Raw genomic sequence first — 60,948 nt, forward strand, 5'->3', positions numbered from 1 at the left:
TTTCTGGCCAGTGGGGAGACATTCTCATCTCTCCGTTACCAGTTCCGAATGGGGAAATCCACCATATTTACCTTGGTTCCAGAAATGTGTGAGGCTTTATGGAGGAACCTTCAGCCCCATCATTTTCCTCAGCCTACCACTGCTATGTGGAATTCTGCTGCCGAGGGTTTTTGGAGGTAACTTCCCCAATTGTGTTGGGGCCCTTGATGGCAAACATGTGAGGATCAGGAAGTCATCAGGAAGCGGATCCCAATTTTATAATTATAAGAAATACTTTTCTATTATACTCATGGCGATTTGTGATGCCAATTACAAATTTTTGGCGGTTGGCATTGGGGCCTATGGTCAAAATAATGATGCCCGAGTATTTAAAAAATCCAATTTTGTAAAGGCCCTTTATGGTGGCACCTTCAAAATCCCAGAGCCAAAACCACTACCAGATACAGCTGGACCTGCACTGCCCCATATAATCATAGCTGATGAGGCCTTTCAGATGTGCTCAAATTTGCTGAGAAGTCTTAATCCATAATGGCGGGTATACAATTACCGATTAACCTGTGCACGCCGATATGTGGAATACTCATTTTGAATACTGACAAACAAGTGGCAGGTTCTTACCACATGCATTCAACTAAAGCCCGAATCTGTTGACAAAGTAATACAAGCCTGTGTTGTCCTGCACAATTTTGTGTTAACCTCTTAAAGAGGTACTCCAGTGGAAAACTTTTTTTTTTTAAATCAACTGGTGCCAGAAAGTTAAACAGATTTGTAAATTACTTCTATTAAAAATTCGTAATCCTTCCAGTAGTTATTAGCGGCTGAATACTACAGAGGAAATTCTTTTCTTTTGGGTTTTATTTTCGGTCATGACCACAGTGCTCTCTGTTGACACCTCTGTCCATTTTAGGAACTGTCCAGGGCAGCATATATTTGCTATGGGGATTTTCTCCTGCTCTGGACAGTTCCTGACATGGACAGAGGTGTCAGCAGAGAGCACTGTGGTCGTGACAGAAAAGAAATCCAAAAAGAAAAGAATTTCCTCTGTAGTATACAGCCGCTAATAAGTACTGGAAGGATTAAGATTTTTTAATAAAAGTAATTTACAAATCTGTTTAACTTTCTGGAATCAGTTGATATATTTTTTTTTTTCCACCGGAGTACCCCTTTAAGGATGCAAAGCGTACTTGTACATCCTGCGCTCACTCCCGCGATAAAATGTGATGACCCCGCATCATATCGGGTTGGTCCTGGTGGCTTACAATAGCCGGGACCTGTGGCTAATACCAGACATCAACAATTGCAGTGATGCCCAGTAATAACCCTTCAGGGTTAAAAAAAAAAAAAAAAACAAGCATTCTTGGCAGCTCTGTCGGGCTGATCGGGACCACCGCGGTGAAACCACGGTGTCCGATCAGCTGTTAGGACACGAGGAGGGTCCCTACCTACCTCCTCTTTGTCCAATCATCGGTTCACTCCTCTGTGACTGAGATCCAGGCAGGAGTGCTGATAACACTGATCAATGCAATGCTATGGCATAGCATTGATTAGTGCCTGCAATTAGACTATTGCATGTTATAGTCCCCTATGGCGGCTATAACAGTGCTAAAAAAAAGTGTGAAAAAATTAGTTAATAAATGTTATTTAACCCCTTCCCTAATAAACGTTTGAATAACCCCCCTTTTTCCATTTAAAAAAAAAACTATGCAAATAAATATAAATATAAACATATGTGGTATTGCCGCGAGCGAAAATGTCCGAACTATAAAAATATATTGTTTGTTAAACCGCACGGTCAATGGCGTATACGTTAAAAAAAATTCCAAAGTCCAAAATAGTGTATTTTTGGTCAGTTTTTATACCATACAAAAATAAATAAAAAGCGATCAAAAAGTCAGATCAAAACCGGCATGACAGGCCAACAATGGGGAATGACCCCATTTCAAGACTCGAAGTCTTAGATGGGGAGTTACGAAAGTCTTTCCAGGAGGCAGGTGCTGAAGAGTTGCCGGTGCTGCAGAAATGAGACGATTAGGAGGTATAATATGTTGAGGATGGGATTCTTGGTCTTGTACATCGGAGGATCTAGACAGAGCATCCGCCCGAAGATTCTTCTCTGCTGGACGGAAGTGAATAAAAAAAGTCAAATCTGGAGAAGAACAGAGACCAGCGAGCCTGACGAGGGTTGAGACGATGAGGATTCTGTAGATAGAGCAAGTTCTTGTCATCTGTATAAATAGTAATTGGGTGTACAGAGCCCTCCAAGAGATGACGCCATTCTTCCAAGGCCAACTTTATAGCCAAGAGCTCACGATCTCCTATGGTATAAGTTCTCTCCGCAGAAGAGAAGATCTTAGAGGAAGAAAACGCTTATAAGTTATATTTCTACCTTTGGAGGATTTTTGTGTCAAAGCTGCACCTGCACCTACTGAAGATGCATCCACTTCCAGAATAAAAGGCTTGCCTAGATTGGGTCTTGATAACACAGGAGCAGAAGCAAAGGCAGATTTTAATTGTTTGAAAGCTTCTTCAGCCTCAGGAATCCAGACTTTAGGATTAGCAGTCTTCTTGGTAAGCAAAATAATGGGAGCTACTAGAGTGGAGTAGTGAGGAATGAATTGCCAATAGTAATTGGCAAAGCCAAGGAAGCGCTTAATCGCTTTCAGACCAGTAGGTTGTGGCCAGTCCAGTACTGCGGATAACTTATTGGGATCCATTTGTAGACCTTGATTGGTAAAAATGTAGCCCAGAAAATGGAGGCTAGTCTATTCAAATGTACACTTCCCCGGTTTAGCATAAAGATGATTTTCACGGAGACACTGTAACACTTGGCGGAAGTGAGAGCGATGAGACTGGACATTGGGATAGTAAATGAGTATGTAATCCAAAAAGACAACGACACAGGAGTACAGGAAGTCACAGAAAATATCATTGACGAACTCCTGGAAAACTGCTGGAGCATTACAGAGTCTGAATGGCATCACAAGATATTCAAAATGTCTGTCACGAGTATTAAACGCAGTCTTCCATTCGTCCCCTTCTCGTATATGAATTAAATTATAGACTCCACGAAGGTCTAGTTTAGAAAAAATCTTGGCACCTCGCAGACGATCAAATAACTTTGAGATTAAAGGAAATGGGTAGCGGTTCTTTACTGTCATTTTATTCAAGCCTTGGTAGTCAATGCAAGGTAAATTCTGCCACTGGGAGGAGTGGTGCCAGGCAGTAAGTCAATAGGACAATCGTAAGGACCAAGTGGTGGTAACACTTCAGCTTGTTTTTCACTGAAGACATCAGCAAAATTCTGGAGGAACGAAGGCAAACCGGACAGAGGACAAGAAGATGATGGTTCCAACTTAGACAAACATATATGAATACAGTGGCTGTTGCAATACAGACCCCAGCAAAGAACTTCTCCAGTCTTCCAATCCAGCTGCGGGGCATGGAGCTACAACCATGGTAGACCAAGCAAGAGAGGAGAAGTATAATGGGGTAGTACATAGAAGGATCTGTGTGATATAGCACGGTACAGTACAGTTTTTCTCTGTTGACCGTCAAGCTTGAACAGGCGGGACACAGGCAGATGATTCCTATGAACTAGGGAGGCATCAATAAAGCTTCCCGCTGAGCCAGAGTCCAGAGAGGCAAGAGGAGAACAGAGATTTCTTTGGAGGGTAGAAAAAGCTGGACTGTCATATTTAAGCATGGAGAGGTGGTATTCACACCTAGGGAGACCTCCCCCACAAACCCTAGGTGAGAGCATTTCCCTGTGACTGTGGATACAGAGGACAATCCTTGAGGAAGTGATCTGCACTGGTGCAATATAGGCATAGATTCTCATTTAGTTGGCGAGTTCTTTCCTGCAGGGTAAGGCGAGACTGATCCACTTGCATAGCCTCCACTGTGGGAGGCGACGTAGAAGTTTGCAAGGGTTGCCGAAAGACAGGTGCCAGACGAGGAAGGCACTGAGGTCATGCAGACTCCCTTTCTTGGCATAGTTCCTCATGTCGCTCAGAGAAACGGATATCAATCCCGGATGCCAAGTGTATAAATTCATTCAGGTTAGATGGCAATTCCCGAGCAGCGAGGACATCCTTTATTTGACTTGATAATCCTCTCTTGAAGGTAGCTGTCAGGATCCGGATACTGTGAGGATACTGGTGGTTGATCCTCTGTGTCAGTGGGGTGATGATGTGGGCCGTACCAGGGGAACGGAGTCTAAGGGGTTACTGGTTTTCACCAGAGCCCGCCGCAAAGCGGGATGGACTTGCAGCGGCAGGTAACCCCCAGGTCGTTCCACCCGATAGCAACTCAACCCAAACTGACGGCTGAGATAGGCGCAGTACAAGGGATTAGGCAAGAGCAAGGTCGGACGTAGCAGAAGGTCAGGGCAGGCAGCAAGGATCGTAGTCAGGGGCAACGGCAGAGGGTCTGGAACACTGGCTTGGGACATACAAGGAACGCTTTCACTCGCACAAGGGCAACAAGATCCGGCGATGCTGGGAAGGGGAAGTGAGGTAATATAGGCATGGACACAGGTGTATTCACTAATTGGGCCAGGCGCCAATCAGAGGCGCACTGGCCCTTTAAATAGCAGAGAGCCGGCGCGCGCGCGCCGGGACTGAACTGACGGAGGACAGGACGGGTAAGGAGACTGGGATGTGAACCGCGAGCGGGCGTGTCCCGCTTCGCGGGTCGCATCCCCGCCGGTGACATTAATGCAGCGCTCCCGGTCAGCGGGTCTGACTGGGGTGCTGCGACAAGGTGAACGCTGCGAGCGCTCCGGGGAGGAGCGGGGACCCGGAGCGCTCGGCGTAACAGTAGCGTAAAGAGCTTCCTTATTCCATGAAAACTCTGATGCCAGAGTATGAAATCGTATGGCATACTCGTTTACAGAGGAATTGCCTTGAGATAGGCTCAGCAATGCCGACTCAGCAGAGGAAGCTCGGGTCTGTTCTTCGAAGACACCTCGAAATGCCGACAGGAATGCCTGGAGATTAGTAGTGAGAGCATCACTGCGATCCCAAAGCAGAGTTGCCCAGGCCATGGCCCTCCCAGTTAAGAGACTGATGACGAAGGCCACCTTTTCTCGTTCCGTAGGGAACTGTTCCGCCATGAATTCTATGTACATGGAGCACAAAACCACAACAGGACTTGGAATCCCCCTCATATTTCTCTGGTAGAGACAAGCGGAGTTTAGATCCGGAGACGGCTGCAGGAGCGGGAGGCACAACCGGAGCAGGAGGAGGCTGTGGCTGTGGCGGTTGTTGTTGTGCAGTGAGTAACTGCTGCATCATGGCGGACAACTGGCTCAACTGCTGTGACTGGAGCACCACAATGGAAGCGAGATCTGGATTATCTGGCAGAGGAATCCCAGCGGGATCCATGGCCGGATCTTGCTGCAACGGAGCTGCACGTGGATCCTCTAACCTGGGTGGCTGATGAAATGGACCGTATTGGGGAGCGGAGTCTAAAGTGCCGCTGGTCTTCACCAGAGCCTGCCGCAAGGCAGGATGGGCTTGCTGCAGCAGGTGACACCCAGGTCGCTACCCCCAACACGGCTAAACCACACAGGTAGCTGGGCAAGGCGAGGTACCGAAGGATAAGGCAGTAACGTAGTTGGACGTAGCAAAGGTCAAGGCAGGCGGCAAAGGTGCAAAGTCCATAACGTAGTGGGAAGGTCTGGATACACGGATAAGGCAAACAGGCAATATGGAAGGCTAAATCTAAGCTTAGGGGCACTGAAGATCTGGCAGGGAAGTGGGGGAGGTGCAGGAACTTTATAATGTGGTGACAGGTTTGACAGTAATTATGGGCGTACTGGTCCTTTAAATTTCATAGCTCCGGTGCGCGAGTGCCCTAGGAGAAGCACCACAAGGTGCTTTGCCATGGCAGGATGCAATGTAGGTAAGAATTGTGTTTTTTTATTTTATTTCATTTTACTTTTTTTGGAAAATGTTTGTACCATATTCAAATGAAATAATCAATGTTCTTTTTCTTTCCCTCTCCAGTTGAATTCTTCGTGACCAAATCTACCGTCTCTGAAACGGGTAGTCCTACATGAGTTTGTTTGGGCCATTACATGTTATGTTATTCTTTTATGTTTATTTATTTAAAAAAAAAAAAAGCAAATTCAGTTTAACCTTAAAAAATTTCTCTTTGTATTTTTATATTTTAGAAAAATACTCTTACTTTACAAATGTGTATAAAACATTATGTACATAAATCTACAAAACTTCAAAACCAGTATACTGCACCTGACAGTATAGAACCAAAAATAGAAATTTACATGAGTCCATATATCTGTCCTTCCTCTCCCTTAAAAGTTTTCTCATATCGTCGAGGTTAGGGGTTTACATATGGTCTGGTTCTCTGCTTTGCAATGAAGGGGATGTTGGGGGGCTATATACAGTGGTGCAAAAAAGTATTTAGTCAGCCACCAATTGTGCAAGTTCTCCCACTTAAAAAGATGAGAGGCCTGTAATTTTTATCATAGGTACACTCCAACTATGAGAGACATAATGAGAAAAAAAAATCCATATAATCACATTGTCTGATTTTTAAAGAATTTATTTGCAAATTATGGTGGAAAATAAGTATTTGGTCACCAAGAAACAAGCAAGATTTCTGGCTCTCATAGACCTGTGACTTCTTTTTTAAGAGTCTCCTCTGTCCTCCACTCATTACCTGTATTAATGGCACCTGTTTGAACTTGTTATCAGTATCAAAGACACCTGTCCACAACCTCAAACAGTCACACTCCAAACTCCACTATGGCCAAGACCAAAGAGCTGTCGAAGGACATCAGAAACAAAATTGTAGACCTGCATCAGGCAGGGAAGACTGGATCTGCTATAGGCAAGCAGCTTGGTGTGAGGAAATCAACTGTGGGAGCAATTATTAGAAAATGGAAGACATACAAGACCACTGATAAAATCTCCCTAGATCTGGGGCTCCATGCAAGATCTCACCACGTGGTGTCAAAATGATTACAAGAACGGTGAGAAAAAATCCCCAAACCACACGTGGAGACCTAGTGAATGACCTGCAGAGAGCTGGGATCAAAGTAACAAAGGCTACCATCAGTAACACACTACGCTACAAGGGACTCAAATCAGTATCAGCTTAAGCCAGTACATGTCCGTGCCTGTCTGAAGTTTGCTAGAGAGCATTTGGATGATCCAGAAGAGGATTGGGAGAATGTCATATGGTCAGAAGAAACCAAAGCAGAACTTTTTGGTAAAAACTCAACCCGTCGTGAGTGGAGAGAAAGAATGCTGAGTTGCATCCAAAGAACACCATACCTACTGTGAAGCATGGGGGTGGAAACATCATGCTTTGGGGCTGTTTTTCTGCAAAGGGACCAGGACGACTGATCTGTGTAAAGAAGAGAATGAATGGGGCCATGTATCGTGAGATTTTGAGTGAAAATCTCCTTCCATCAGCAAGGGCATTGAAGATGAAACGTGTCTGGGTCTTTCAGCATGACAATGATCCCAAACACATCGCCCGTGCAACGAAGGAGTGGCTTCATAAGGAGCATTTCAAGGTCCTGGAGTGGCTTAGCCAGTCTCCAGATCTCAACCCCATAGAAAACCTTTGGAGGGAGTTGAAAGTCCGTGTTGCCCAGCGACAGCCCCAAAACATCACTGCTCTAGAGGAGATCTGCATGGAGGAATGGGCCAAAATACCAGCAATAGTGTGTGTGAAAACCTTGTGAAGACTTACAGAAAATGTTTGACCTCTGTCATTGCCAACAAAGGGTATATAACGAAGTATGGAGATGTAATTTTGTTATTGACTTTTGTTATTTCATACAAGGAGGGGTGAACATTGACAAATATTGCCTGAGGGAGCCATGAGGCAGTCCACCCCTGCATTCCATAGTGAGGAGGAGATAACATGCTTTAATAAACTATTAAATGTTATATGGGGCACTAGAGGTACTCTAAAAGATAAAAGGCAAGGTGAACCAACATGTCTGTAGTTATATGGAGCACTACAGATACTATAAAGGGTTAATCCAGCATGTTAAAACAAAATGGCAGCCATATACTCACAGTAAACAGGCAGACAAGGTGTACCAAGATGTCTTGCAGACTCCCCTGTGGTGTTCCACTCTGCATGTACTGGCTTGTTCTGCCGACTTCTGGAAGTTGGGTGTGAGGTGGGTGGGACTTTAGGATGCAAATGCGCATGTACAAAGTAAAATCCGTGTACGGTTAACTGGATTGAACGGTAGACAACTACGGTTCTCATTCACTTTCATCTTAAAAACCATTTGCGGTTGCAATACGGTTTTTAACCCGGAGACAAAACCGTGGTCGACTATGGTTTGAAGTACAGGTAAAAAACATATTGGAAGCAAACCAGACACAACTGGTAGCATCAGTGTGCATATGGTTTTCAATGATTTGCCTATGGATATGGTTTTCAATACGGTTGCATACAGTTTCAATAAAGAAACCATATACGGGTATCGTACTGTAAAAATGCCATGTGATCCCAGCCTCACACAGTGCTAAACCACTCTTTTTATATTTGGCTTATCTCTACCCCTTCTGTCAGCATTGGGATGAAGCCATCTTTTCCTGTGTCTATGTTGATGGTAGCAGGCAATCTTTTTTTTTTTTTACCTGTGTCCTCTACTGATTTAAAGGGGTACTCCGACCCTAGATATCCCCTATCCAAAGGAGTGGGACTGCCGTGATTTCAACTGCGGCACCCCAGGCATCCAGTGTACGGAACGAACACTGTACATTATAGAACAAGTTCTTATGTGCTGGTCCCCCCATGTGTTTTACTTAAAGGAGTGCTCTGCCCCTAGACATCTTATCCCCTATCCAAACAATAGGGGATAAGATGTCTGATCGCAGCGCCGGAGGCTTGTGGCATCACGGCCGTGCCCCGCCCGTGACATCACGGCCATGCCCCCTAAATGTAAGTCTATGAGACTGTGATGTCACGAGCGGGCATGATTGTGATGCCACAAGCCTCCGGCGCTGTGATCAGACATCTTATCCCCTATCGTTTGGATAGGGGATAAGATGTCTAGGGGCGGATTTCACCTTTAAGTAAAACACATGGGGGGACCAGCATATAAGAACTTGTTCTATAATGTACAGTGTTCTAAGCTGATACATCTGTGTCACTCCCATATTCTGCAGATTTCATATTCTAGCACCTATGGGCAGCTGCTTTGTTTTTTGCTTCTATTTACTTTTGTATGTTCATATATATTTTGTATATAGTCTACCAAAAGGAATTGGGGAATAGAAATGAAAAGTGTTTCTGGCTTCAGAAAACGTAAGGTCCCCTTTCGATCACAATACAAAACAAATATATTTTCCATAGGAGCACTGACTGCAAAAATAATGCATCCCATATGTAAGAAAATGAAAATGACGCAACTTACTCAAGTTACAATTTAATTAGTTCGGGAACGAGAATGTAGTCTTACATGTAAAGTCAGAAAACGCTATGCTATTATATTTAGTTTTGTCCAGACTATTGGGAACATTGGTGATCAGATCGCTTGACATCAAGGGTGAAAATAGTCAGCGGCTATGGGGAATAAGGATAAGGAGGGCTTGGCCAGCCCTGTTCTACACAGTGGTGACAATTAAAGGGGTATTCCAGGGAAAAACTTTTTTTTATATATCAACTGGCTCCAGAAAGTTAAACAGATTTGTAAATTACTTATATTAAAAAATCTTAATCTTTCCAATAATTATCAGCTGCTGAAGTTGTTGAGTTGTTCTATTCTGTCTAAGTGCTCTCTGATGACACGTGTCTCGGGAACTGTCCAGCGTAGAAGCAAATTCCCATAGCAAACCTATTTTGCTCTGTGCAGTTCCTATGGGAATTTGCTTCTACTCTGCACAGCTCCCGAGACACGTGTCATCAGAGAGCACTTAGACAGAAAAGAACAATTCAACTTCAGCAGCTCATAAGTACTGAAAGGATTAAGATTTTTTAATAGAAGTGATTTACAAATCTGTTTAACTTTCTGGAGCCAGTTGATATATAAAAAACATTTTTTTCCTGGATAACCCCTTTAGGAAGAGCCTTCCCCTGAATATAGGAATTGCACCAAAATATATAAGAAGATGGTTATGCTGTACCGGAATGTGATGGCAACACCAAACCCTACATGCCCTAGAGGGAGGCAATATATACAGCAAAGTGAAGCAGCATCAGGAGGAGAGGAACAATTCCATTTTTATACCATGTGTAACATTTATGAATCATCAGGGTTCTAGTTACAGAGATCTTAAATATGACTCTTGCAGATACCAATTACCATATTGTTTTCATATGTTGACAACTAACTGGGTAAAGATCACGTAGAGGTATTTTGGGATGGGCAAATGATTCATTTTATAGCCATGTATCACATTGTACTAGTTCATGTACTAAATGAATAGCACATGTTAGCACTGTTGCTTTGCTGTGCTGCTGTTGTAGGTTTAAATCCCACCAAGGACAACATGTGCAAGGAGTTTGTGTGTTCTCCCCACATTTGCTCTTTCCCCCCCCCCCCCCCCCCCCCCTATGGATACCTTCCACACTCCAAAAACATAGTTATACAAATTTAGATTGTGAGCCCCAATGGGGACAGTGACTGATTTGAGTGATGATAAGCACTGCGGAATATGTTGGTGTTATATAAATAAAGTAATTATTCAAATCTGGGACTAATGAATCAGATGGTGCTAATGAAGTTAATAGAACTAAGTGGTCAATCATCATAAGGAAATTTCAATATAAGATGTTAACACAAAATCCGGTATGCTGCAAACACCATTTGTGTCGCAAAGTTCTTCATTTTTAAACATATACAAAGTAAGTCACCCAAGCCTTCTAGAGCTCCACTTATCCTCCACAACAATGTCCTAGGTAATACACACTTTGCTGGGCGGCAATTCATCTGCTGAGCGCCAAGTAGAAACTGATCCCTATAGGGAATATCTCACGATACAGGCCGTCGTTTCTTCAACATCACCTGCGATTGGCATGATTAAGGGGGCCGCCCCTGAAAGGCTTTGCCGGAATCTGTCTGCTGCTTGTGAGTGAATATGTTGAAACTTCTGCATGCAAAGTTTTCGGCTAGGATCGGCACAAAATAGCTATCGTACCACACGCTCCCTCCTGGCGCCCTGCCAGAACATGTGCTCCTTTGCACCTTAAAGGGGTACTCCGTCCCTAGACATCTTATCCCCTATCCAAAGGATAGAGGATAAGATGTCAGATGGACCCCCGCAACATAGCAAGCAGCACCCACCTGTAACTGCTTCTGGAAGCGCTGGAGGTTCACGCCCCACCCCTCAATGCAAGTCTATGGGAGGGGGCGTGACGGCCACCACGCCCCCTCCCATAGACTTGCATTGAGGGGGCGTGATGTCACACGGGGGCGGAGTTGTGACATCACAATCTTCTGTTCCCGTGGTCGGGAGGAATTAGCCAGAGAACCTCCAGCTCTTCCGGAAGCAGTTACAGGTGGGTGCTGCTTGCGATATTGCGGGGGTCCCCAGCGGCAGTCTGACATCTTATCCCCTAGACATGTGCAATTAGTTTCGGAACGAATACTAAACTTAACAAATTTTCCTGTTTTCGCGTGTTCGTTACAATCCGAATGCACGAAAAAAATATATATATTTTCGAAAAAGAATACGAATATACAGTTAACGAATGCATTCGTTAAATAACGCATAAGGAATAATGCATGTTAACGAATAACGAATGCATTCGTTATCAGTAAACCGAATGGAAGGAATGAATTAGATTCTTTTCATTGGGTTTACCTGAGGAAAACTTGCCTTCCTATACAGAGAAAACTGCAAAAAAAGGTGAAAACAACAAGAATCCTAAGGTAACACCTGCTATTTATTAAAAAAAGAGGATCAGGCAAGTGAAACTAATGTGCATTTCGTTTAGTAACGAATGATAAATTTTATGAATTTTACAGATATAACGAAAGATCCGAATTAATGAATGCATTCGATGTTATTAACGAATGCATCTGAAAACTAAAAAATTTTTAGCCTATGCATCCGAAAACCGAATATAACAAATTAACAGCATTCCGAATATTCACAGAACCGAAAATTTTTGAAAACGAAAAGAAACTAAATGTCTATTATCCCCTATCCTTTGGATAGGGGATAAGATGTCTAGGGGTGGAGTACCCCTTTAAATAAAGAAGACAGCAACTGATTCAAGATACGTGAGTCCCCCCCCCCCCCCCCCCCCGTGTTTCCTTTTCTTTATTGGTTGAGATTGCCTTTTCTCCATATGGCCGGAGCACCTGTTGAGATCGGAGTTGCTAGAGGTGCCGCCTTGCCGCTGCATTACCCGTGAGATCGATAATCAACATTATTATGCCAGTGCCAGCGTCTGTTTCTCCTTAACCCTTAATGTTTTAACGCAATACCTGTCTTGTAAAGCAACTATTATCCAAGAGGACTAAAAAGAAAAACGTTTAAGAAGTTGAAGGAACAACCATCTGTATCATGAGTTATTTCCTAGAGGGATTTTTTCTATTAATTTCTACCTGGCGTTCAGCTGATTAATTTCCCCCCAGCAAAGTGTGTATTACCTAGAATACGAAATCCGGTGCCATAAAGGTTGTCTTACAATAACAGTAAGTATTAAATTGGTCCCAGTTTAGTTCATTCACTATATAGACATACACAATAGTGCGTAGCAAATTCTTCCAACACATTTTCCCACATGTAATCTAAGTTATTTTTGTGTATTTACTTGAGTAAGTTCACATAACTTCACCAATCCCAACTGACTGTAATTCCAAGAATACTGATTCCTAACGTGCCGAGAGATTATTTTTTCCCACTAAGGAATAATACCATTTTAGGATTAACCGAGATTTATCAACCAATCACAACTACCTGTGTCCATTGCATCGAGGTTATTATAACTTTGTGTGCTTGACCTACAATACTATCATCTATGTAGCTTGATCTGTCCAATGGAGCGTTCATTCCCTGAAGGCCAAAAAAGACTCAATTATCTTTTTATTTATAGACTCCTTGACCTGTTTGTTCCATTTATAAATGATGATGTGACTCGTAGATATGTACTAATAATAGGACTAATGAGAAGATTATACTGAGCAGCCTCTAGTGTTTAACACTCAGCTGACTACTGAACTGTTTGGTAAACATACAAATTCCCATAGAGTCTACTGTACAATAGAGGCTGCACTGAACCTGCACTTCTAGATGCTAGAAAAAATCATGTTCGCCACATTTTGAAATGTATTTTTCATACCAAGAGAGCTTGGTCAACCAATACAAGACATTTATTAAAAATTTACAATGTGTGATCCTCATTATCAAGACTTACCGTATTTTTCGTCCTATAGGACGCACCGGCGTATAAGACGCACCCAATTTATAGGTGCAAAATCTAAAAAAATAAAGATTTTGAACCCAATAGTGGTCTTCAACCTGCGGACCTCCAGATGTTGCAAAACTACAACTCCCAGCATGCCCGGACAGCCGTTGGCTGTCCGGGCATGCTGGGAGTTGTAGTTTTACAACATCTGGGGGTCCGCAGATTGAAGACCACTGCATAGGAGGTAATACTGACGTGTCCCCGCCGCTCCGGACCCGTCACCGCTGCCCTGGATGTCGCTCCATCGCTGTCGCCGTGTCCCCGTCGCTCCAGAACGTCTCTGCTGCCGGCCGGGTATCTTCGTTCTCCGTCGCCGCCATCACGTCGTTACGCACGCCGACACACGTACACGACGACGTGATGACGAGGAAGGAGAGACCCGGCCATACAGGGGATCCCTGAATGGAGAAGACACCGAGGAGGCAGGTAAGGTCCCCCCGGTGTCCTGTAAGCACTAACCCGGCTATTCAGTCGGGCTGATCGGGACCGCCGCGGTGAAATCCCTGCGGTTCCGAACAGCCCGACTGAACAGCCGGGTTAGTGTCACTTTCCCTTCAGACGCGGCGGTCAGCTTTGATCGCTGTGTCTGAAGGGTTAATACAGGGCATCACCGCGATCGGTGATGTCCTGTATTAGCCGCGGGTCCGGCCGTTGATGGACGCAGGGACCGCCGCGATAGGGGTGTATTCGCCGTATAAGACCCACCGACTTTTTCCCCCCAGTTTTGGGGAAGAAAAAGTGCGTCTTATACGGCGAAAAATACGGTAGTTATGTCTTCCTGAGGGGATAACAATTGGATTAGGAAGAGGATTTAGGAAGAGGATTTAGGAAGAGGATTTTTCTCAAGGCAAGCACAGGGACAATTAGGTGTTTTTTAGTTTTTTTGATAATTTCTGCCTTTCAACTACTGCAAGGTATTCAAAAAATGTAGAATGTGTGATCCTCATTGTCAGGACTTTGTTATGTCCTCCAAAGAGGGTGCAGCCGCAACATGGCCTGCTGTAGAAGGGAGGATCAGGTTTTCACGTGAGCACCGATTTCAACTGTATCTGCATCTTTAGGAAACACACACAGTGCAATGGAACAGAAAGCAAGCAGCATCATGTTCCATCACTTTTCCTAAGCACATAGAGCCTGTGGGGAATGGAAAGAGGCAAATGGATTTTGTTATTTTATTATTAAGGTTCCTAACTAGATGGGGGCATTGTGTGGATCTAATTACTATATGGGGCACAGAGGTGGTCTACCATGTGGGGTAGAGTGGAGGTTTAACTATTATATGGGAGACAATAGTTCCCCATATTGTCTCCCATATAATAGTTAAACCTCCACTCTTCAGTGGATTTGCTGCTGCTGATTTTACTGCACATTGACTTCAATGGGCAGCAAAATCTGTTACGGCAAATCTACAGCACATCTGCAGCAGAGAATACGCACATGTGAACTGACCCTTACTGTGTAGCTTAATACAGATGGGTAGTTTAAATAAAGGTGAAGAGGGTGTTGGAAGGAGAAGCCTAAAATGTGTGTCTGATACTGCAGGGATAGGTCATGGCTGGGAGAGGTCTTTACTGTGGTCTGGATTGGCTGAAGAAGAAATTGTGAAATAGAACACAGCTTTTGTATAAAGAAAAGCCCTATCGTGACATAAGTACAATAAAATAAAGATCGAGAATAAAGACAATCACCCTTGTGGCATCATCACAATAGAACACATACTATAGATAAAGACACAGTTGGAGCGCACTCCAACCGAAAGCGCTCACCACCCCACTCTCACGGCCGGGCCGCCATTTGTGACCCGTCCCTTACCTGCTCCTGCTCTGCTCTCTGGTTCCCGGCACGCGTGCCTCCGCCTCCTAGGGCGCGCACACGCCGGCTTCCTGAAATTTCAAGGGCCAGTGCACCGCTGATTGGTGCTTGGTCCTTCTGCTAGGTTATTTCAGGTAGCTCGGGCCCCTCTTCCCTGCCGGATCTTCAGTGCCCCATAGCCTGAGATTAAGGGTTTCCTTTGTCTGTTGCTTGCCCGTTTACTTCCGCTACGTTATTTGACTACACCTCCTTGCCGCCTGCCTTGACCTTTCTGCTAAGTCCGACTATGCCTCTGCCTCATCCTTCTGTACCTCGCCTCGCCCAGCTACTTGTGTAGTCGAGTCATATCGGAGGTAGCGACCTGGGTGCCGCCTGCTGCAGCAAGCCCCTCCAGCCTTGCGGCGGGCTCCGGTGAAGACCAGCAGCATCTTAGATTCCGCTCCCCGATATGGCCCTAGTCATCGGCCACACAGGTCAGTGGATCCCCATCCAGCACCATTACAACAGTCCATTGTGGCATCATCCCAATAGAACACATAGCATAAATAAAGACACCATCCATTGTGGCATCATCACAATAGAACACAGACTATAGATAAAGACACAGTCCATTCTCATATCATAGCAATAGAACACAGTCTAGGAAGACAAAAACTGCAGAATCACTACACAGATGATGAATAAATACCAACACTATTGTAAGATTATCATATTAATGCACAGACTTGGAATAAACATACAAGTCATTGTTGCATCATCAATATAGTACACAGCCAAAAAATACATTAAAACACTAATGTGATGTAAATAAAATAGAACACAACCTACAATCCCTTACGCAAAAGCTATTATTACATCATAATAATAGAGCGCACACTAGAAATAAATATGATTGTGAATCACCAATATGGAACACAGCCAAGGAATTATGATAAACAGTATTGCACATTGTAAATGATTTTGGTCTTCATCTGCCTAGCTTTCATCCCTGGGCTTATTAGTTCACATAGGTCCAAAACAGAGCAATTTACGCTTTTAGAAAAAATCTTTTCATAAAAAGAATTTCTCTAAAGAACTATGGGGACTAAACAGTGTTATACTGTAGAAACTATACTTACTTTGATCATCTACTGGAGAACCAATTACATTGCAATTAAGTCTGAAATATTTACACCTCCGCACTGGGAGGTATATACTAGACTGGGAGGTGCAGTATATACTGGATGGGAACTTTTACTCATGTTACATTCAGACAGATCTTGCTACGCAATTGCTGGGAGATCCAAGTTGTCTTCTTTGCATTGTAGGCTCCCTTCTCTTTTTCAAAAATAGCTTATAATAATAATAATAATAAATACAAAAATGTGCATTAATGTGCTCTATGTAAGTCTATGGGAAAGTGGTTGTCTGTGCCCACAATGTGTAAAAAATACAGCCGCATTTTTTACATTTGCGTAAATAAGTGACATGTTACTTTTTTATGTGGCTGCATAAAGCGCAGCTGTATTTTTTACAAATGATGTGCACATCACCACTTTTCCATACACTAAGGTTATAATCACACGGCAGAATTTCCGCACATCCACACCAATTCTGTGTCCGCATTCATTTGGGGGGTTTCTGGCTTGTGTGGATTTCATGCAGATTCCGTATGGAATCCATGCGGAATCCGCATGTAGAAATTCTAAAGCGTGAATGGGAGTGCGGAATCCCTTTAAGTCTATTGGGCTTTAATTTGATACGGAATCCGTACGGAATTCCGCATGCGGAAATTCTTCCTTTTGAATTTAGCCTTACATTGATGTTCAAAAATATGGCCACAATTTTGTGGACACATTATTACTAATGAAATATGCCTGAAAAACATAAGTCTAGCCCTAGGGTGAAAAGAGTTAAGCAAATTTCCCCCAAAAAAACTGGTCTCAGTTCCTATTTGCTAGAATCTAAATTAAAGGTGTCATGTATGACACTCTCCTAGGTTTCAGGTTCTTCTGTTTATCCTGTAGGCCAGTGTTCCCCAACCCCCGGGCTGCGGACCGGTACCGGTCCGTGGATCAAACTGTACCGGGCCGCCCGAAGAACTTTAAATAATTTCACTGTGGCGGCCGAGCCCGCCCATTGTGTGACAATAGCGAATAAAAATTTGCTTACACTGATCCTCCTCCTGGCCAATCGATACCATGTCAGATACCTGCAGTGCTGCTCTCATGTTCTCCCGATCGCATCATTGCATCCTATTGAGGAGCATGTGACACACACATTACTCCTCCTCCCCTGCGCCCAGCGTAACGCTGCGGAGGAAACAGAGTGACAGGAGAACGGGGCAGAGAAGCGGCAGCACCCGAGGACAACCGCAGGTGGTGAGCTGTTTAGAGGAGGGGGGCGGGGGCCTGCTGTCTATAAACTGTGGACCTCCAGATGCTGCAAAACTACAACTCCCAGCATGCTGGAAGTTGTAGTTTTGCAACAGCTGGAGGTCCACAGTTTGGAGACCACTGATCTAGCAGCAGAGTGAGTGCTGTCTATAAGGGGGGCCCTGCTGTCTATATAAGTGGGGGGGGGGGCTGCTGTCTATATAAGAGCAGTGGCGTCTCCAGCATTCATATTTAGGGGGGGCACATGGGAGGCCAGTGACAAAAGTGGGGGGGGCAATTTTAAAACGTTTATGTGTGTATATATAAACATATATTTTATATATATATATATATATATATATATATATATATATCAAAAATAAATACACACACACATGCAGAACATGATTTTTTTTTCAGTTTTTGCTGTAGATTTTTGGGTAAAATGACTAATTTTATTACAAAGTAGTATTGGTGGCGCAAAAAATAAGTCATCATATGGATTTTTAGGTGCAAAATTGAAAGGGTTATGATTTTTAAAAGGTGAGGAAAAAACAAAAGTGCAAAAACAGAAAAACGCTCGGTCCTTAAGGCGTTAAAACTTTTGGACACTACCATCAACTTTGATAGCGGCATCTAAAGTGTTAATGTCAAACATCAATCTGATTGGTGATGTCTGGCATTAGCTGAGGGTCGTAGCTAATGATTTATACAACACAGTGGGAGCAGGCACAGTGCGTACACATACGCCTTGTGTCCTTAGGTCTCATTTACACGGATGGATCCCCAGCATATTTTACGCTGTGGATCCCCCGACAATGGACCCTACAGTGCTGCCTCCATCTGTGCCTGATCATAACGGCAATCCTCCGCTACGAGCAGACACGCTTTGATGTGTATACTCGCACACATCACGGCTGCTCTCGGCCTAGCTCAGAGAGCAGGAGGAGCGGCCATGATGTCCGCGAGTATACACATCAAAGCGTGTCTGCTCGTAGTGGCGGATTGCTGTTATGAGCAGGCACAGATGGAGGCAGCACTGTAGGGTCCATTGGCGGTGGATCCATCCCTGAATGAGCCCTTAGGGTACATTCACACGTACATGATCTGCTGTATATTTTCTGCAGCTGATTTTGCTACCTATTGAAGCTAATGGGTTGCAAAATCAGCTGCACAAAATATGCAGCAAAAATATGCAGCTGATCCTGTACATGTGAATGTACCCTTAGGGCAGGGGTGTCAAACTCAAATTCATCGGGGGGCCGCATCAGCAGTTTGGTCACCCTCAAAGGGCCTGTTGTATCTGTAGGACCCCTCCCCCCCCCCACATACCGTATATGCCGGCGTATAAGACGACTGGGTGTATAAGACGACCCCCAACTTTTACAGTTAAAATGTAGAGTTTGGTATATACTCCCATATAAGACTACCCCTCCTACCGCAATGTACAGTACCTTGTAGTTCCCCCCACATTAGATAGGCAGCATGTTCCCCCACATTAGTAGGCAGCATGTTCCCCCACATTAGGTTGGCAGTATGTTCCCCCCACATTAGGTAGGCAGTATAGTTTCCCCCACATTAGTTGGCAGCATGTTCCCCCACATTAGGTTGGCAGTATAGTTCCCCCCACATTAGGTTGGCAGTATAGTTCCCTAATACAATACAGTATAGTTCCCCCCACGTTAGGTTGGCAATATAGTTCCCCCACATTAGGTTGGCAATATAGTTCCCCCCACATTAGTTAGGCAGTATAGTTCCCCCCACATTAGGTAGGCAGCATGTTCCCCCACATTAGTTGGCAGCATGTCCCCCCACATTAGGTTGGCAGTATAGTTCCCCCTCACATTAGGTTGGCAGTATAGTTCCCCCCACATTAGGTTGGCAGTATAGTTCACCCCACATTAGGTAGGCAGCATGTTCCCCCACATTAGTTGACAGCATGTTCCCCCACATTAGGTTGGCAGTATAGTTCCCCTCACATTAGGTTGGCAGTATAGTTCCCCCCACATTAGGTTGGCAGTATAGTTCTCCCCACATTAGATAGGCAGCATGTTCCCCCACATTAGTTGGCAGTATAGTTCCCCCCACATTAGGTTGGCAGCACCCCCCCTCCCTCCCTCCCCACAGACATACAGCCTCCAGCCATATACAGTGTATGGCTGGAGGCTGTATGTCTGTGTGCTGCCCCCACTGTGATCCGGTCACCGCTCCTCTGGCCCGGGGTCACAATCTACTGCTATGGCCTATGGACCATAGCAGTAGGTGCCAGGACCGGTCAAGCGGTGACCGGAACGCTGAAGAAGATAACGCGCCGCCGGTGTACAACCATAGAGGCAGAGGACAAGGAGGACCGAAGGAGGATCGCTAGAGGGCAGATGTTCTCTGGCTTGTAGGCTGCCGCGCATGCGCTGAAGAGGCGTCTTTCTTGTGTCAAAAAAAAAAAAGCGAGAATAAAAGGTGAAGGCTGGCGGCCGGCGGCAGCTACGCGGGCCAAATGACGAGGTCTGGCGGGCCGGATTCAGCCCGCGGGCCTTGTGTTTGACACCCGTGCCTTAGGGGGTTAATGATAAACTAGCAGTGTGTTCACATGTTGTCCTTCCAGAGGGGTCACTTTCCCTCCTCCAGTGTCCACAGGTCACCAACAGGTCACATTACCAGAAAAATTTATGGAAAAATCAGGCCAAAAATTGCGCGGTTTTACGAAAAATCGCGGTAGAGCCGCGCAATTTTGCCGCAATTTTTCCCAAAAATTGTTCTGATAATGTGACCTGTGGACATTGAAGGAGGGAAAGTGACCCCTCTGGACTACTACTATACACATGACCCAGCCCCCGTCCTCTCCTGTGCTGGGGGTGGAGCCATCATCAGGTACCTTCATGTCTGCTCTGCCTGTCTCTGCTAATGATACGTAGATCAGGAGCAGCGCAGGGATATCCTCAGCAGCTGCAGTGGGCTCTTTACCCAGCCGGTCAGTCCGCCACTGGCCCCGATACTAGTATCGGGACATCCCTATTTATTTTAAATTGGGGGGGCACAAGGGGGGGCACGACCTGATCTAGGGGGGGCCATGGCCCCCTCTGGACCCCCCCCCTAGCGACGCCACTGTATAAGAGGGGGGCCTGCTGTCTATAAAGGGGGGCCTGCTGTCTATAAGAGGGGAGCCTGCTGTCTATAAGGGGGATTTGCTGTCTATAAGAGGGGGGCCTGCTGTCTATAAGAGGGGAGCCTGCTGTCTATAAGAGGGGAGCCTGCTGTCTATAAGGGGGGCCTGCTGTCTATAAGAGGGGGGCCTGCTGTCTATAAAAGGGGAGCCTGCTGTCTATAAGGGGGGCCTGCTGTCTATAAGAGGGGGGCCTGCTGTCTATAAGAGGGGAGCCTGCTGTCTATAAGGGGGGCTTGCTGTCTATAAGAGGGGGGCCTGCTGTCTATAAGAGGGGGGCCTGCTGTCTATAAGAGGGGGGCCTGCTGTCTATGAGAGGGGGGCCTGCTGTCTATATAAGTGGGGGGGGGGCCTGCTGTCTATATAAGGGGGGGCTGCTGTCTATATAAGTGGGGGGGCCTGCTTTCTATATAAGGGGGGGCTGCTGTCTATATAAAACAAGCAGGCCACGGAAAAATTATCAAGCGTTTACTGGTCTGCGGCGATAAAAAGGTTGGGGAGCACTGCTGTAGGCTACTGTGTTCCCAGTAGCAGTACAGTATGGCACATTATGGACAATGCAGGGGTTATGGGGCTATGTACTCAGATGTGAGAAGTTCGGAATTAATCAAAATCTTGTCTAATTGATTCATTCATCTGAATAATATTCAGAGGAAATATTATGCTCTAAGAGTTTTTAATGATGTTTTTTGTAAAGTCGTCAATTTTCATGTATGGAAGAGGTCACCTTAATCATCATTAAAAAGTAAAAAAAAAAAAACATAACGGCATAAATACCAAATGGCTGAAGATATTTCGATAAAACTTGGTATACATGTTACTTAAGTGTCAACATCAAACACAATGGTGCAGGGAGTATGTGAAAAAAGAGGGAACAGAGATGTGTCCTGATTGTGCCGTTACCTTTTTACAATTGCATGTATGTTGCAAAAAATAAGAGAGAAAATGCTCACCATGCGATGTTCAGGCACAACTCTGAGATGCGCTTTGGGTGCCTTGCAACGAGGTTCCGGGAGCCGCTGTTCGTCGGTACCGCTGGCAGAGGTCAGATATGCAGGCTGGAGGGGAGGTTTTGGGTGTCCCTGGCAAGGGATGAAACCCAAAATCCGACTTCTTCTTCAGCGCTTCACCAGGATGACAAAGACAAGTTTCGCAGATGTGCTGTAATAATGTTTTATTTTCCAATGTACAAGGTATACATGGACAATATCAGTTATACAGAATAAAGAATGAAAGGGGTATTCAAGGAAAAAACTTTTTTCTATATATGAACTGGCTCCAGAAAAGTTAAACAGATTTGTAAATTACTTCTATTAAAAAATCTTAATCCTTTCAGTACTTATGAGCTGCTGAAGTTGAATTGTTCTTTTCTGTCTAAGTGATCTCTGATGACATGTGTCTCGGGAGCTGTCCAGCGTAGAAGCAAATTCCCATAGCAAACCTATTTTGCTCTGTGCAGTTCCTATGGGAATTTGCTTCTACTCTGGACAGCTCCCGAGACACGTGTCATCAGAGAGCACTTAGACAGAAAAGAACAATTCAACTTCAGCAGCTCATAAGTACTGAAAGGATTAAGATTTTTTAATAGAAGTTATCTACAAATCTGTTTAACTTTCTGGAACCAGTGGATATATAGAAAAAAGTTTTTTCCTGGATAACCCCTTTAATCATAAGACCAGCAGACAAAGGTGGAGGACTCGTCCTACAAAACTACGACGACTACCATACTGAAGCTCTAAAAATCCTTCAAGACGAAGACACCTACAAACAAACTCAATCACAACCCCTACCTCAAACTACAAGAAATCATATAAAGACTTCTGGACCACTCATTTGCCGAGAACATCATAAGCAAAAAATGAAAAGAAATTCCATACCCTTTTATTACCACCTACCAAAAGTTCAAAAAAAAAACTAGAAAACTTCCCCCCGGCAGACCTATCATTTCTGGAACCAATTGACAGACCTCATAAATTTCTCATTACCTGGACCTCAATTTACAAGATTACAATCAATCCCTCCCCAGCCATATAAAAAGTTCAGATGATCTAATCCAATTACTCTGTCCCATACAATGGCAAGAAAACATTACATTTGTGACCATGGATTTCACAGCGTTATACTCAAGCATAAAGCGCGATATAGGCCTGAACTGCATCAAACTCTTCCTGGAAGAAGATCTCACCATCCCACAAAAACTGCGACAATTTCTACTGCACTACTTGGAGATAATTCTCAACCACAAATTATTTCGACGTACGTAAATCTGGTAATGGGGATTTTCAAAAAAACATTCATCACTTCCCAACTGTTCTTCCAACAACATTTCTTACTATACCGCCGTTACATAGATGATTTGTTCCTGCTACAACAGACCATCACATTTAATCAAAGAACTTATCACCACCATAAACAACAACAACTGGGGTATCACACTCACTTTCAACAAATCCGACAAGAAAATCGACTTTCTGGACCTGGAGATTTACCATGAAAATAACATAATTACCGCTACCCATTTCAAAATAGTTCATTCAAACAGTTACTTGTCATTTAAAAGCAGACATTACAAAAAATGGAAAACCAACAAAGATATTTCCATAATACTTGGTCACATGTGACTTATATGTAAAATAAAAAGGGAAACGCATCTTCCCACGTTCCCAACTTTACTTCTTGCTTTTCCCAGCTCCTGTGGTCACTCTGCACATGATGCTGTTATACAGAGAGGTCTCAGCTATTTTTCCTGTTTTATGCCTAAATACAACAGATAGCTCTTAGCATTAAAATATTGTGTGCAAAATGCAAGTAGTAGGTACGGCAGGACAGGACGTTAGTGTGATGCAGCTTTAGCCATTAGCTAGAGAGCAGAAAGTGTTTTTGGCAACTTTTCTGTGTTTTTTTGCCTGTGGCATTTGGAATAAATAATGTATTGAGAACCTAGAAAACTTGTATTTGGGGCCATATATTAAATCAGTTTTTCTAAATATGTACATTTCAAAGTTTAACTTAGCATAACAGCATAAAACAGTACAGTGACCCCCCCAACCTACGATGGCCTCTCAGAGGCCATCGCATGTTGAAGGCAGCATCAACATACAATGCTTTTGCATGTCGGGGCCATCGCATAAACGGCTATCCGGCAGCGCAGACTGCTTCAGCTGCCCCCGGATAGCCGTTTACGGTGCCCTGTGTGCTCCGGTGATGATCACTTACCTGTCCTCGGGGCTCCAGAGCATCCTCTTCACGATCCCCTCCATTGTTGGCGCTCTCCTTCGTCGTCATCACCGTGCACGCTGTCCCGTCATCCAATAGGAGCGGCGTGCGTAGTGACGTGATGGCGGTGACGGAGAGCGAGGATCCCGAGGAAGCAGAGACGTCCGGAGCGTCGGGGACACCCTGGAGACGCAGCGACAGCGATGGAGGGCAACATCCAGGGCAGCAGTGAGGAGCCGTGACGGTCCGGAGTGGCGGGGACAGGTGAGTATAACTTCCTATACTTTACATTGCACGGATCCCTCAACATACGATGGTTTCAACAAACGATGGTTCATTTGGAACAGATTACCATCGTATGTTGCGGGACCACTGTATAATATGACATTAGTTACCTAAAGTATTAGACCATTTAAATTTGCACGTTCTTAAAACAAATGATAATCGGATACTCTGTGGCACATGTAGTCTATAGGTTCTGATAAACACAGATCTTTCCATGTCGTGTAAGAATTTCTTAATGAAATGCTGCAAGAACATGAAACGTTTATTCAGTCAAAGAAACCAGAAGGTTTCATAAATAAATAAAATAGATAATGTGTTTCTATTATTATCTTTTCTTATCCCGTGTAGAAGAAAAGGGTGTACTGCTATTTCCATAGTGTTTGTTGCGGCAGCAGCCCCCTCCCAGCGAGTTGTGTTCCCTTGAAGTCCTGTCCTATGGTGGGTTTCATAATCTTCATAGAGACTCAGCAGTAAATGCGGGGCAGATAAGAACTTCAAGAGCATTACAGGGATTTTCTACAAAAATAAAAAGTCAACTTTCACACAGAATCATTTTATGAAAATTGCTGTGTGTGTAAAATACATTAAGCAAAGAAACCTTACAGTCCTAGTCTGCCAGAGTAAATCCAACATCACAGCAGGAAGCCATATAATGATTTGTCTCCAAACACACGGCTGTGATCTGTGCTGAAAAACCAATTCTCCACAATATCCACCCAAAATAAAACAGTGCGCCCCCACCCTGACATTACTGATATTACTATTGGTAGGGCACGCTCAAAGAAAGCAAACATTACATTTATAGTCAAGACATGTATTGGTACAGGAATGCAATCACTCTCCACGTTGACCCAAACACAATGGGGGTACAAGGCAATACTCCTAAAATGGGATTAAAGGGATACTCCGGCCCTGAAACATCTTATCCCCTATCCAAAGGATAGGGGATAAGATGTCTCACCGCGGGGGTCCCGCCGCTGGGGACCCTGCAATCTTGTGTTGGCCACCCACCTGTTTGAGTTGCACGCCCTGGTGCCAGCTCACAAACAGCCGAGTGGTGACCACGTTTAATCTGTTTAACTTTCTGGCACCAGTTGATTTAAAAAAAAAAAAGTTTTCCATCGGAGTACCCCTTTAACCCCTTAAGGACTCAGCCCATTTTGGCCTTAACCCCTTAAGGACTCAGCTCATTTTGGCCTTAAGGACTCAGACAATTAAATTTTTACGTTTTCATTTTTTCCTCCTCGCCTTCTAAAAATCATAACTCTTTTATATTTTCATCCACAGACTAGTATGAGGGCTTGTTTTTTGCGCAACCAGTTGTCCTTTGTAATGATTATGCCATTACAAAGGACAACTGGTCGCGCAAAAAACAAGCCCTCATACTAGTCTGTGGATGAAAATATAAAAGAGTTATGAAATGTAAATATAAATATAAAAGAGTCATTATATCATAAAATGTATGGCGCAACAAAAAAACACTATTTTTGTGGGGAAATTAAAAAGAAAAACGCAATTTTGCTAATTTTGGAAGGTTTTGTTTTCACGCCGTACAATTTATGGTAAAAATGACGTGTGTTCTTTATTCTGAGGGTCAATACGATTAAAATGATACCCATTATTACATACTTTTATATTATTGTTGTGCTTAAAAAAAATCACAAACTTTTAAACCAAATTAGTATGTTTATAATCCCTTCATTTTGATGACCTCTAACTTTTTTAGTTTTCCGTATAAGCGGCGGTATGGGGGCTCATTTTTTGCGCCATGATCTGTACTTTTTTTTGATACCACATTTGCATATAAAAAACTTTTAATACATTTTTTATAATTTTTTTTTAATAAAATGTATTAAAAAAGTAGCAATTTTGGACTTTTTTTTTTTTTCCGTTCACGCCGTTCACCGTACGGGATCATTAACATTTTATTTTAGTATCCAACAAAATATTTTATTGAAACATAAGAAACAAGGTACAAGCTTCTCAATGTGTAATCCTGTACAGGATACCATCAAGTGTGACAACAGTATATATAAAAAGATGTACAGAAAAATCCAACAAGGAATAAAAAACAAGGGGAAAGGGCATGGTTACACCAATATAAAGGGGTATGAAGGGAACCAGAGTACAATAGAGATCTTATCATATGACAAGCATCTAAAGTTATCACTGTCCACAGTATCCGTCTGGGTAAGTAGGACCCATAGGAGCATAGGGGAAGTCGCATAGACTACAAACGTAAATAGAATGATACATCCGCAGTATGGGGGGAGTCTAGCCATGGTTGCCAGTTTTTGTAGAACAGGTCCAGCCTATCCTCTCTCACCACGGCCATTTTTTCTGAAAGCATCATGGAGTTTACCCTATCCATTACAGCGGAGAAGGAGAGCAGGGGAGACCGCCATCTGGAGGCAATATGAATTCTAGTGGCTAGCATTATAAATTGGGCCAATTTAAAAGGGGCAAATCTAACATGTGATGGTCTATCCCCCAGCAGACAAGTTGTGGGGTTCAAAGGCCAACGTATATGTAATATGGAGCGTATCACTTCAACTACGGACCTCCAGAGGGTGGCAACCCTAGGACATTGCCACCAGATGTGACCCATTGTTCCTGGGACTAGACAACCCCTAAAGCATTCAGGGGCAACTGATGGATATATTGCGTGTAAGCGTGTAGGGACATAATAAGCACGGTGCAGAAGTTTAACAGCCGTCTCGACTAAGGACACTTGCATGCTACCCCTTGTGATGTATGCACAGCAGGAGTGCCATCTGGATATAGGAAGAGTGAAATGCAATTCCAATTCCCATTGGGACATGTAAGGAAGTTTCGTGTCAGGGGGGGTCTGTTAGAGGAGGAATATATCCTGGACAACGTTCCCGGGAGGAGAGGTGTATATATGTCGTAGTCGTCAAACCTGTTAGTGACCCCACCATAGAGCTTAGAAAAGAAAAGATTTGGTGAATCCTAAAGCACTCCTCTGGTGGAGATAGAAATCTAGTTTTAAAGGTGGACAGGGACATGAGCCGCCGGCTCACTAAAAAGTCATGTACCCTAAATAGTTTCTGCGAGTGCCACCACGTAAAACGCAGAGAGTCCAGACCAGGGGGGAAAGAAGGGTTGGAAAAAAGTGGGGTAGCGGGAGAGACAGGGGATTGAAGAGCTAGCTTAAACCTAACCGATCTCCAAAGAAGGAGAGAGTATCGAGGGAGAAGAGCCACCGGGGGTAGGTAACGTGAAATAGGACCAGTCAACCACATTAAGGAGCACAAACAGTATGGGGCTACGAGGTCATTCTCAAGAGATACCCATCTAGGGTGCCCTATCTTCGTATTACAAAGCAGCAATTCAGCCAACCTAGCCGCTTGGAAATATTTAATTAGATTGGGTACTGATAGGCCACCCAATAACTTATGGTAATACATTATTCTGCGTGGAATGCGGGGCCTACAACCTTTCCATATGAATTGAAAAACGTCCGCCTGAAGTCTACGCAGGTCCGGGACCCGAATAGGGATAGGAAGAGTGCGGAATAAGTATAGAAGGCGAGGGAGGAGAATCATTTTAATGGAGTGGATACGACCCATCCAAGAGATGTGAGGTAGATCCCACTTCTTCATGTCCGCACGGAGAGATTTAAATAGAGGGATGTAGTTTAGGTTATAGAGAGATGAGAGGGAAGTAGGAAGTGCTATCCCAAGATAGGGGATAGACGAGGAAGCAGCAGGTAGATCGAAGTTGAGAGATATAAGTTTTTGAGTATGGGGCGGGGTATGGCAATAGAGCACCTCCGACTTAGATCGGTTTACCGTTAAGCCAGATATCCTCGCAAAGTGGTCTAGGAGGGAGAAGAGATGGGGAAGAGAAATCAGTGGGGAAGTGAGGGCAAGTAGAAGGTCATCTGCAAAAAGGTTAGTAAGGTAGGAAGAGCTGGCTATCTGAACCCCCCTGATGTCCGGGTGATCCCTAATGAGTATTGCAAGTGGTTCCATTGCTAACGCAAAAAGCGCTGGGGAAAGGGGGCATCCCTGGCGTGTCCCTCTTTCAATACTGATGGGGGTGGGGGAGGGGGTGGGTAGTTTGAGGTAAGCTTTAGGAGTGGAGTATAGTGCACCTAGAGCATGAATAAAAGGGCCAGAGAAACCCATATGTTGAAGGACTCCAAACAGGTAAGACCATGATACAGAATCAAAAGCTTTTTCTATGTCAAGTCCCAATAGGGTCAAAGAAGAGGAAGTGGTCTCCGCCCAATGAATGATGTTTAGAACTTTTCTAATGTTGTCAGGTGCCTGTCGGCCGGGTATGAAGCCTACTTGGTCGTGATGTACCAGACCGGGGAGTAGGGAGTTCAGACGGCCAGCTAGGATAGATGTGAAGAGTTTAGTGTCTAGATTGATGAGGGAGATGGGTCTGTAGTTGGAGGGATGTAGAGGGTCCTTTTTGGGCTTAGGGATGACTACTATAGAAGCCTGAAGAAAATCAGAAGGCATAGAGGCCCCAGAAAGAAGTTTATTGCAGAAAGAGGAGATATGGGGAGTTAAGATATCAGAGAATTTCTTATAGTAAAGAGCAGAAAGACCGTCGGGTCCCGGAGCTTTACCTAGTTTCAGGGCGGAGATTACCTTCGCTACTTCCTCAGAAGTGATCGTGGAGTTAAGATAGTCCCGCTGTTCTGTGGTCAACTTCGGCAGGGCCATTGATGTCAAAAAGGCGTTCACCATTGAAGGAGAGGGGGGGGGGGACCGTTCGCTGTAAAGAGAGGTATAGAAAGAATGAAATGACTCATAGATACGGGAAGGGTTTGAAGAAAAAACACCCGGCCTGATCTGGACTCTGTGCACCCTATTGATGCGTTGTCTCTTCCTCAGCATGTGTGCTAACAATTTGTCCGGTTTGTTGGCCCATCTATAATAGGTCGCCTGGGTCCATCTCAAAGCCCTCTCCGTGTCATCTGTAAGGATAGCATCTAATTGGCGTTTAGTGGAACGTATAGAATGATATAAATATGGAGTCGGCAGTTGTTAACATTTTATTTTAATAGTTCGGACATTTACGCACGCGGCGATACCAAATATGTGTATAAAATTTATTTTTTACGCTTTTTGGGGGTAAAATAGGAAAAAACGGACGTTTAACTGTTTTATTGGGGGAGGGGATTTTTCACTTTTTTTTTACTTTTACTTTTACATTTTTTTTACATTTTTTTTACATTTTTTTTTACACTTGAATAGTCCCCATAGGGGACTATTCATAGCAATACCATGATTGCTAATACTGATCTGTTCTATGTATAGGACATAGAACAGATCAGTATTATCGGTCATCTTCTGCTCTGGTCTGCTCGATCTCAGACCAGAGCAGGAGACGCCGGGAGCCGGACCGAGGAAGGAGAGGGGACCTCCGTGCGGCGTTCTGAATGATCGGATCCCCGCAGCAGCGCTGCGGGCGATTCGATCATTCATTCAAATCGCGCACTGCCGCAGATGCCGGGATCTGTATTGATCCCGGCACCTGAGGGGTTAATGGCAGACGCCTGCGAGATCGCGGGTGTCGGCCATTGCCGGCGGGTCCCTGGATCAGCCGCGCATGACACGGGCATCGCTCCGATGCCCGCGGTTATGCACAGGACGTAAATGTACGTCCTGGTGCGTTAAGTACCACCGCACCAGGACGTACATTTACAACCTGCGTCCTTAAGGGGTTAAGAACTCAGACAATTAAATTTTTACGTTTTCATTTTTTCCTCCTCGCCTTCTAAAAATCATAACTCTTTTATATTTTCATCCACAGACTAGTATGTGGGCTTGTTTTTTGCGCGACCAGTTGTCCTTTGTAATGACATAACTCATTATATCATAAAATGTATGGCGCAACCAAAAAACACTATTTTTGTGGGGAAATTAAAAAGAAAAACGCAATTTAGCAAATTTTGGAATGTTTTGTTTTCACGCCGTACAATTTACGGTAAAAATGACATGTGTTCTTAATTTTGAGGGTCAATACGATTAAAATTATACCCATTATTACATACTTTTCTATTATTGTTGTGCTTAAAAAAAAATCACAAACTTTTTAACCAAATTAGTACGTTTATAATCCCTTTATTTTGATGACCTCTAACTTTTTTATTTTTCCGTATAAGCGGCGGTATGAGGGCTCATTTTTTGCGCCATGATCTGTACTTTTTTTTGATACCACATTTGCATATAAAAAACTTTTAATAAATTTTTAATAATTTTTTTTTAATAAAATGTATTAAAAAAGTAGCAATTTTGGACTTTTTTTTTTTTTTATGTTCACGCCATTCACCGTACGGGATCATTAACATTTTATTTTAATAGTTCGGACATTTACGCACGGGGCGATACCAAATATGTCTATTAAATTTATTTTTTTTACGCTTTTTGGGGGTAAAATAGGAAAAAACGGACGTTTTACTTTTTTATTGGGGAGGGGATTTTTCACTTTTTTTTACTTTAAAATTTTTTTACATTTTTTTTTTACACTTGAATAGTCCCCATAGGGGACTATTCATAGCAATACCATGATTGCTAATACTGATCTGTTCTATGTATAGGACATAGAACAGATCAGTGTTATCGGCGATCTTCTGTTCTGGTCCGCTCGATCTCAGACCAGAGCAGAAGACGCCGGGAGCCGGAAGGTGAGGGGACCTCCGTGCGGCGTTCTGAATGATGGGATCCCCGCAGCAGCGCTGCGGGCGATCCGATCATTCATTGAAATCGTACACTGCCGCAGATGCCGGGATCTGTATTGATTCCGGCACCTGAGGGGTTAATGGCGGACGCCTGCGAGATCGCGGGCGTCGGCCATTGCTGGCGGGTCCCTGGCTGCGATCAGCAGCCGGGATCAGCCGCGCATGACACGGGCATCGCTCCGATGCCCGCGGTTATGCACAGGACGTAAATGTACGTCCTAGTGCGTTAAGTACCACCGCACCAGGACGTACATTTACGTCCTGCGTCCTTAAGGGGTTAATGCTGGTTATTACAGAAATGTGTAAGTACACACAGTGCATTGCAGCTTGCTGCATATAAGGCTGCATAGATGCAGACTGTACAACATGGTCAGGGCCACCATCAGGGGGTACAGCCAGTACTCCAGTAAGGGGCCCGAGCTCCCAGAAGGCCCGGGCCCCAGCTGCACCCTCCTTCAGCAGCCTGCAGCCCCAGTACAGAAGCAGGAGACACTGCTAATTGGATGACTTCCCATGCCTAAGGAAGCACCCATCACTCATAGTAAGTTACTATCTGGAGAGGGGAGGGGGGGGGGAGTTTGTAATTTGGGGATTAGTAGGAGATAAATAGGCAACATCTCATGCAACAACTAGAGGCACCTTGGTTGAAAAACAATGAGATAGTGACTATTTACCTCCATCTCATTGTTTCTCAACCAGGGTGCCCTCAGCTGTTGCAAAACTACAACTCCCAGCATGTCTTTGGCTGTGTAGGCATGCTGGGATTTGTAGTTTTACAATTGCTGTAGCCACCCTATTTAGGAAACGTTTTAATATCTATTTATATATTTATTGATCATCTCTCTCTCCCCCAATAGGGCCCCTACTCACTAGACGCCAGGACTGGTTGTGGGCCATATCTATCTATCTATCTATCTATTTATCCATCTCATATCTATCTATCTATCTCACATCTATCTATCTCACATCTATCTATCTAATATCTATCTATCTCACATCTATCTATCTAATATCTATCTATCTCAAATCTATCTATCTATCTCATATCTATCTATATCACATCTATCTATCTATCTCATATCCATCTATCTATCTATCTATCTTATATCTATCTCATATCTACCGATCTATCTCATATCTATCTATCCATCTATCTATCTCATCTATATCTATCTATCTTTTATCTATCTATCTCATCTCTATCTATCTTATATCTATCTATCTCATCTCTATCTATCTATCTTATATCTATTTATCTCATATCTATCTATCTATCTATCTATCTATCTATCTATCTCATATCTATCTATCTATCCATCTATCTATCTCATCTATATCTATCTATCTTATATCTATCTCATCTCTATCTATCTATCTATCTATCTATCTTATATCTATCTATCTCATCTCTATCTATCTATCTTATATCTATTTATCTCATATCTATCTATCTATCTATCTCATATCTATCTATCTATCTCATATCTATCTATCTTATATCTATCTATCTCATATCTATCTATCCATCTATCTCATATCTATCTATCTATCTCATATCGATCTATCTCATATCTATCTATCTTTCTATCTCATATCGATCTATCTCATATCTATCTATCTCATATCTATTTCATATCTATCTAGCTACCTATCATTTTGAAAGGGGGGGGGGGGGGCGGGGAAGCAGGCCATGAGCCGTGTAAGGGGCCCCATAAATTCTGATGGCAGCCCTGCCCATGCTTACCCCTGACCAGTGCAGAAAGTGCAACAATGTGCATGTGAAGATCAGAACCAGACAATGGGGCCATGTCATCTCACCTAGTCTGATGAATCATGTTTCCTTTTATGTCCTTTGGATGGATTGGGACATGAGCAGTGCATACGTGGGCACCAGATGGTACCAAGAGGCCCAATGAGAAGAAGGCAAGCCGGCAGAGACAGTGTGAGGCTCCAGGCAATGTTCTGCTGTGAAATCTGTTGGACGGCTGCTGTTACAGTTAGCTATAGGGTTTCTTCTATGTTTGCAAGTTAATCCACCCAAGTAAACCAAGTTCTGCCTCATCACAAGCTGCTATTGTCTTCTCTAATACACAACCAACCGGTTATGGATCCAGATCCAGATACTAGAAAAAGGAAAACTACAAGTAAGGCTAGGTTCACACTGTGGAATTTCTGGGCAGAATTTCTGGCAGAGATCGAGACGGCGGCACTAGGACCGTGCGGTCTACATTGCCGTCCCCATAGATGGCAATGCATTTCTAAGCAGATCTCCCAAAAGATCCACCCAGAAATGCATTGCAGTCAATGGGGGCAGGAATGCAATCTGCTCGGTCCTAGTGCCGCCGGCTCAATCTCCGGCAGAAATTCTGCCCAGAAATTCCGTAGTCTGAACCTAGCCTAAGTGCGGCATCAATGATCCCACCAAATGGTGTGTGAGGAAACAAGAGCTGCATCCAATTCACTGAAAGATGCCAAGTGCTTGAGGTGTGAAGTTTACAATAGAAAAGCTCAACAATACCAACTACCAGCTATGGATATATAGCTGCTATCCACAGATGACTTACGGCAGGTACTAGATACAAACAGAACCAATGACCACCCGGAAGAATGGGACAGGAAAAACAAAAGCAATCATAAGACTGTTAGTGGGGGATGATCAACTCATTCATATAGCTAAAGGTATGTGGACTGTATTACAAAAACTGCATTGACGTGCAAACCTAAACAGTAAGCTACACAAACTGTATAACAGTGGTCTTCAACCTGCGGACCACCAGATGTTGCAAAACTACAACTCCCAGCATGCCCGGACAGCCGTTGGCTGTCCGGGCATGCTGGGAGTTGTAGTTTTGCATCATCTGGAGGTCTGCAGGTTGAAGACCACTGCTGTATAAGATGAGGCAGGAAATGGGTGAACCTATAAAGACTATGCTAGAGATTGTGGACCAGCTGGATGCAATAGGCGAAGAAATGAGACAATCATGTAGTAGCATTACTGCTATGCAGCCTTCCAGAATCATACAGTGCCATCTACTGGTCAAGTGATGTTAATACACAATACTGTATGTGGTACATGCTGTTGTATTCCCAACAAAATCTTGGGTCCTAACATTCATACAGATCTTACTCTTACATGTACCTCCTACCGAAACATTTTTGCAGTCCAATTCCTCTCTGGTATTCCCTGATGGCAGGGGCCTCTTTCAGTAGGTCAATGCACTGATTGAGCTGCAGAAATTTTCCAGGAATGGCTTAAAGGGGTACTCCGCCCCTAGACATCTTAACCCCTATCCAAAGGATAAGATGTCTGACAGCGGGGGTCCTGCTGCTGGGGACCCCCGCGATCTTGGCTGTGGAACCCCAGACATCTGGTGCACGGAGCGAACTTTGCTCTGTGCTGGTGCCCCGCTTGTGACGTCATGGCCATACCCCCTCAATGCGAGTCTATGGAAGGGGGCAGGATGGCAGTCACGCCCCCTCCCATAGACTTGTATCGAGGGGGCATGGCCATAACGTCACGAGTAGGGAGCAGCCGTGACGTCACTGCACCCGGCGCTCTAAACGAACGTCGGGTGCAGCAGGGAGATTGCGGGGGTCCCCAGCGGAGGTTTTTTTTTAATCATCTGGTGACTGAAAGTTAAACAGATTTGTAAATTACTTAATCCTTCCAGTACTTCTTAGCGGCTGTATACTACAGAGGAAATTCTTTTCTTTTGGGATTTCTTTTCTGTCACGACCACAGTGCTCTCTGCTGACACCTCTGTTCATTTTAGGAACTGTCCAGAGAAGCATATGTTTTCTATGGGGATTGTCTGGACAGTTCCTGACATGGACAGAGGTGTCAGCAGAGAGCACTGTGGTCATGATAGAAAAGAAATCCAAAAAGAAAAGAATATCCTCTGTAGTATACAGTCGCTAATAAGTACTGGAAGGATTAAGATTTTTTTAATAGAAGTAATTTACAAATCTGTTTAACTTTCAGGCATCGGTTGATTTAAAAAAAAAAAGTTTTCCACCTGAGTACCCCTTTAACAGGTCAGAGCTCTTTTGATGGCACAAGAGGATCTACAGAATATTAGGTTCTAATGTCATGGCTGATCATTGTAAACAATACATGGATAGGTAATAAAATAATCTGTTCATTTAGGATTTCTGATGTAAAAAAAAATACCCAGGTAGTTCAAAATAATGTTTTTTTAGATATTTCTTTATTACATTATTCCCGTTATCATGCAACTATATTACAATCAAAAGCAAATACTGTATTTTTTTCTATATTTTTCTGTTTTGCTGAAAAGAAATGTGTTGAAGTGCTTGAGCAAATCCAGTAAGGCTAGGTTCAGACTACGGAATTTCTGGGCAGAATTTCTGCCGGAGATTGAGCCGGCGGCACTAGGACCGAGCAGATTGCATTCCTGCCCCCATAGACTGCAATGCATTTCTGGATGGATCTTTTGGGAGATCTGCTCAGAAATGCATTGCCATCTATGGGGACGGCAATGTAGACCGCACGGCCCTAGTGCCGCCGTCTCGATCTCCGCCAGAAATTCTGCCCAGAAATTCCGTAGTCTGAACCTAGCCTTATAGTCCAAATGTGGCCACATTTTAGCATCCATATCATCTCCGCAACACACACATGCCCCTTAGCTCCTTGGAACCAAATTAAGATCACCATTGGGGAGATTTATCAAAACCTGTGCAGAGGAAGAGTGGTGCAGTTGCCCATAGCAACCAATCAGATTGCTTCTTTCATTTTCCACAGGCCTCTAAAGAGGCCTGTGGAAAATGAAAGAAGCAATCTGATTGGTTGCTATGGGCAACTGCACCACGCTTCCTCTGCACAGGTTTTGATATATCTCCCCCCATAAGATTCTATAGTGGTCTATGTTTGGTTGGCAAGTATGAGGGTCCAAGCGTTACAGCTACAATAAATAAATATTAACGTAGAATCTATAGAACACATTATTGTCATGTGAAATTTATCAAAATGGATTTTCGTCTTTTCTTTAATCTGAATTTGTCCTATCATCTGCTATATCTTATAGTCCACAATATACAGTATGAGAATGAAGTAATACGGTTTAGAATATAATACAAAAGAGGAGATAAAATACAACATTTACAAACATCAAGCTTTCTCAGTCTTATAAAAAAAACTTTACTTATCCACATTTTTTTTAGTTCTATAGTATTAACATTAACAATTAGTAATAACATATATATATAACTTGAGGTGATACATTGCTCCCATTGGAATATTATTCATTACTAATATTTCAAGGTGCCAAACTGCTTAAAGGGGTACTCCGGTGAAAAACTTTTTTTTTAAATCAACTGGTGGCAGAAAGTTAAACAGATTTGTAAATTACTTCTATTAAAAAAAATCTTAATCCTTCCTGTACTTATTAGCTGCTGAATACTACAGAGGAATTCTTTTCCGTTTGAAACACAGAGCTGTCACCTGACATCATGAGCACAGTGCTCTCTGCTGACATCTCTGTCCATTTTAGGAACTGTCCAGGGTAAAAGGAAATCCCCATAGCAAACATATGCTGTTCTGGACAGTTCCTAAAATGGACAGAGATGTCAGCAGAGAGCACTGTGCTCGTGATGTCAGCAGACAGCTCTGTGATTCAAAAAGAAAAGAATTTCCGCTGTAGTATTCAGCAGCTAATAAGTACAGGAAGGATTAAGATTTTTTAATAGAAGTAATTTACAAATCTGTTTAACTTTCTGGCACCAGTTGATTTAAAAAAAAAAAAAAAAAAAAAAAAAAAGTTTTTCAACGGAGTACCCCTATAACCCACCAAGGCACAGTTACCCACCTATTGCCTTACTATCATTCAACACTCTTTTTATGGTGGGACCCCTGAAATATCTATTTCTCATCACAAGGATCCCAGATCCATATGTCTAAGATGCTTCATAGGGAAGGCAAAGAATTCCTTAATTCCTGCTCAGAATAAGTGGTTTTGTTGCCTTCCTACACCCTAAATATCTAACCAGCTTAATCCTTTTGTAAAAGTGACATCTTTTAATTCCCCATGGAAATATCCCCCTAAAACTTAAATTTTACCCATAAATTCAATGTTCAGTGCAGCCTAGTGGCCATGGTATCATGACAATGAGAGAACCATAGAACCATTGGGAATGAACAAAAACACCACTTAAACAAGGAAGCAACCTGGGAACTATTCATGGAAACACATATCCAAAATATGTATGACTTTTAGCACAAAATAAAAACAATAAAAATAAGAAAACGCAAGGCAAAAATTCTGCTTTAGGAACACACTAACAAAAAATAACACCTAATAAAAATATAAATCCTTCCTTCTTTCTTGTCCATGGAAAAACTCTTTTCTTCTATCTTGTGGATGAAGACCTAAAATGGAAATTTAAAAATAATGCATAAATCTCTAAAATGTATGAGAGAAGTACAAAACATCTTGACACTCCCAATACAAGTTCTTTACCATAAAGGGGTATGTGGTCTTCAACCTGCGGACCTCCAGATGTTTCAAAACTACAACTCGCAGCATGCTCGGACAGCCGATGGCTGTCCGGGCATGCTGGGAGTTGTAGTTGTGCAAGATCTGGAGGTCCGCAGGTTGACGACCACTGATGAAGGGATTGACAGGCGGTGATGATGAAGGGGGGGATGATGACGAAGGCCGCAGTGGTCTTCAACCTGCGGACCTCCAGATGTTTCAAAACTACAACTCCCAGTATGCCTGGACAGCCGATGGCTCTCCGGGCATGCTGGGAGTTGTAGTTTTGCAACATCTGGAGGTCCGCAGGTTAAAGACCACTGATGAAAGGATTGACAGGCGCTGATGATGAAGGGGGGAATGATGACGGGGGTCTGGATGATTATATGGGGGGGGGGGATGATGTATTTCCCACCCTAGGCTTATAGTCAATTCAATAACTTTTCCTGGGTTTTTGGGGTAAAATTAGGGACCTCGGCTTATATTCGGGTCAGCTTATACTCGAGTATATACGGTAAGTAAATTTAAAGGGGTTATCCAGGGAAAAACTTTTTTTATATATATATATATATCAAATGGCCCCAGAAAGTTAAACAGATTTGTAAATTACTTCTATTTAAAAAAATCTTAATCCTTCCAATAATTATCAGCTGCTGAAGTTGAGTTGTTGTTTTCTGTCTGGCAACAGTGCTCTCTGCTGACATCTCTGCTTGTCTCGGGAACTGCACAGAGTAGAAGAGGTTTGCTATGGGGATTTGCTTCTAAACTGGGCGGTTCCCGAGACACGTGTCATCAGAGAGCACTTAGACAGAAAAGAACAACTCAACTTCATCAGCTCATAAGTACTGAAAGGATTAAGATTTTTTAATAGAAGTAATTTACAAATCTGTTAAACTTTCTGGAGCCAGTTTATATATAAATATATATATATATATATATATATATATATATATATATATATATATATAAAGTTTTTTCCTGGATAACCCCTTTAACTCAGAATATTACTTTTAGGGTAGGTACACATGTAGCGCATCCACCGCATATTTCACACATTACGCAAATCTGCCAGGCAGTGGGGAATACTCTGTGGATTCTGCTATGAGCAGACACACAGGGCTACTCTGTGTACTGCTACAGCCCTATGTGTGCAGTAAGGTATATAGGTGGCCCGCAGATCAGGATTCAGGTAGACAAAAAACTTTTACACATTTCTACATATCCATTTAGATTGGTCCGATTGGACAGAAATTAGTCAGATATCTGTATGTGTAAAGTTAACCTATATAATGAATTCGGTTAGAAAACAGACATGGCGCACATCTACAATCTTGTATAATGATCTGATTGCTTCTCAGCATAATATCAAAAACTAACCGGTTGTTAGCATACATTTTTGATCAAAAAGTACAAGCCCACTCGCCACGTCAAGGCCACCTATTTAGAGTGGGTCCCTAACGTCCCTAGCATAAAATGGCTGCACTCTTCCCCACCCCCTCAGCCCAACCCTATATAAGTAGTAATTAGCTACACAAGGGCCATTTCTTTCCTAGCAGCCTCCCAGTCTGACTGGGAGCACATGGTAAGTGAGCTATTACACCTTGTTCACACTGGTGTGGTGCTGTGCAGCGTCCGTTGCTGCCGTGGCGCCGTGTCTGCGGGCGGGTGCGACCCATAGACTGGTTTGAGTGGCATTGGGGCCGCTCTGCCAGTGGGTCGTTTCCCCCCCGTGGGCACTGGTGTCGCGGCGGTGGTGGTCGCCGCCCAGTGCTACGCCATTTTATGCTAGGGACGTTAGGGACCCACTCTAAATAGGTGGCCTTGACGTGGCGAGTGGGCTTGTACTTTTTGATCAAAAATGTATACTAACAACCTGTTAGTTTTTGATATTATGCTGAGAAGCAATCAGATCATTATACAAGATTGTAGATGTGCACCATGTCTGTTTTCTACCCGAATTAACCTATATAATACTTATATAAAAATGTCCAACTTTTTTAATGCCAAATTTTCCGGTGTCAAGCAATGATAAATTTCCTCCTAAGGCTAGGTTCACACTACGGAATCTCCAGCCGGAACATTTCTGTCCAGTGATTCTGAGTGCGCCCGGCGAATTAGTCAACGCTAGGACCGCACGTCCATTACCCACAGAGGGCAATGTATTCCAGGCGCTTTTGCCAAAAGAAAAAGCAGGATCATTCAGAATTCCACTCGGACATTGTGCAGTGTGAACCTAGCCTTACTTTCCCACATTCTGTATATTAGTACCTGTCTGTGAATTTGTCCTCTGATTTAGGTTTTCTGGTACGGGTGACCCTGCAGCTGCCGATGCAAGGTATTCTGGTTTTGAAATTGACTCCTGCAAAGGGCCTGAATACCTCTCAGGTTGAAGAAGATTGAGAAATGAATTACATTTTCCATCGGGACCTGGTACCATTTGAAACTCTGGGACAGAGGGGTGATGATACACAGAGTTAACATGGCTTGGTGCTCCAAAATGGTGAAAATGCCACAAATCTGAAGGCTGAGTATGATGATGCGGGTGTTGCTGGTAAACAGCTGGTGAGTAATGCTCCGGAGAGGTAAGTGATGATAACCCAGGAGATGTCATCCTAACAGAGGGATTGGCTTGGTACTGTTTTGTCCAGTTAAATTCGTCTGCCATCATGTTATTTGCTGTAAAAATAAGAATAGAAATGACTTACATGAGATTCTCCTTTGAAGCACAATGTTCAAATCTGGATTATTCTCAAAGGTACTTTTTACTGTGTACATTGTCCCTTCTGTGCATTGATATAGTGGCACATAACATAGTGATATTATAATATGTTATCTGAGTCTTTGCATAGAACAGTAGGCGAACCTACAAGATTAGGAGAGCAGTTAGGTCCGGCACTAACGCAGCTAGGGTAAGTCCGATGTAGGAGTTAGCAGCAGTGAAAGCTTACTGACAGTGGATATGTGGTGGTGCAATGTCCGTAGAGGTAGATAGCAATATAACAGATAGAAGACACAGGACAGCACTCACCATCCAAGTGAACTTTATTACCAAGCGTTCTGAGACATCCGAAGTAGACCCAGGTGGAGGCGGGGAGCACAGCCGGGACAGACTGTTTCACGCAATTAGCGCTTCCTCAAGCCGGTGTACCGGTTTAACAGTATAACCATGGTGACAACAATACAATGATCAGGCTAGGTTTCCACACAGGTTTTTCTGATGTTGTTTTTTATTATGGAAAACTGCAACCTTGGTTTTTGAGCCAAAGTCAGCAGTCGATCCAGCAGGAAGAGAAGACTAAGTCCTTCCTTTATATTTCCCATTGTTATTGAATACACTTCCAGCTTTGGCTCAAACTGCAGTGGTAGTTTTCCAAAAAATGCCAGGAAACCCAGTCTCACAGTGATCTTGACGTAAAGCCAGATTCAGTAGTAAAGAGACAACCCTGTATCTACTATTGTGTCCAAGTCATGATACGTATCAGCTGAACTCTTCTGAATCTACTGACCCAAGTTAGTAAATATAGTAAGGGAACCAACCCTTAGGCTAGGTTTCCACTTGGTTTTTTTCTGGCAGTTTTGGGATATCTGCCACTGCAGTTTTTGAGCCAAAGTGTATTCAAAAGGAATAGGACATATAAAGGAAGAACTTACACTTCTCCTCCATTATGGATCCACTTCTGACTTTGGCTCAAAAATTGCAGTGGCAGATATCCAAAAACTGCCAGAAAAAAACCCAAGTGGAAACTTAGCCTTACTGCCTGACTACTACTACACCCTGAGGATAAGGCCACATAAAGTGGTCACCAGGCCAAAGCTGATGTGTTGTTTTACTGCTAAAACAGCTATACAGCTGTTCACCCACATAACTGCAGCCTTATCAATCTAACTGCTGCCCAATTATTCGACCATTAACAATCAATTACAAAAGCTGCACACCAGCATGGTTTACAGCCACAGTGTGGCCACATCTTGGCAAACTTGGAGATGCTATGCAGTGGGGCAGTTGGAGCCTCGTTCTGGACATCACATGGGGGCAGGTTAAGTTGGGTCCCCCCTCATGTTAAAACACTTATCTCCTGTAGATAGAAAATACATTTTTAGGGGCTGGAATTCCCCTTAAAACTGTACTAAATACTAACACTCTAAAGGTAGTGTGACACTCATGCAGGTTTGGTGGTGGAAGGCAGGTATATGTCGCCCAGGTTCCTTTCCTATGTGAGGTAACTCCAGAGCCTCTCACCTGCCAGGTGATTAACCACTTAAGGACCAATGACGTCCTGGGACGTCATGGCACCCTGGGCCTTAAGGACCAATAACGTCCCAGGACGTCATGGCGTTTTCCGTTCCCTGCCACGCGCCGGGCAGAGATCGGAACGGCATGCCTGCTGAAATCGTTCAGCAGGCATGCCGTGCAAATGCAGAGGGGTGTCCCGGGACCCCCGCATGTCGGCGATCGCCAGAGATCGCTTGCGAAATCACGCAAGTGATCTTCGGCGATTCGGGTCATTCGGGTCACTTGTGACCCGATGACCCGGGAATAAACTGTGATCGGCGGTGTACAATTCACCGCCAATCACCTGCCGTTGCTGGGGAGCGATGACAATACTGTCACCGCCCCAGCAATGCTGCTATTGGCCGGCGATACGCCGGCCAATAGCAGAGCGGCAGAGGAGGGGTTAACGGCTCCTTCCCGCTGCTGGACCCGCTGTTTTCGTTCAGTCAGCGGGTGCAGCAGGGAGAAGAAGCTGTGGATCCCCCCTCGGAGCTCCGGAGCCCCCTCAGGAGCCTTAGAATAGGGTAAGCCTATTGCAGGGACAGGTAGGAGTTCAATAAGTTATAAAGTGAAATAAAAGTTTTAAAAAAGTTTTTTTTAAAAAGTACCCCCCCGACCCCCTAATAGGTCCCCCAGGGTCCTATTAGGGTCTGATCCTTGACCCGGGTCCTATTAGGGGTTCAGGGAGCTGCGTGCGCCATCCCCTTTTTCTTTTTGCCCGCAGCTTTTTAAAAATTTTTATTTTTATTTGAAAAAATCCCCCCCGACCCCCTAATAGGTCCCCCAGGGTCCTATTAGGGTCTGATCCCTTACCCCGGGTCCTATTAGGGGTTCAGGGAGCTGCGTTTGCCACCTCTTTTTTTTTTTTGGCCGCAGCTTTTTTTTTCTATTCTATCACTGTTCTACACTTTTTACACCAAGCACCACACAGTACATACTTACCCGCCCCCCCCCCCCCACACACACACACACAAGCTCTATAAACTTTGCGAGAGTACCTCCGGGTACACTTGCAAGTTTAGAGTATATGAGGGATGAGATTCCCGTATTGAACCCCCAGATTGTCCCCCCACTCTGGGTGTTAGCAGGAAAATCGTTTGGGACCTTATGCACCCATTGCTGGATAAGGGTTACCACGTGTACGTGGATAACTTTTATACCAGCATCCCTCTGTTCAAATCCCTTTCCGCCAGATCCACGTCTACTTGTGGAACCGTGCGGAAGAACCAGAGAGGCCTCCCTCTAAATTTGGTCCAGACGCCTATCCCCAAGGGTGAGTCCCATGCCCTCACCCATGATAACCTGTTGTTGGTGAAGTATAAGGATAAGAGGGATGTCCTTATGCTTACCACTATTCATGGGAACGGCAGCACCCCTGTCCCTGTGCGAGGTACCGTGGGACCGGTCCTCAAGCCCGATTGTATTCTGGACTACAATCGGTATATGGGGGGAGTTGATCTCTCAGATAAAGTCCTCAAGCCATATAACGCCATGCGGAAAACACGGGCATGGTACAAAAAAGTTGTGGTCTACTTGGTACAGGTTGCCATGTACAACGCTTTTGTACTATCCCAGTACGCTGGCAACACAGGGACATTCATCCAGTACCAAGAAGAAGTCCTAAGGTTCCTGATCTTTGCTGCCCGGTAATTATTATATTTTTTTTTTACATATGCAAAAGTTGTGAAAACCACTGTGGGGTATTAAGGTTCACTTTACCCCTTGTTATGTTCCCCAAGGGGTCTAGTTTCCAGAATATATTGCCATGTGGGTTTTTTTTTTTTTTTTGCTGTCCTGGCACCATAGGGGCTTCCTAAATGCGGCATGCCCCCAGAGCAAAATTTTCTTCCAAAAAGCCAAATGTGACTACTCCTCTTCTGAGACCTGTAGTGTGCCGGCAGAGCACTTTTCACCCCCACATGGGGTGTTTTCTGAATCAGGAGAAATTGGGCTTCACATTTTGGGGGGTATTTTCTGCTTTAACCCTTTGTAAAAATGTAACATTTTTGGGAAAACAAGCATTTTATGTAAAAATGTTTTATTTTTTTTACATTTGCAAAAGTCATGAAACACCTGTGGGGTATTAATGCTCACTTAATTCCTTGTTACGTTCCCCGAGGAGTCTAGTTTCCAAAATGATATGCCATGTGGGGGGGTTTTGCTGTTCTGGCACCATAGGGGCTTCCTAAAGGTGACATGCCCCCCAAAAACCATTTCAGAAAAATTTTCTCTCAAAATCCCCTTGTTGCTCCTTCCCTTCTGAGCCCTCTACTGCGCCCGCCGAACACTTAACATAGACTTATGAGGTATGTGCTTACTCAAGAGAAATTGGGCTACAAATACCAGTAAAAATGTTCTCCTTTTACCCCTTGCAAAAATAAAAAAAATTGGGTCTACAAGAAAATGCGAGTGTAAAAAATGAAGATTTTGAATTTTCATCTTCATTTTGCTGCTTTTCCTGTGAAACACCTAAAGGGTTAAAACACTTACTGAATGTAATTTTGAATACTTTGGGGGTGTAGTTTTTATAATGGGGTCATTTATGGGGTATTTCTAATTTGAAGATCCTTCAAATCCACTTCAAAACTGAACTGGTCACTGAAAAAAAGTGAGTTTTAAAATTTTGCGAAAAGTTGTAAAATTGCTGCTGAACTTTGAAGCCCTCTGGTGTCTTCCAAAAGTAAAAACTCATCAATTTTATGATGCAAACATAAAGTAGACATATTGTATATGTGATCCAAAATTTTTTATTTTTTCATCAAATTTTGGGATTTTTCACCAAGAAAGGATGCAAGTTACCACATAATTTTACCACTATGTTAAAGTAGAATATGTCACGAAAAAACATTCTCGGAATCAGAATGATAACTAAAAGCATTCCAGAGTTATTAATGTTTAAAGTGACAGTGTCAGAATTGCAAAAAAACGCTCTGGTCCTAAGGTGTAAAATGGCCTGGTCCTTAGGGGGTTAAAGGGGTACTCTGGTGGAAAACTTTCTTTTTTTTAAATCAACTGGTGCCAGAAAGTTAAACAGATTTGTAAATTACTTCTATTAATAAAATCTTAACCCTTCCAGTACATATTAGCTGCTGAATACTACAGAGGGAATTATTTTCTTTTTGGAACACAGAGCTCTCTGCTGACATCATGAGCACAGTGCTCTCTGCTGACATCTCTGTCCATTTTAAGAACTGTCCAGAGTAGAAGAAAATCCCCATAGAAAACATATGCTGCTCTGGACAGTTCCTAAAATGGACAGAGATGTCAGCAGAGAGCACTGTGGTCATGATGTCAGCAGAGAGCTCCGTGTTCCAAAAAGAAAATAATTTCCTCTGTAGTATTCAGCAGCTAATAAGTACTGGAAGGATTAAGATTTTTTTAATAGAAGTCATTTACTAATCTGTTTAACTTTCTGGCACAAGTTGATTTAAAAAAAAAAAAATGAATGAATGAGAGGGCGGATATAAAAGAGAAGGCAGGAGGTCAGATCTCTCTCTGGCTGAGGACACAGGCTCCTGTCTGTGGAGAGAGACTGTGAGTAAAGTATTTTTGTTATCTGGCAGAGAGAAGCTCTCCAGCTGGTAGTGAGGGTCATCACTTGTATAGTTAGAAAAGGTTTTTCTTGTGTCCCTGATAAACCTGACCAAGCGTCAGATTGCATGAACTTGCTGCTGTTTGCCTGATTTGGATAAAGACAGACACGTGTCCCTTTCCCTCAGCAAATGGGCGATCCCTGACACTTCTCACAGTAGATTGTACGGAATTAGAAAAAATGCTCAGCTTTCATTCTGAAAATAAATGGATGTTTACAGCTGTCATTTCTCTACATGGAAAATTCCAGCTGGGATATTTAAAGCATCATATATTTTAATTAGTTCATAAGTGTCAGTGATGAGAACTGGAACTTATTATTTCCATCACATTGCTAGTAGCTATAAACCATAATCTGCCAATGAGGAGTCTGCAGAAAAGAGATTAGTTGTGATTGCAAAAATGTCTTTATTGGGATTTCTCTTCTTGCCCTAAAGTGACTTTGCACCCTTAAATGCTACTACATTAATTTGTTGTATTTTTCAAAGAAAGTTTAGAATCCTACTGTATGCTGTTTTATTCCCCTTTTTATAACCCCTTAACCAAGCCCATTTTCACCTTAAGGACACGGACAATTTAATTTTTGCGTTTTAGTTTTTTCCTCCTCGCGGTCTAAAATCCATAACTCTTTTATATTTCCATCTACAGACCCATATAAGGGCTTGTTTTTTGCGTAACCAATTGTACTTTGTAATGAAACCTCTCATTTTACCATAAAATGTACGGCGAACCCAAAAAAGTATTTTTTTAGGGAGGAAATTTAAATGAAAACCACAATTTTGCACATTTTGGAGGGTTTCGTTTTCACACTGTACAATTTGTGGTAAAAATGACATGTGTTCTTTATTCTGTGGGTCAATACGATTAAAATGATACCCATGGCTAGATACTTTTATATTTTTGTACCGCTTAAAAAAAATCTGAAACTTTTTGTACAAAATCAGTAATCTAAAATTGCACTATTTTGACCAACTATAACATTTTCATTTTTCCGTATATAGGGCAGCATGAGGGCTCATTTTTTGCGCCATCATCTGTACTTTTTATCCATACCACATTTTCATATATAAAACTTTGACATAATTTTTTATAAATTTTTTTTAAAATAAAATGTGACAAAAAAGAAGCATTTTATAACTTTTAAAAAAAAATGTACGTTTATGCCGTTCACCGTACGGGAACATTAACATTATATTTTGATAGTTCAGACATTTACGCACACGGCAATACCAAATATGTTTATAAAACAATGTACGCTTTTTGGGTGTAAAATGATCTCAGACCAGAGCAGGAGACCTCCGTCTGCCATTCCAGATGATCGGATCGCCGTGGCAGCTCTGCGGGTGATCCGATCCTCTATTTTATTATGCGCATTGCCGCTGATGCCGTGATCTGTACAGATCACGGCATCCGAGGGGTTAATGGCGGACATCCGCGCGATCGTGGATGTTGGCCATTACCGGCGGGTCAACGGCTGCTGATAGCAGCCGGAACCTGCCGTGTATGACGCGAGCACCGCTCCGATGCTCGCGGTCATGCACAGGACGTAAATGTACATACTGTTGCGCGAAGTACCGCCAAACCAGGACGTACATTTACGCCCGTGGTCGTTAAGGAGATAAAGTACAGCCAATCTCAGGAGAAATGCTGCTGATTCTAAGCAGTAGAAAATCCACAGCTTTTATGCACCAAAATCTGCAACAGAAATTTGTGCCAACCTGTTGCATATTTTCCGCTGCATACTCTTATTGGGGAATATCCACAATAAACCAGCAACATATCCACCACCAAAATTGACATGCTCTTTTAAATCTCATCCATTTGGATGCTACAGTAAATCCTGCAAATTTTCCACTTGTGGCCATAATCTCACACTTCATGTATAATTATTAATTTATGGGGGCACAGTATATAACAAATTCATTTATGGGGGCGTAATATCATATTCCTTTGGGGGGCACAGTATATAATTATTCATTTATGGGGCACTGTATATATAATTAATTTGTGGGTGCACAGTTTATAATTATTTATTTATGGGGACACATTTTATAATTCATTTGTGGGGACACAGTACAATTTATTCATTTATTTATTTAGGGGGCACATTATATAATACATTTGTGGGGGAACAGTTAATAATTATTTATTTATGGGGACACATTCTATAATTCATCTGTGGGGGGAAGTGTCTATTCATTTATAGGGAAACATTATATAATTCATTTGTAGGGACACAGTATATAATTCATTAATTTTACTATTTAGGGGGGCACATTATATAATACATTTGTGGGGGAACAGTTTATATAGCAATTATTCTTTATGGAGACACATTATATAATTCCTTTGTGGGGCACAGTATATTATTAATTATTTATGGAGGAACAGTCTATATTTCATTTATGGGGGTTCAGTATATAATTCATTTGTAGGGGCACAGTATTTAATTATTAATAGGCATGGAGTGAGGCAGTATTATATTCATAGGGCACAATGTGTGGCAGTATTATATTTAGAGGGCACAGTGTGTGGCAGTATTATATTCAGAGGGCACAGTGTGTGGCAGCATTATATTCAGAGGGCACAGTGTGTGGCAGTATTATATTCAGAGGGCACAGTGTGTGGCAGTATTATATTCAGAGGGCACAGTGTGTGGCAGTATTATATTCAGAGGGTACAGTGTGTGGCAGAATTATATTCAGGGGGTACAGTGTGTGGCAGTATTATATTCAGAGGGAACATTGTGTGGCAGTATTATATTCAGGGGGTACAGTGAGTGGCAGTAATATATTCAGAGGGCACAGTGTGAGACAGTATTATATTCATAGGGCACAATGTGTGGCAGTATTATATTCAGAGGGCACAGTGTGTGGCAGTATTATATTCAGAGGGCACAGTATGTGGCAGTATTATATTCAGAGGGCACAGTGTGTTGCAGTATTATATTCAGAGGGCACAGTGTGTGGCAGTATTATATTCAGAGGGCACAGTATGTGGCAGGATTATATTCAGAGGGCACAGTGTGTGGCAGTATTATATTCAGAGGGCACAGTGTGTGGCAGTATTATATTCAGAGGGCACAGTATGTGGCAGTATTATATTCAGAGGGCACAGTGTGTTGCAGTATTATATTCAGAGGGCACAGTGTGTGGCAGTATTATATTCAGAGGGCACAGTATGTGGCAGGATTATATTCAGAGGGCACAGTGTGTGGCAGCATTATATTCAGAGGGCACAGTGTGTGGCAGTATTATATTCAGAGGGCACAGTGTGTAGCAGCATTATATTCAGAGGGCACAGTGTAAGGCAGTATTATATTCAGAGGGCACAGTGTGAGGCAGTATTATATTCAGAGGGCACAGTGTGTGGTAGTATTATATTCAGAGGGCACAGTGTGAGGCAGTATTATATTCAGGGGGTACAGTGAGTGGCAGTATTATATTCAGAGGGCACAGTGTGAGGCAGTATTATATTCAGAGGGCACATTATGTGGCAGGATTGTATTCAGAGGGCACAGTGTGTGTCAGCATTATATTCAGAGGGCACAATGTGTGGCAGTATTATATTCAGAGGGCACAGTGTGTGGCAGCATTATATTCAGAGGGCACAGTGTGAGGCAGTATTATATTCAGAGGGCACATTATGTGGCAGGATTATATTCAGAGGGCACAGTGTGTGGCAGCATTATATTCAGAGGGCACAGTGTGTGGCAGTATTATATTCAGAGGGCACAGTATGTGGCAGCATTATATTCAGAGGGCACAGTGTGAGGCAGTATTATATTCAGAGGGCACAGTGTGAGGCAGTATTATATTCAGAGGGCACAGTGTGTTGCAGTATTATATTCAGGAGGTACAGTGTGTGGTAGTATTATATTCAGAGGGAACATTGTGTGGCAATATTATATTCAGAGGACACAGTGTGTTGCAGTAACTAAATTCAGGGGGTACCATGGTTACCGTTATTGTCTTTACACAGAGGATGAGCTCTACTGACAAATGTCTGAAACCCACAATGCAGCTGGAAAAAATCATGGTGGTATGGATCACAAGGAAAAAAAAGTTAAACTACAGAGAAAACATCACTTGTGAGTGACTAATATCATTGTGTATTTTGCCTGATTGTCATCAATTTTATATTCCTAGGAAACTTTATTTTTACTAGTACTGTTGAAAGAAATAAGCACTGACGTCAAGTAGGATATCAATGTCAATGTTCCTACACTACTACTACTCTGTAGACTGAGAGGCGCTGTCACGATTCGGCTTACGGGTAGTGGATCCGCTGTGTCAGCGAGGGATGGCGTGGACCGTGCTAGTGGACCGGTTCTAAGAGGCTACTGGTTTTCACCAGAGCCCGCCGCAAAGCGGGATGGTCTTGCTGCGGCAGTAGCAACCAGGTCGTATCCACTAGCAACGGCTCAACCTCGCTGACTGCTGAGAAGGCGTGGGACAGAAGGACTAGGCAGAGGCAAGGTCAGACGTAGCAGAAGGTCGGGGGCAGGCGGCAAGGTTCGTAGTCAGGATGGATAGCAGAAGTTCAGGTAACACAGGCTTTGGACACACTAAACGCTTTCACTGGCACAAGGCAACAAGATCCGGCAAGGGAGTGCAAGGGAGGAGATCAGATATAGCCAGGGAGCAGATGGAAGCCAATTAAGCTAATTGGGCCAGGCACCAATCATTGGTGCACTGGCCCTTTAAGTCTCAGAGAGCTGGCGCGCGCGCGCCCTAGAGAGCGGAGCCGCGCGCGCCAGCACAAGACAGCAGGGGACCGGGACGGGTAAGTGACCTGGGATGCGACTCGCGAGCGGGCGCGTCCCGCTGTGCGAATCGCATCCCCGATGGCCATGACAGTGCAGCGCTCCCGGTCAGCGGAACTGACCGGGGCGCTGCAGGGAGAAAGACGCCGTGAGCACTCCGGGGAGGAGCGGGGACCCGGAGCGCTAGGCGTAACAGGCGCTTTTCTCTTACCAAATATTCTACAAATATATCATCTATACCCAGCAATACTTACAGCTCTTCTGCAGAAAGTCATCATTTCTGCTTTTTGTGCTTAAGTCCTGTGGGTCTTTTGTATTCCTTAATGCTCTGGAAAAGTGTTCATCTACAACACTGTTAATGTCCCCCTGATAGTAAGTGAACACCACACAACGTGAGCCCATCTCCGTCGTCTTCACAGGTTGCTCTTTTGTCCTATATTCAGCTGGACTCTTTCTCAGGTCCTCCATGTCTTGCAGCCAGTCAAAACCTAGGTACCAAAATAATGTATAATGTTAGTATTCTGTATACAGCTTATTCAGTGCATTGTTCAACACACTACGTCAACTTTTCAAGGCTAGTCTATTCTAATTAAATCATAACGACTTATCTCAAGGTGGACTCCGTACGTCGGCTGCATCCACATCCATGTTTGTGAGTCTTGTATATTGGTTTGTTTGTTTCCCCCTGTCCGTCTGTGATGACTTCATGTTGTTACCATAGGTTAAGCTTATTCTATTGCTGTTATAGCTGATGCAGTCCTATTTTAGGATTGGACCTGACTCCAAAACCATACTGGTCAGGCACTGGCTTGCTTGAAGGCATCTTAGCCGAAGCACCTATTCTTGGACATTCGTATTGGGACTATGCTCTAACCATCCCTTCAGCTTCGGTTTTCACAAATACATATACTTCTACTGGTTCTTGATATTGTATAACCATGTTAGTCTTATCTTCTTTCATGATTCTTGTGTGGCCTGTGAGACACTTTCTGATATCTATCTTTGATATGAGGGATGTTATCTACTGTGGTTATGCCCTTGTCATTGTTATTGATAACATAAACTGAAAAATAAAGATCAGTATATGTGAACCCAATATAAATAGCTGAAGGAAGAGGGAGACTGGGCAGGCCCCACAATCACAGGCTTAGATGACACGTGAGACATGTGTGTTGTAAATGCATAAGTTCTATTGTTCTGTAGCCAAGCAGCAGTGTTTCTCACCCAACTTCTCCAGTTGTGGAATTTAGAAACTGCTAAAGTTCACAAAACCCAGGTGGGATCAAGGCCTTGGTTGTGAAAGGAGTATAATATCTAAGATTTCTTCAACAAGAATGGTTTTTCATGTCCATTACTGCACTGAGAATAGTCTTTTATCAAAGTCCTATACATGTTTCAACCAGTGGAATAAAATAGGTTCTTTTAGCACCAGTAATTCTCATTACATTTATGACCCACTTAATGTGATCACTAGTAAGAAATCAATATCTATTGGTTATCCTTATTTTCCCATTACTATCACAGCTTCTAGTTATATTAAGGCTGTGAATGAATAATGGCACTGGAAGAAATGGCTAAAATGCTAAATGGGATTTCATAAATGTGTTACATACTGAACTGAATAGGGGAATATATATAGCTCTCTCTCTCTATCTCTCTATCTCTCTATCTCTCTATCTATCTATCTATCTATATATATATATATATATATATATATATATATATATATATTGTAGTTTTTTAAGGATTTTTAAATGCATGTGTCATAAGAAATATCTTGACATTTCGCAGACACATGTCAAAGTTTTTGATCGGTCAGGGTCTCAGTTTCCAGACCTCCACCGAGCTCTAAAACCAGCCAGGAGAAGAGCGCCATTATGTGCTTCACTTCCCGTCTTACTGCACGAGACGAGCTCCAAAGATGTATAATGCAGTGAGATGGAGATTGCAGAGAGCCGGAGAGTTAACTGCATTACAGTGTACTTCTCCCCGCTCATTTTAGGGTCTGAACACTAAGACCCGACAATTAAATCTTTGGATATGTCTTTGAGATAAGTGAAAAGTTTTTTTCTAATGACAGAGAGTAATGCCATTCTGACAGAGCCTGGGTCCCCACTGATCTTCACTTCTTGGTCCTGCCTAGGCACAAAAATAAATATTCACTAAAACAATCATTGGCTATGGTAGTTCACCACAGTGTCCGGTGATAAGTAGGCATTTCATGAGGGTCGAAATGGGACCATGAAGTATAGATCGGAAGAGAACTTTTGTACAGCAGCGAAGGTCCACTGGATTCTTTATTAAGCCTGTTTAAGAAATATTTGTATCTGTGTGGTATATTTGAATCCCACCCCTGGATGGTTCCTGGTACAGACCTTGCCAAGAACTTCTTGCATTGCAGGTCTAGTACTTTCTCATAAGTGTTTGAAAATGCACCCAAAGGTAGCTGAGTAATAACTACATGGAGATAACGCTCCAGCTTTCTCACCACGGGAGAGCCGCAGCCTGGAAAGATCCATGACAGCACCAATAAACATGAAAAAAAGAAGATCCAGCTTGGCAAATAGTTGCTTTAAATCTTTGGACTTTATTCTCAACACAAAGACATATGCATAAGTGACGCATTTCAGGTACAAAGCACCCTTAGTCGACTTAGGGTGTGTCCCACCTTCAACACATCACTTCTGTCCTACTGGGGTTCCTGTATAGGTCTTTGCGTAACCAATAAAGTCTAAGGATTTGAAGCAACTATTTGGCCAGCTGGATCTTCTGTTTTTCATGGGTAATAACAACATTACTTTTAGATTAGCCACACATGTATGGAATCTGATAATACCATGATGCATTGGCCAGAGCGTTTATAAGATATGCATAAATATTGCTTCTCTGAGAATCATCCTTGTGTATTGAATACTGTAACATGGTAGTCAGCTTAGAGACTTCTACTATCGGCATTTTATGGGTATAAGTACTAGCATCCAGTTATACCGGCCAACTTGATGGTGTGTTATCTGCACCCCCCAGTGTAGCCAGATAAAAATGCATTTCTTTCCTCTGTAAACAGTAAGAACGGGATCACAGAAATCACATGACAAGAGGAAAAGTAAGTTTGAAGTCTAAACACTCGCCGTACACAGCGGTTAAACTAACATAATGGAAGTTACAAAACCTGTTGTGGGCGAGTTCTTCAAACAAATGCCTTCTAATCTCCTTATCTGAGTAATTTCTTGTCTAACTCTTTTCAGAGAACAATGTGTCTGATTCCACTTCAGTGAAACTATCGCAGATCGGGATGAAGTAAAATGTGACAGGTTGCTTAGAATAAACCTCATGTAGTCTAATTAGAGTTTTGAATGTTCGGACAACCTCCAATTCTTAAGCTGACCAGACCCATTAGAGTACCAGTGATCTAAAACTGTGGCCCTCCAGATGTTGTAAAACATTAACTCCCAGTACTCCCAGGGCATGCTGGGAGTTGAAGTTTTGCAACATCTGGAGGGCCACAGTTTAAGATCACTGCATTAGACCAATTAGACAATTATCACCCAAGGATCAGCCAACATCTATCCATCACCCCCCCCCCCCCCCCCCTGCTCCATACACATACTGTACATGTAAGCATCCATGGGTCTTCAGTAGACAGAAAGGAAAAGGCCACTGCCAGACACCTCTGGAAGCTTTTCTTATCAAGAATCAAGGGTCAGGCAGTGTAAAAAAAAACAACTGCCAGATCCTTATCTCATCTGCCCTTATCAGATACGTCATTTGGTCAGAAAGATCACATTCCAAAGCGACCGATTGTGCCCAGGGCTGGTGCAAGGATTTGATGCAACCCTAGACGAAAGCTAATTTTGCTGCCCCTTGGCTATGCCCTTTGACGTGCCCCACCTTACTACTAGGGTGACACACTGTAGCAAACCTCCTTCTCATGGGGCAGATGTATGGAGGTGCACAAGATGTCAGGACCTGCCTTTATGGCCTCGGAGGTGGCACTGCGCTCCTCCAGCAGGCTGAAGAATGCAGAATATTATGTTACTGGGGGGGGGGGGGGGTTGCTTGCTTTGCGGGTGCTTCGAATGATGGCGGCTACTAACTTTCTCTATCAAGAGGGCGCTCTAAGCGGCTGCCTATTTTGCCTATAAGTAGAACCGGCCCTGATTGTGTCTTGTGTAGTCTGTTACTGAGATGAACAAACAACAGGCAAAAATAAATTTTTAGAGCTTTTTCTGTGTGACACATTATGACTAAAGGCTGATGTGTGAGAAAAAACTGGTCTTCTATGTTGGATTTTGTTTCCTTATTATCATGTACATACTTGGGAAGTCACCATATCAACAATCGGAGCGCACATCATCAACAAAAATCCAGCCCAAGGCAAGGCAGAGCTTGGTGCATGCTTCCAGCTTGATAAACATTGCAGCAATTAACAATACTTGTCATTTAAATTTTGTTTTGTACATTATGGTGGGGGCAGCCATCTTGCTGGACCTTCTTTTACAGGAAAGTTTTCTAGGCATGATCTGTGGCATGTGCCGAGGTGAAAGTGCCTTCAGGAGAGGAGGTGAAACTGTGTCTATCGCCTATTGTGAATGGCCTGATCCTATCTCATCTATCTGGTGATTTCAGCCTTCACTGTGATCCTGTCCGTGATAAGATGGTAACCTTGAATTCTTGCTATGTGTAACCCAAATGGACCTACTACATATTCCAAACAATGAAGAGAATATCTCTGTAATACACCATATAATGACACCTTGTGGGTAGGGCCCCATTGTACTGCAGGAAATTTGTATAGGCAGCTCTGCCATATGAATGCACCCTTAAAATGGTAACATATTCATTTTCTAATGTACATTCAGATGAGAGTTCCCTACATGCAAATTGTGACCACACCACACAAACCCATAATACAGACGTGTAGGCAATGATCAAGCACAAAGAAGTTCACTATAAACCCCTCTCCCAGGTTGGCACCTGTTCACACCAAGATAAAAAAAATTGTTAATATGAAGCAGTTATAGGAGTAAATGCATGTTAAAGAATCTTTCCAAGTTTAAATAAAAATTGAACAATCCATGATACAATCTTTATGAATACTACTGGTGTTAGGCCTGACTACCAGGAGCCTATGGATTTGCCATTGTAATACGGATCCGGAAGATGGATGTGTTACAGATAAAATGCTATCAGGGTGTTGTTATGTTACATCAGTATTTCTTCAGTACTGCAGCCATAAGTTGTAAAGACTGATGGGTGACTTCAAGGCAGGACTACGAATTGGAAATTGGAAAACAGATGCAAAATAAATTACAAAACTAATGAAATATGGATACAATAGAGATCAAATAGGCATGCACCTGTATTTTAATCCCTCTACATAGCCCCTAATATGTGTATTCCATGCACAAAATGAATGAAAATTGCAAATGCTGCTTTTTAAATACTAAGATATTTTATAAGTATAGACAAATGAACATAAGGGTTGTATTAGGGTAAGTAAAATAAAGGTCTGATACAGATACAAAATAGGCTCATGTGGAACTTGCCTTAGCAGGAGCACAAAGTTCCCCTTGATATATATATATATATATATATATATATATACCAAGGGGAACTTGGTGCTCCTGCTAAGGCAACTTTCACATGAGCCTATATATATAGTGACACTGTGGCAAGGGAAGGGTGTATTTCCCTAGATAACCCCGGAGAAACCTTCACCTGTGGTCTATGGTCTAATTAATGAGGTAGCAGAAAGGGGAAGTGTGTTTAAAAGGAAGTCAGACAGAATAGTTGGTGCTCTCCCCTGAAGACAGCAAGGTGGCTGTAGCGGGGAGGCTGGGGTCCTGATGAGGATCACACAGCCTGAGCTGCGAATGGCCCCAAGAGTTATGTGGACGAGACACACAGCAAGAGGTTGCAAACGCTGTGTGCGAACAGTGAATAGAAGGTTGCAGGAGGCATAAGTTAACCTGTCCTGGAAAAGCCCACCAGTTGATAGTCAGGGCACGCTGGATTGTTTAGTTAGTGACTAGACGGTCTAGGGTTTTGTTTGTTCCTGCCTTATGTTTTTATTTATCCTGCAACCTGTCTAATAAAGCTGGCGAGGGGCCAGATTTGACTTGCACAAATTACTGTTGTTTGCCTGCTGATTGAAGTGGAAATGTTTCAAGGATGATCCCAGAGCTATCCCCAAGGAGAAATCCTTACATTTGGTGGAGGATGCGGGCAGCACGTTGTTAAGAGCAACCAATGGTCGAGTTGCAGTGAAGTTGTTGCCAGGAGCAACCAACCGTGCATGTTGTAAGTGGGAAAAGCCCAGCTGTGGAGTACAAGAGCAGGACTGAGCCTGTGGTGAAAGCGTTGCTAGGGGCAACGGATTGGGTCAATTGAGTGAGCGCTCTGTCAGCTATGAGACAGATGGAGGGGCCACCTGTGCATCGCAACAGCAGTAAGCCATGTTGTTTGTTTTGCAAAGATGGGTCGATGTCGAAATGCCCTTGCTAGGAGCAACCGACGTGGACAGCAATTGGTTGTCGCCAAGAAGGATGCTATGGTGAGCACCTTGATGAAATTAGCAAGAGGACAGGAAGGAGATCTGAAATGCATGTGTCAAACAGTGGGAGGGGAAGAAACAACCCACCTAATATAGAATGACGTCCATTCCTGTTAATCTAAGCATCTGTGAGCAAGAAAGCAAAAGCCCGAAGAGTGTCCTGTAGTCAAGGTAACCACACCTGGAACTTGGATTGAAGTGTTCTCCTGTCCATGTGATTTCCGTGTATAAACACATATGTTATGTTTCTGGATAGAACGGTTAGTAGACACATATAGGAAGGGAAAGAGAACTGGATTGGTATAACAAAAGAAAGGTGTGTAAGTCCGGCCACAGAGAACACATATCACATTTCAGAAAATGATATGAAATATTAAAGTATGTTCGTAGCAAGACACATATAAGTAAAAATTATATATATATATATATATATATATATATATATATATATATATGAGTAATGTGAAAAAAGAAAGGCATAGGAACAGAATATGATTATACGGAAGACTAATAAATCTATTATTGTGTATATGAAAAAGTAGTGGATGTAAACAATAAATTTAGGGCTTTAAAATAGACCCGTCGGAGATATACAGATACACAACATTACACTAAGGATCCGTAAATATACCAATGAAAGAAAAGAAAAAAGGAAACTTTAAGGATTGAAAATGCATTTTCATTATTAAAAATACATAAGATCATTATGGTAATTTAAACCTTGTGGTGCTCTAGTTTATAGATTTAGGATCCAAAAGGCTTCCCTGGTGTACAGGGCGTGTGACCAGTCACCACCTTGTCTGGGGGACTAACCTATTCAATTCCCTGGATGATAATGCTGTCACACGAACCTGAATGGGTTTCATTGATGTGTTTGGATAGGCCTGAAATGGAACGGTTGGATGTATCTCTGCTGTCCCTCATATGTTGTGCTATTCTGCGTTTTAGTTTTCTTGCTGTACATCCCATATATTGCGTGTTGTAAACTGTGCACTTGGCGCAGTATACAACATGAAAGGATTCACAGTTGATAAGGGTTTTTATGTGATAATTTTCACACAAGAAACAGGAAAGTCTGGCTAATGCTAACAAGTATGAGAGTAGCGATGTGAAAAGTAAGTAACAGCAAACAACAGTATCTGTCCTAATGGTAGTTGCTAGGGGAGACGGAGGTGCTATTATCAACAAAAGTAGAAAGATGCAGCATATCCAATACACGTAGGAGAAGACTGAGATAATGCACTCACTGACACGGATGTAACATAATATTTCAGCTTTAATCCAAGACTTGGACGAGTACAACATGCAGGACAGATACAAATGGAGCAATGATGGAACAGGTGAGGCGGGGGAGTGATGGAGGGGTGGCTATTATAGGATAAGTACGTCCCGTGACAGCGGTTTTTATGGGATAAGTACGTCCCGTGACAGATGATTAAAACTTTTGGAGGTTTTAATGTGTTTACAAAGATTAAAAGAAGAAGAAATGATACAGCACTTGGAAAAACAGCAGCTTTATTTTCAAATCCTCTTTAAAACATCATGGAGCTAATGCACATTCACAGCATCTGAAGGATCTTGACGCGTTTCGAGCACATGCTCTCTTTGTCAAAAGATACATTCTCTACTTCCTGATACCTTAATATAGGTTATGTTAAAATGTTAAATATGTTAAAATGACCGAAAATGACTCTGGGAAGAGCATGCCGTCAACATATAATTCAAAACCAAAAGAGATGTTCAAAAAAACAGACATTCAAGCAATGTGATTCCATTTGGGATAATACTCTATTGAAATAACTATTTGTTACATTAGTGCTTGGCAAGCTAATTTATGTAAAATGCGGACTATAAAGATGATGCTGTCCTATATAAGAATTTTTGTAATAAATTGTTTATAACCTGAAAGGCAGGACAAATCGCATCATGTGAACTATAGTCCACATTATCTCAAATGGTACTGGAAAAACAATATAAATATAAGCCCTATATAGATTAAATATAAAGATTAGCACTCTGGAATGAAAAAAAGAAAAAAGAAAAAAAATTGTTATTCGTTTCAGTAATCAAATAATAATTCTTTGCGCAAGTTCAGATCATGAGGCATTCTTGAGTTCAAAGTGAACTGCCAAAAAACCTCCCTGTCCATTAGTTTCCACTGGATGTCACCTCCTCTAATGTTCCTGTGTATTTTTTCGATACCATAAACTTGTATGAATTTCGTGTCCTTGTTGTGTTCTTGTGTGAAATGTAATGAAGCGTTGCAACGGTTTCTTATGGATGGATTGGTAATGTCATTCACATGTTCTAAGAACCGTGTTTTGAGCTTACGTGTGGTACAACCCACATATTTCTTGCAGAAAGCTTGGCATTCTATAATGTAAATGCAATGGGTGGTATTGCAGTTAAGATAATTTTTTTATCTCATATGATTTTGTGTTTTCTGCATTATGAAATTTTTTGTACACTTTGACAAATTTGCAAGTGCGGCATACAGTAGAGCCGCAATGGTAAAAGCCGGTGGTGCGTAACCAGGTAGATGTATTCTTGGATTCCGATATAACCAAACTGGGAGACAGTAAGTCACCCAGTGTGGGTGCTTTTTTGGCTACTACAGGGCACCCTGCTCTCAGTATCTCAAATACACAAACATCATCCATTAGTAGATGTAAATTATTATGAATATATATTTTTTTATCTGTTTGAATTGAGGTGTATATGTGATAGTACTGGAGCCGATATAGAATTTGTTGAATGTGATTGTCTTTTCTTGTAAGTAATTTTTTTCTGTCTTTTTTGATTACCTTATGAAATGCACTCTGTAGATGTTTGTTTTTATAGCCTCGTAACTGCCTAGCCTAGATGTTAATTGTATGGCCTAATTTTTTAATTCTTCTGTACTTGAACAATTACGTCTAAGTCTGGTTAATTCTCCTACCGGAATAGCTTTTATTGTACAGATAGGATGGTTGGAATCTGCTCTCAAAATAGTGTTGCCTGAAAGAGGTTTATGATAAGTGGATATGACAATGGGTTCTCTGGCAATCCCCCTCAAACGCAAGTCCAAAAATGTCACTCTTAGAATGGAGCTCAAACGTGAATTTGAGATAGTCAACAAAAAGTGGTATAGGAGAGACGTCACCCCTCCAAATGAGGAGGAGGTCGTCTAGGTATCTCCCGTACCACTTTATGTGACCTGAAAACGGATTGGTAACCATATAAATGTACAACACTTCCCAGTGCGACATTGTTAAATTCGCAAGAGAGGGGGAGTGGCGGGCCCCCATCAAAACTCCACTGGTTTGAAGATTTTTTTTTTTACAAAGATTCCAATGAGCTCCCCCACATCAGTAACATCCCTTGGTACCAAGCCACATTTCAGTTTTCATGGGAAGAAAAATCACTGGGTGATAATAAATTGCCCAGAGATTTTGCCCTTTTGGCTACACACCGGAAACCTGAATGGAGAATTTGAGCAAGAATAAAGTTGTGGTGTAAAACAGGAGAATGTTTGACAAGAATGTCACGTATCTGGTTGAAATTGACACTGTACGGTGTTGAAAAATTAAGACATTTTTCAGTCGTAGTCTGCTGTAAATTAGTCCTTTTGGTTAAATACTGTTCCAGAGTATGGCTTTTGCTCTTTTTAGCACACCATAGGTATAACCTCTCTGTGGTAAACGCATGGTTATGTCACGACTTGCTAGTTCGTATGACATATGAACTGAGCAAGCTCTTTTTGCTCTAATGTATTCCCCTATGGCGAGATTTTTGGTTGTATGACTTGGATGACAGCTATGGGCGTCTACAATATTATTACTGGCCATCAGTTTGCGATATAACTTCGTGTCAATTTTTCCAGTCGTGACATTACCTGTGAGTGTCCGAAAAGTCAATTTGACATTGTGTAGTATGGTAGGTAAACTGTAAATATAAATTGCTATCATTAAGAAAATCAATAAAAGGGATGACATCAACTTGGGGCCCTTGCCATACTAGGAGGAGATCGTCTATATAATGGCCGTACCAAAAAATATGTTGTTGAAATAAATTGCTGGCCTCATATAGACGATTTTCCTCCCAGAAGGCAATATAAAGATCCGCCCATCGGGCAACCTTAGATCTGAACATAATAGGAACCATCAAATGTAAAATAATTGTGCTGCAACAGAAAAATCAATACGTCCAAGATATACACCATGTAATCAAAATCATAATTACTATACTGTTCAAGATGATATTTGATTGCCTGGACAGCTAGATTATGCAGGATACAAGTGTACAGAGACACTATGTCACATGACACCCACATAA

The 60,948-nt window shown here is 42.8% G+C and overlaps 1 protein-coding gene across 1 annotated transcript; it reads right to left on the reverse strand.

Annotated features, from left to right (window-relative positions):
- Positions 1 to 37,224: 37,224 nt before the first annotated feature.
- On the reverse strand, positions 37,225 to 50,549 carry VGLL1 (vestigial like family member 1). Its single transcript, XM_056540082.1, has 3 exons — positions 50,336 to 50,549; positions 39,721 to 40,128; positions 37,225 to 37,346 (listed from the first exon to the last, which is right to left on the reverse strand). Exons 1-3 carry the CDS (start codon positions 50,547 to 50,549, stop codon positions 37,273 to 37,275), a joined length of 696 nt encoding a protein of 231 aa, XP_056396057.1. The 3' UTR covers positions 37,225 to 37,272.
- Between the last annotated feature and the right edge of the window lie 10,399 nt (positions 50,550 to 60,948).

Source organism: Hyla sarda, chromosome 9 (genome assembly GCF_029499605.1).
Source record: "Hyla sarda isolate aHylSar1 chromosome 9, aHylSar1.hap1, whole genome shotgun sequence".
Taxonomy (NCBI): Eukaryota; Metazoa; Chordata; class Amphibia; order Anura; family Hylidae; genus Hyla; species Hyla sarda.

Bases quoted from the DNA above. Each gene is read 5' to 3' on its own strand.
- VGLL1 (XM_056540082.1), bottom strand. From the start codon at position 50,549: ATGGAGGACCTGAGAAAGAGTCCAGCTGAATATAGGACAAAAGAGCAA. The intron at 40,129-50,335 runs GTAAGTATTGCT...TTATTTTTACAG, and splicing joins TGACTTTCTGCAGAAGAGCT to CAAATAACATGATGGCAGAC. The intron at 37,347-39,720 runs GTACTAATATAC...TTTCCATTTTAG, and splicing joins GAGGACAAATTCACAGACAG to GTCTTCATCCACAAGATAGA.